Source organism: Adiantum capillus-veneris, chromosome 23, assembly GCF_014529385.1.
Source record: "Adiantum capillus-veneris isolate H3 chromosome 23, ASM1452938v2, whole genome shotgun sequence".
Lineage (NCBI taxonomy): Eukaryota > Viridiplantae > Streptophyta > Polypodiopsida > Polypodiales > Pteridaceae > Adiantum > Adiantum capillus-veneris.
Window position 1 is genome coordinate 146,452,104 of NC_140953.1, and position 72,089 is coordinate 146,524,192.

At 41.6% G+C, this 72,089-nt stretch overlaps 1 pseudogene; it reads left to right on the top strand.

Moving 5' to 3' along the window:
- Positions 1-38,693: 38,693 nt before the first annotated feature.
- Positions 38,694-45,644, top strand: LOC147428779 (histone H3 pseudogene; annotated as a pseudogene).
- The last annotated feature ends 26,445 nt before the right edge of the window (positions 45,645-72,089 follow it).

The following is a 72,089-nucleotide window of genomic DNA, read 5'->3' on the forward strand; positions in this document are numbered from 1 at the left end:
ATTTCGGCAATTGAATCAAATCATTTAACCGCTAGAGGTGGTCTTAGTAATGATTGGTACAATTGGAGGGTTAACCTCAACCACTACTGTATTTTATACACTTCTGATGTTCTGGATTAGGTCTTCTAATCTAGACTGTACTTCCCTCAGATGTTGGTCAATTTACATGAAAAGTCTTAATTCCATCTTTGCTCCGTCAAAAGGTCAAACAAGGTACAATTTCACTTATGAAAGAAGTTCTGGAACTCTTAAGTCAATTGGAACATCACCCTATGTCCTCAGTCAGCTTTTCCCTTCACTAAGCCCCTGTAGACATCCTACACGTAGGATGTCTCCTGCTCTATTTTGCCTGGTTTTTTGCACTATAGATTCCCCTTGATGTGCTGAGTCCCCAGCTGTTTTTACTTTTTGATTTGGACACCTATAAGCTGGTCAATTGATCAGAAATCTGTTCCAGCAGCCTGATGTTGATATGACCAGCCAAATCAACTCCAATTTGGACCAAAATTGACTAGGAGGCTTGCCTCAGGCTATACAACACCCTACTATGCCTATAGTCAATTTCTAGCTCCTAATTCATGCATTAGACATTATACACGTAGCATGTCTAACTCCTCAAAAGGGCTTCAAATGCAAATCACAGACTCCCCTTAAGGTTCTGATCACTTTGGTATGCTCAAATCAGGGTTTGGAGTGCTAAATCACACGGAACACATCCTACGCTTAGGATGTCTATATGGTCTGTTTGACCCCAAACTTGAGCCACAGCTTCTCCTTGATGTCAGCAACCCAATGCTATGCTTAGATTTTGGTTTGGATTTCAAAAGATCCCAATTTTAGCTATTCTAGCCCTTTTCAGTCAAAAATGCTAAAGTCTGCTTAAAACCCAATTTTCTCACCCAATTTAGATGAAAACTTCCTCAGGCACTCATTAAATCATGCAGATCATGCTCATGTAGCCATCCTATGGTTTTGGTCTTAAAATAATGCCCTGGCACAATTTGGGTAGGATGTCTAGCAATTTATGTCTATCTGGCCTTATCCTGTCAAGATATGGTCAAACTTCCACTTTCCTGGTGAAAATATGGTAAAACCTACCTTTTGAACACCTTGGTCAACTCAAGAATTTCAAAATTTCCATCAGATCACCCTGTAGACATCCTACGCGTAGGATGTCTCCTGGCTTAAAATTTATTTTTTTCCTGACAAAAATGCTCCTGATGCTCTGCAGCTCTCTCAGAAACACTCACAGCAACTTTTGAACTTCACTTCAGCTTTCAAACACTCTTTTGCGTCTTTTACAACCTTGTGATGAACCTAACAGCAAGTATAACATGCATGAAGTGCTCCAAATCATAAATCATGATGTCGTAGTTACCCTACTCCTACTCATCATGTGAAATGGTGATATGGGTGTTTTGGTTGCTTCCTAGCCTCTCTGGACTCTTCAAGCTCTCCTTCCACCGCCTCTTCCACTCCAACTCCTACTCTCTACACCACAACTAAACTAATACCTAAAACTATCTAAGTCTACCTAAGTCGAAGGATCTAGGCCAGACACACGCTCCCTAGACTCCCTCTAAGACCTAGAGAGTCCTCCACCCTCTGATCCTATCTAAATGTAAAACAAGACTCTGGCAAGCCAGAGAATACCTATCCTCAAGGGCTAGTCTCGGTCATCTACCTAGGGTTTTCGTCCCCGGTAGCGACACCGGACGTCAGCACAGCGAGAACTCACCTAACAAGATTTGTAAGCTAAGGACAAATCTTGACTCGTAGGCGGGCATGGAAGCAAGCATAGGGTGTCAATCTACACTCGACCAACTCTCGAATAATTCCTACAGAGGTCTCTACCCAATGTCGAAGCTACAGCCTTCAAGAGTGCATAAGAGGAGGTTTCCTACACGCTTCCAAGAGCCAAACACCCATCAAACGTTCTCGAAACGCCACAGAACTTGAGAGAGACCCTACTAACACCAATAGGTCGCTCTCCCTAAGGTCCATGAACCAAAATCCCAACCTTAAACACCTGGTGCAAAATCACGTAGAATGTCTAGTCGAAATTTGCAGGTCATCGTTTTCAAAAACTAAAGTGCCTAATGTGTAGCTCTACTCGATGCGAACGCGTGGATATGCTAAAATGCAAAAACAGACAACATATGCTCATCGAATTACCAGATGTAGCTCGTGGGTCGAGTTCGCAAAACCAGACCGTACACCCACAATGTAGGTATTGGCGCGTAGCTCTTGTCGGGGGCAACACGCTGCACTTCTCCGCACTCGATTCCGACCACCGGTGTGCGCGTAGCATCAAGATGAAACTCTCACTCTCTCTCGTACACAGTACGCTCACTCACAGAAATAACTTTTTTAAAATGACAAAGGTTTTTTCATTAAAGTCAAAAGTGGTATAAATACCTTACAATCTCAAACCCTAATGTTCCAATTTAACCATCTACTCAATCTAAATGTCAAAAATGGGATACAATCTGGAAACTTTTGTAAGCCCCATTATTTGCAAGGTGAAATGACGGGTTTCCTCAATTAAAGAATAATTACAAAAAATAATATTCCACCGAGCAGTCATTCTCCATTGGGTGTGTCCAGCTGCTAACAACATGCGAATTTTGGGGGATTTTGCAAGCTTTTGTGATTTTGTATCCACAGACTTTCGAAGGTGGACTTTGTCATCAATCAAGGAACTTTTGCTGCATAAGACTGCAAGCATGCAAGGCCAACATAATTGTGCCAAACACAAGTTATGTGGCCAACACGGTAAGTCAATTCATGTAATGAGGGATGTTCACATGCTGCATAGTTCTATCCTGCACTAGTAGAGATTGTACTTTCGCACTCCATGCACAAGCACCATAAGCATTATAATTTTGTCATGTACATTGTTGGCAAACAGTCAATGATTCATTGCAAACTTGTCTCAAGCACAGCTTGAGTACAAAAAAATCTCGACAACACACATTTGTCTGAGGTTAAATGGTGATGCAAAAGCAAGACGAATCCGATCTCATGAAGATTGGAAAGGCCTATACCTCGATTTGATGAAAACTGCAAAATTTTTCTGGCATGGCCGACTCTTTGCAGGAAAGAGAGAGCTCTCTTTCTCATGTCTAGGCACGCCGACAACGGCACACATGCTTGGCATGGCCACCTAGTTGTCACCGCTTCTAGAAATCGGCAAATACAATGATGAGATATTCAACATGGTCATTTGGCTGACAATGTTTGACAAGGTCATTTTCTTTTGCCAAGATATTTGTAGATTGGTAGCAGCATTTGTTGACTACAAGACCACATTACTTACCACGTTGAAACTTCCCACATTTGGCATATGCTATGTGCATACGGCCTTGGGAGGGATTTGGCACTATGCTTCCAAGATTTTTCATTACCTGCCCGACTGGAGTACATGATACGTCAGGGTGTATATGATACACGTGAGAATTCTCTCTTGTCGCAATAGTATTTTCTATGAGCCGAATTTGCACTAGGTTTTTCTTCAGACTTTTGAGATAGCTGGTTACTGCAAGACCACCAGGTTAGATAATTTTAAGTTCTGCTTGTTTTTCCATTTTCTTTGGACAATATTGTCTATTTTGCAAAGCAAAAATCTTTGATAATTTCATCTGAAGCAAGGCTTCTAACGCGTGCCACGATACATCCCATTGACTTGATCTCACGGGCATTGGCACAACAGTTTTGGGAACTGGCAAAAATCGGGATATCACCTCACAGAATCCCTACGAGTACCAATTGTGCAAGGCACTTACAATTTGAGCTTTTACGTTTGAGGCCGTTACTGTTGCCAAGGGTTTCCAATTTTTCATGCAAGGCATGCTAGCTCGGTGGAATGAATTCCATCATGGACAAGATACGTTATGGATTGTTTAACATGATTGTTTTTGGTTGCTGACAACAACACTAAAAGGAACCTAAATCTAGGACTTAACTCACAGGCCAAGTGCCATATTTAAGTCCTCCTTGTAAGGTCATAACCCCTACTAGGTAGGTGGATTAGGATGTGTTTTGTGTTTTTCTGTTACCTCTCTCGATGAGAAAGTCATACCAGAAAACTATGGAATGCTTATAGAATCAATTGCAAGTCAGGCATAAGATGCATAAGAGCACATAGATTGGGTACACTCTAGAAACTTAATGAAAGTTCCGCAACCTCGCATGCTCTCTCTCTCTCTCTCTCTCTCTCTCTCTCTCTCTCTCTCTCTCTCTCTCTCTCTCTCTCTCTCTCTCTCTCTCTCTCTCTCTCTCTCTCTCTCTCTCTCTCTCTCTCTCTCTCTCTCTCTTATTTCTCTCGCAAAATAATGAAAACTTTTTAAGAATCTTTTGATACATGTTTTGCTCGTGAGTTAGCCTGATCCAAGATGCTCTAACTGTCGGCTAGAAAGTGGCAAGACACCATTCAATTGGTTTTCATTGGTTCCTCGATTAAAAACTAATTACCATAAGGGCTATGAGACACACACACTTGCTAAGAGTCATCGTCAGATCTTGGGTAAGACCCAACTGTTGGCATTCCTTGGTGATTGTTCTCTAGATTGAATAGATCTACCTAGCGGACTCCTCATTGATGTTAATGGTCAAGCCAGAGTCTTGCCATTACATATGGGTATTTTGTAGCACTAATGTTATGGTGTGATGATTGAACTGAGTTTTTGATAAACTTACACTCACATAGGCTGGTTTATAGCAACGTGTATAGATGCAGCAAGCATTTCAAACAGCATGAGTGTTCCTAAGAGCTAGGGATTCTGCCCTGTATGGATTTTTGGTTTTCTCTATAGCACTAGGCGTGCATATAAGAGCACAGTTTTGTGGTATGACCACATATGTGATTACTAAATCACACAATACGTGTTGATGGTAATTTTTGGACACCTTCACACTTTGTTTTTTAAGAAAAACTATCTACCAAGGGATAGTCAAAAGGTTCTTTCCAACCTTTCACCAAGGGGGTTGGTTTGGTAACATCTACCCAGGGGTTTGGATTGCCAAGGCCGCACCCAGGCTCAAATGTTCACTTTCTTTCTCTTCACTAATCTCTAATATTAGTGATTAGCGCGTCGAAGAAATTTTGATATGGTACGCTTACAGGTTGCAAGTTGTACTTGACTTCCGGGTAAGTATCAGGTACTTTCCACCTCCTCATAAGTACGTGTTTTTTTGGATTTATTTTCTTTCCAATTAAGCTTGTTTGCATTATGTAACCGGGATGTTTGTGCTAGAAGGCTTTCATCTAGCTTGCTCTTTAGCCAAGTGACAAGGTCATGGACAAGCATAGCATTTCTAGAAAATATTGTTATTTTCTTTCTTCCCTGTTCATTAAGATACTGTCATGGGTTTGAATCTTGTTGCAACAATTACAGACCTACATGCTACGGTTTTGTTTGGCACATGTTGTCACATGGGACACAACATGGTCTAGGAACTCAAGGAGTTCGATTTAGCCAGTGTGGAGCAATGATAATGAGGGTCTCTCTCACTTGCGTCACGAAGTGTTCATAGTTCCCTCCACACACAAGTACAATTTGTGCTTGATGGATGTCGCTTTCTCTGCCATCCTTATTTGAGACATATTCCACATGTGGTGAATATGAGTCTCTATAACTGACACTGGCACCTAATTCCTAATGATGTGCCGTGACAAAGTCCCTACGTGCTGGTCACATCCGTTTATTGACCTTTTGGAGCACACCATATCAAGAACAATTTCAGTGGCCAAAAATTGTCCGGTACTAAGTACAAACTTGTTCCGATTACAAGTGCTGTGAAACCACCTTAATGGAGGTGCAACTTTTGGTTCAACTTTTGTTGCCAGGCTTTTGGTTGCCTCCACTCCATATCAAGTATATGGCTGGATACTCACTGGTTGAGTCATAGTTTATGGTCAGTGGTTGAAGATTGTCTGTACATGGTTGAAGGAAAGTACCTCACTCTTACTGTTGCTATTTATCCTACACTGGATGGTCAGCTTACAAGTATTTTTTGCTAAAGGATCTACTAAGACATACGTTAGCACAAAGCATTTTGAATAGGTGATTTTCTCCCTATTCTTGAATTTTCTTAGGTTACGTTTTCAACTTTGATTACCCGTTGTGGTGGGGTTGGATACCGATCCAAAAGTTTCATAAGTGAAGGACTTAGTAGGTGTGCTGACAAAGTATGTTGGCACGTAACCTTCATTAGAGGTGAACATGTAGTTTTGTGTGTTCCAAAATGTTTAGAAGTCCGACATGAGAACACTCCCTATTGTATCCCTCAGTAGATATGAGCTTTTCAAGATACTCACATGGGTTATCATGAGTTACTATTTAGATACACATGGTTGCAAAAGGACAACAATGTTGAAAATCAAGATGTTGCTCTTGGTTTCTTTGAACCTCGTCACTGCATCAGGTATCATATGGACAATTGGCTCGCGTATGGGATGCCAATAAGGAAAACAGTAGTGTTCTTACAAAGATACTACCACTTGTGTTTTCAAGGACGAAAACTCTTCTCCAAGGGGGGAGTAATGTCAGGACAAAGGCAAGGCTAGGGAGTCCCGGACTGGGTTCGGCACCAGGCTAGGCAGTGGACAAGGGGATCTGTCTAGGGCAAGAGTCTAGGAGCTTGCCTTTATATTGGGAGGTTGGGAGGAGGACCCTAAGTCTAGTCACCCAAGTTCTTACACCAGGACCCATACACGGGCCAATTTTCCATATGACCGATACATGTTGCAGTGAGGAGGTTCAATGAAACCAAGAGCAACATCTTGATTTTCAACATTGTTGTCCTTTTGCAACCACTCATATCTAAATGGTACATGATACATTAGGGTGTATATGATACATGCGACAATTCTCTCTCGGCGCAACAGTATTTGCTATGAGCCGAATTTGCGCAAGGTTTTTCTTTGGACTTTCCAAATAGCTCGTTACTGCAAGACCACTAGGTTAGATAATTTTAAGTTCTTCTTGTTTTTCCATTTACTTTGGACAATATTGTCCATTTTGCAAAGCAAAAAGCTTTGATAATTTCATCTGAAGCAAGGCTTCTAACCCTTGCCATGATACTTCCCATTGACATGATCTCACGGGCATTGGCACAACAGTTTTGGGAACTGGCAAAAATCGGGATATCACCTCACAGAATCCCTACGAGTATCAATTGTGCAAGGCACTTACAATTTGGGATTTTACGTTTGATTCTGTCACTGTCGCCAAGGGTTTCCAATTTTGCATGCAAGGCATGATAGCTCGGGGGAATGAATTCCATCATGGACAAGATACGTTATGGACTGTTTAACATGATTGTTTTTGGTTGCTGACAACAACACTAAAAGGAACCTAAGTCTAGGACATAACTTACAGGCCAAGTGCCATATTTAAGTCCTCCTTGTACAGTCACAACCCCTACTAGGTAGGTGGATTAGGATGTGTTTTGTGTTTTTCTGTTACCTCTCTCGATGAGAAAGTCATACTAGAAAACTATGGAATGCTTATAGAATCAATTGCAAGTCAAGCATAAGATGCATAAGAGCACATAGATTGGGTACACTCTAGAAACTTAATGAAAGTTCCTCAACCCCGCATGCTCTCTCTCTCTCTCTCTCTCTCTCTCTCTCTCTCTCTCTCTCTCTCTCTCTCTCTCTCTCTCTCTCTCTCTCTCTCTCTCTTATTTCTCTCACAAAATAATGAAAACTTTCTAAGAATCTTTTGATACATGTTTTGCTCGTGAGTCAACCTGAGGCAAGATGCTCTAACTCTCAGCTAGAAAGTGGCAAGACACCATCCAAATCAGTTGTCATCGATTCGTCAATTGATTACTAATTTCCATAAGGGCTATGAGACACACACGCTGGCTAAGAGTCATTGTCAGAACTTGGGTAAGACCCAACTATTGGCCTTCCTTGGGTGATTGTTCTCTACTTTGAATAGATCTACCCAGTGGACTCCTTTTTTATGTTAATGGTCAAGCAAGAGTCTTGCCATTAAATATGGGTATTTTGTAAGCACTACATGTTTTGGTGTGACGATTGAGCTGAGTTTTTGATAAACTTACACTCGCATAGGCTAGTTTATCGCACGGTGTATAGATGCAGCAAGCATTTCAAACAAGGTGGATGCATGAATAGGTGGACTTACTACCTGTGTCCCGGACACACTAGCACGCTGGTAGCTACCTCCCAAATCTAAAGGTGGAGGGAATCTTTTGAGTGAATTTAATAATGATATTTTAAAAAACGTGACCGAGACCACGATCGAAGGTTGTTATGCCTTTTCATTACTCTCTCTCTCTCTCTCTCTCTCTCTCTCTCTCTCTCTCTCTCTCTCTCTCTCTCTCTCTCTCTCTCTCTCTCTCTCTCTCTCTCTCTCTCTCTCTCTCTCTCTCTCTCTCTCTCTCTCTCTCTCTTGCTACACTTCCCATCTCCATAGCTGAGCACACACTCTCTCTCAGAGTAGCTTGCCTTCCTCGATTACTGCTCTCTCTCTCTCTCACACACACACACACACATTGCATGCGAATCGCTAGCTGGTGTTTAGGGCTTAGCTTTGGACAGGGTACCCACTTTGGCATCCTCTTTCCACCTCTCAAAGACTCACAAGATGGTGGAAATTATTCCAGTTGAGGATGTTGTGAGTTTAACAAGTAGCACATGCCTTTGTTGTGACTCAGTCAAGTGCAGCTCATGCAAACATAGTGTAATCAAGGATTATGAAGCAAACCAAAAGCGCGCATATCACGAGAGAATCAAATAAAGGGAAGCTAGAATTAAACAGGGCGATATTAATGAATTTTAGCACCACAAAATTATTGCACAGGTGATCAAGTTTTTCAAGCAGTGCACAGAGGGTCTTGACAACAAGGAAAAGGAGGAAATCATCAGGAGCATTCTCAAGTATCAAGCATTGAGAGACCTGAAAGTTCAATCTACGGGAGGTGAGGTTTCTTTCCAATGATGAGCAGAGGGTATTGATTAATGGAATGCACAACACTCTCAAGGTAATCAAGAGACCAAAAAGCTCGGCCGAGTTGTTTATTAAACAGGCGAGTATCATGATGGTTATGAATTCCACAAGCATAAAACCAAATATAGCAGCTGCATCGAGGCTTCTTGGTATCCATCGAAGGAACTTCTATGCAGCTAGATCTCGATTGAAACATAATCATACAGAACTTCCATTGCATTCGTGTGGGCGACAACCATACACAAATAGTGTAATTACAGAGGAAGTGAAGGTCACAGTGGTGAGCTTCTGGACTCACAATACTTGTGTATCACCCAACAAAAAGGATGTGTGTCAAAAGCGTATTGCACGCAAAGTATTTGATAAACACCCATTGCATCTTCTTGAGCAACCCCAAGTTTGTTTTGACTTCTTGAGTAACTACAAGCTTATTTTAATTGACAATTATGGCACTGGTTTGGTTGTACTTTAGTTGACTGTTGTACAGTTTGCTTATTGTTGCACATTGCTTTAGACCTAGTAACTGCCACTGCCAAATAGGTAGCTTACTATACATGACTGGTAGCTACCACTGTGATCCTTATAATTACCACTGTCAGACTTTGGTAGCATCCATGTTGTCCTCAGTAAAGGTAGCTACTAGTCTGATAGGGGTTGCTACCAATCTGCCATGGTGTTCTTGGTAAATTTGATGGCTACCACATTCAACCTGCTAGTTTACAGTCTCATAGTCATAATTAAGTAGCCACCAGTCTGATAGTGATTTCTACCAGATTGCCATGGTAGTGTTGATGTACTGGTAGCTATTATTGTCAACTTGGTAGCTACTAATTAGGCAAAATTTGGACTCACAAAGGGGCCCTTTAAGGAGTTTGACTTTACCTCTCTCTACCAAAACGGGCGCATGGATAAATTTTTTAAAACAAACTCCAAATTTGGTGGAGGTTTGACAGTTAGAATGTCCTCTTCAAGCTCTATCTACTGATATATAGCACGCCATGAGATTCCTCATATTTTAGAAGATTCTTTTTTTTATTCACCTATGATGTGACAACTCTGTCGGAATCTAAGTGAATTAAAAAAATGAATCTTCTAAAATATGAGGAATCTCATGGCGTGCTATATATCAGTAGATAGAGCTTGAAGAGGACATTCTAACTGTCAAACCTCCGCCAACTTTGGAGTTTGTTTGCAAAAATTTATCCATGCGCCCGTTTTGGTAGAGAGAGGTAAAGTCAAACTCCTTAAAGGGCCCCTTTGTGAGTCCAAATTTTGCCTAATGACAGTATCCTAGTGCTAGCTGGAGCTGTCACTCTGAGAGTAATAGCTTCCAGTCTGCCATGCAATCCTGGTGGAAGCTACCAGTCTGCCATGGAAATCTTGGTGGAAGCTACCAATTTGCCATGGCAACCCTGGTGGATTGGTAGCTATCACTGTCAACATGGTAGCTATCAATGTCAACTTGGTAGCTACCCTTAGGTAGTCTGATAACAACCAGCCTTACAGTGCTACTCATGATAAAGATAGCCACAAGTCTTAGAGTGCTTCCTACTATTAGACTCAGGCTCTTGTAACTTTTCTCCTTCCACTCATCACAAAATATTAGTTACCATTCTAAGAGTAATAGCTTCCACTTTGCCATGCAATCCTAGTGGAAGCTACCAGTCTGCCATGGCAACCTTGGTGAAAGCTACCAGTTTTCCATGGAAATCCTGGTGGATTGGTAGCTATCTTTGTCAACCTGGTAGCTGTCACTGTCAACCTGGTAGCTACCATTGTTAACCTGGTAGCTACCCTTAGGTAGTCTGATAACAACCAGGTCTTAGAGTGCTTTCTACTATTAGACTCAGGCTCTTGTAACTTTTCTCCTTCCACTGATCACAAAAGTATTAGTTACCATTCTTATACTAGCTCCCACCAGAGTAATCTCAGTTTTGCATGTCAACAATAAGTTATGATTTTGCCAATAAGTGTACTGAATATCATTATTTAATGCAGGTAGAATTCTTTCTTGCCTTCAAACAGAGTCACCCAGAGGTATAAATTCACCAAAGGACATTTGAAAATCTGAAACCTTATTTTCTTTCCTTTATGGTAGTGTTGTGGTAGGATTAGTGACTGTAGAGTGTTGATAGTGTCTAGCTCAGGGTTGACAACCCAGAGATTGCTTCCATGCCCTAGTCGGGTCAGCTACATCCTTGGATTGACAGTTAGTTGGTCTGTGTTCTCGATGTGCTCCATCTTCCGCCGCGGCGTACCCGCTAACATACATCGTCAACCCACAAGCACTGTAAACTTTGTCCAAAGGCAAGGTGCCCATATCCACAGGTGGAACTTTTGGCGAAGGTGCAGAAAACAAAACTGTACTTTTTTTAACCTGCATGGTCTTCACAAAATCCATCCACGCCTGTGCACATTCCTCCACTTCTTGTGTAAAATCTCTCTCCTTTAGAGAACTATCCATAGCATCAAGTGGTGCCTTCTCCTCAACTACCACTTGCAATGTTTGGAGTGTTAGGGACAACCTATCGACAGTATTTTTAAGCTGCTCCACCTTCATTGCATCCACAGCATCGATGCTACCTTCTGCCTTTAGTAATGCATCCTCTGCATCTTTCAACTGGCCTCTAAGCTTTTCCATTAGGAGGTTGGCACCTTCATTTTGGTGCACATCATCTTGAAGCAATTCCAGCTTCTTAAAAGCTTTATTATACTCTGACAATTCAAAAGAATGCTTGCTTACAACCATGTTGTAAACAGTATCTAACTCTGTTAGAGACGGTGGACCAAATAAATTATTTTTCTGCACATCATCCACTATATCGATCGGAGTATCCTGGGGTACCTCCAAATGATCTGGAGTCCTCGTCATTCATCGCGAACTATTAGGGGCAGAGGAGGAATGGAAAGTTGCCCATCGCTGCTTCTTTGCATGTAATTTTCCTGGATCCATATTTGTGACAATACTTTCTGAAAACAAGGGCCAGTCAACCTGTCCCTTCACCTGCTCATATATAAAGCCTCTAGCAAATCCTTTAGTCACCTCCATACCATAATTACCAAGAGGTTCTTGATACATGGATGTGAACAATACATAAATCCTATTCCGGAGCTCTGGCTTCACATCTCTACATTTTACTTTGATGCCCCTGTTCTGCACCTCCTTAAAGCATTTCAAGCAATCTTTGTTGGTGAAATCCGCCTCAGTCAGCAGTCGAGCATCCACTCCAAAGTTGGGGAGGTTTTATACTTCATGTGCTTGAGGCTTTGTCATGCAAAAATATTTCTTCCTTTCAAATGGCACATATGGAGTGCACCAACGGCCTTTGCCCTGTAAAATACAAGGAAGAACATAAGACCATAGTTGTTTCCATACGACAAACGCATACGAGTATGGAAGTATGATTGGAGTATGGTTCAACACTTAAGCTTGAAACATACACAGCCATAAATTTACTGAAAACTTTAGTGTGGTAGCTACCACACTAATAGGGTATCACTGATTCATGTTTCTTCATAGCACTATGATTTGTAATCCATGCGAGTACGGTCCCAACTATGCACAAGACATGAATGCATGTGCAGCCAGCCAGTTGAAGTTCAGTCAAAAATGCAATGTGCACAAATATATCTGCTTGAATGCATGCATGCATGCATGCCTCTACACAGGTTTTCAATGCAAGCTTGAATGCATGCACATTAGCTTATGGATCTTGAATGCATCTACAAACATCTAGCCTCTAAATTATGTTTGCTTCAAAGCAAGCTTAATAGAGCTTACATGGACCTTGGAAACAAGTTACAACAATAAATTGTGTAGAGACAGCCAGCAACACTAGATGCAGTAGTACCTCAGTGTTGGGGGTTACAACATCTTCCATTTTTGAATGTTTCTTTGCTATAGAAGTGCAGGTCTTTGGTGAAGGAGTCAAGACCTTATTCTTCCTCTTTCCAGCAGGGGATATTAAGGGTGGATCAAGCGAGGGAGATGAATGACGGGCCCTCTTCCGCCTCCCAGTAATTGTGGTTGATTTTGCTTTAGTTGCAGGAGCTGCTTGGCCACCTGAGTTGCCCCCCCCTCTGTTGCCGTCAACGAGCAGGAGGAGTCATGATTGTGGAGTAAGGTGGCCCCCACGCACTACTTTCACACACACAATTGAAACTGAAAAAAAAAATTAATTTTTTAAATCTAGCTCGCTGCTCAAGCCTTTTGATGAACAGTTTTCAAATAAAACCTTATAAAAGATTCTCAATGTTTACTCACCTAGCTACCAACCAATCCACCCCCTTGCTACCACCCCCAAAAATGGGTAGCTAGTGTACCACCTATTCATGCATCCACCCAAAACCATGATTGTTCCTAAGGGCTAGGGGTTCCGCCCTGCGTGGATGTTTGGTTTTATCTATAGCACTAGGCGTGCATATAGTAGCACAGTTTTGTGGTATGACCACACATGTGATTATGAAACCACACAATACGTGTTAATGGTCATTTTTGGACACCTTCACACTTTGTTGTTTAAGAAAAACTATCTACCAAGGGATAGTCAAAAGGTTCTTTCCAACCTTTCACCAAGGGGGTTGGTTTGGCAAGATCTACCTAGGGGTTTGGATTTCCAAGGCAACACCTTGGGTCACAAGTTCATTTTCTTTCTCTTCACTAATCTCTAATGTTAGTGATTAGCAGGTCAAAGAAATTTTGATATGGTACGCTTATAGGTTGCGGGTTGTACTTGAATTCTGGTAAGTATCAGGTAATTTCCACCTCCTCATAAGTACATGTTTTTTGGATTTATTTTTCTTTCCAATTATGTTTGTTTGCGTTATGTAACCAGAATGTTTGTGCTAGAATGCTTTCATTCAGCTCGCTCTTTAGCCAAGTGACAAGTTCATGGACGAGCATAGCATTTTGAGAAAATATTGTTATTTTCTCCCTTGCCTGTTCATCTAGATACCATCATGGGTTTGAATCTTGTTGCAACAATTACAGACCTACATGCTACGGGTCTGTTCGGCACATGTTGTCACATGCAACACAACATGGTCTAGGAAATCAAGGAGTTCGGTTTAGCCAGTGTGGAGCAATGATAATGAGGGTCCCTCTCACTCGCGTCGCAAAGTGTTCATAGTTCCCTCCACACACAAGTACAATTTGTGCTTGATCGATGTCGCTTTCTCTGCCATCCTTGTTTGAGACATAATTCACATGTGGTGAATATGAGTCTTTGTTGCGACAAAGTCCCTACATGCTGGTTGCATCCGTTTATTCGACCTTTTGGAGCGCATCGTATGAGAGTGGCCAGAAATTATCGGGTACTAAGTACACATGTGTTCCAATTACAAGTGCTGTGAAACCACCTTAACGGAGGGTTGTTTCTACATATAGCCAAGTATGCTACATTCATGACAATGTCTCATGGTTGGTACCTAGGTGTGATTGGGTTGTCACATTCTGTTATGGTCCAACTTTTGTTGCCAGGCTTTCCCGTATGTACCGTGAAAAGTCTCGTCGTGGACTTGCGGTTTGGATAAGTTTATGTTAAAAATGCATGCACACTAGGTGTTATGGGCCCTAGTGTTTAACACTGATTTATTTGGGGCAGCATGCAAATTCATGGACTTTATTCTTTTTGCACCTTTTTGCACTACAAGTGCAATCTCTACTGTAGCTTTATTATGAGCTTACACCTGCCATACAAGGTACTGGCTCAGGATGGGTGTCTGTGGTTGGATGGTCTAAACTCTATGAGCTTCCTCCAGTCCAACCCGCTTTCAACCTAGTTGGTTGTCTCCACTCCATATCAAATATATGACTGGATACTCAATGGTTGAATCGTAGTTTATCGTCAGTCATGGAAGACTGTCTATAAGTGGTTGGGGGAAAGCACCTCACTCTTACTGCTGCTATTCATCCCGTGTTGGATGGGCAGCTTACAAGTATTTTTTGCTAAAGAATCTGCTAAGAGCATACATTAGCACAACACATTCTGAATGGGTGATTCTCTCCCTAATCTAGAATTTTCTTAAGTAAGGTTTTCAACTTTGAACACCTGTTGGGGTGGGGTTGGATACCGTTTCAATAGTTTCAAAAGTCAAGGACTTAATAGGTGTGTTGACAAAGTATGTTGGCAAGTAACCTTCATTAGGTGTGAACATGTAGTTCTGTGTGTTCCAAAATGTTCAGAAGTTTGACATGAGGACACTTCCTATTCTATCCCTCAGTAGCTATGAGCTTTTCAAGATACTCACGTGAGTTGGAAATCTGGCCCACAACTGCATGGAAATTTACGCCAAGGTTTTCTTTCATTTTTTTGATTACTCCTTTAAAGTACTCAAGTGAGTTATAAATTGAGTTTCCATTTAGATACAAGTGGTTAAAACAGGACAACAATGTTGAAAATCAAGATGTTTCTCTTGGTTTCATGGAACCTCCTTTCACTGCACCAAGTATCATTCATATGGACAATTGGCCCACGTATGGGATGCCAATAAGGAAAGCATCAGTGTTCTTACGTAGATACTACCACTTGTGTTTGCGAGGACGAAAAACGCTTCTCCAAGGGGGAGTAATGTCATGCCAAGTGCAAACCCAGGTGAGTAGGACTTGGGAAAAGGGCCGGCTGCTAAATGCGGACAGGGAGATTATATTCATAGCGGCCAAGGTATGTAGCTCATGGGTTCTTAAGTGTAAGAACTTGGGTGACTAGACTAGGATCCTCCTCCCAACCTCCCAATATAAAGGTAGGCTCCTAGCCTCTTGTCCTAGAAGGATACCCTTGTCCACACTGCCTAGCTTTGCCCCTGGTCCAATCCATGACTCCTTGGCCTTGCCCTTGTCCTGACATTACTCGCCCCTTGGAGAAGCGTTTTTGTCCTCAAAAACAAAGGACAAGGTAGATAGTGAATTGGCCGATGCACCACCCAAAATGGAGAAACAAAATGCGGTACTCAGACGCACCAATGAGACAGAGCACCTTAACACGGAGAACACATATGTGGGGCTTTATAAGTTCGATAATGGAGGACAAACACTCTATTACAGATGCGACGAGCCCTGCATTTGTGGGACACATGTCTAACCTCACCATCCTATCTTATTGCAGTGTTAGCGAGAACCACGATTAATTTGTCAAACCATGGGACGAAGCTAGCTCGACTAGTGCATAGAGGCTACAAGAGGTTGTCAATCTCTTGGAAAACAACTAACAACTCGCATCTAACTCAAGCTACACTCAAGTGATTGAAATCACCACAAGCCAATCACTCATCGGTAAGCAAATCACATCCGTTACAACATCAAATGACATCCAAACGTAGCGAAACTTCTAGGACAAGTTTATAAGACCTAAGCACACATGACTATGGTCTCAAACCCCACTTTAGGTCAAGTTTCAAAATCGCGATTATTAACAACAGTGGATTTTTGACCTAGTCGTTTTCGATCCAGAATGCATCTAAATGCTTGCAATGATGCCCCAATACCCTGCCTATGCTTAGTTTTTTATTTGAACATGTAAATTCCTAGTTATGATGAAATTAGGCCGTGGGTCGGCGACGCCAAAAGCTGCAAAATACTGTGAATGGCTTACGTCAATGCATAGAGCTCTTACATGCGGTTGCAATGCAACAAAGGCATTCGCAATGTGACAACCGGGAAGGGAGTAGGAAGCACGAGAAGGAGAGAAGTGAGCACCGTTATCTCACGCTGTGTATTTCTTATCCAAAAATTTAATAAACTCTTTACAAAGTTGGCTTTTATACCTTAGCCAAGGTCTGAAATGTGTAATGTCTGGCACCCAAGACCTTTGAGACTCCACACTTATTGTATCTGCAACCTAGGTACAGTGACTGACCTGTTCTTTACAACTTGGAACTCCCATTAAGCCTGTAACACATTAAAATATTACAATGGCTTGAAATAAATCGAGATTTTTACAATACGTGACCATTTTGAGAAAATGTGGAAAATGTGTAACTCCAATCTTTACTGCTTCTTCACTTTGATCTTTGATGTGCATCCGTACGTCTTCAGTCTTTAGCAGCTTCTGTTAACTGACATTGACTCAGTTAACATTCCCCCCATCCTATTTTAGTGTCCGTCCCCGGGCACTATTGAAAAAATATCCTTGGAGGCTGTGGAAGGTTTTGATTAGTTGTTGATGGGCTGATCTTCATTTGGTCGTTGGATTTGTTGATGAGGTTCAATTTGCTGCAAAATATTCATTGGTCGGAGTAGTCAATTTTGAGAGATGATGTTGCATTTGTTCGTTGTAATAGCATCATGATGAGGTTGCTATTTATTTATGAAAAGTATGTACAAGGTAAATAGAATGATGAGATCCTAAGTTAAGGTCTAATACCTGGATGACCAAAGGGAAAAAAACCCAGTGGGAAAAAAGTGCCTTTGGTATACGTGCATTATTGGAGTACTTATTGTGATCCATAGAGTTCTCTCAAAAATCCATGAAAGTACTCCATTGGTCTCTTTGGGCACCTCAATAGCACCCAACCACCAAATTTCTTTCTCTGATTGCACGCTAAAAGATGGGGTGGGAGATGGCACGACTGAATCCCTTCGCTTGGTTTGCAAAAGGGCCTCATTCATTAGAGTGACACTTAGCCTCTCTAACCTTTGGCATTTTTCTATTTGACACTCATTGAGTTTCAGACAAAAGCGACTTTTGTGCCAAGCACTACAAAATAAATAGTGCAAAGACCTTAAACTTCAAAGTCTATGATAAGAACAATACCAAAGAAAAAAGTAAAGTGTGTCACCTTCTTCAGGTATCTCGTAAAATATAAGCATGGCTTGTTGAAGTCTTCTAAATTCCACAAAAATATTGTTCCACATTGTGTAAGGGAATCCCTTCTCCGAAGGTCTTATGGATTGTTTCTTACCTTTTCCCCTTGTCTTTGTTGCGCACGAAGCATAAAGGGAAGCATTGTGTCCTCAATGTGTAGGTATGTCCCAATGTGGGAGAACACATATTTTTTTGTGGCCTTCTTTGCGAGGTCGACCTTGGGAGGAATGGGAAATAGGTTTTCCACAATGCCATGCTCTTTGAGGGTATCCTTTAGGAGTTGGAAAATAGTCTGACAGGCTTTGGTGCTGATTCCAGTCTCATCACAAGCTTGTTGTACATCATCATCACTAACCACATTTGTCAATTTACGCATAAGGTCCTTGGTGACTGCATCCTTAATGTGCTTACCTCCAGGTGATTGTAAGATAGAAATCACATCCTGGGTATTGAGACAACTAGTGAGAAGGTTAACTCGATCATCTTGGCCCTGTTCCACCACATGCCTCCTGGATGAAGTTTCTAGCAACCAAAAAAATTAAATGTTAGAAAATAGTGTGAAGTAAGGATGCATCATGCAAGTAAAGACCAAATTACCTCGTGGCTATCACTCGTCGTTTGTGTGCTCCTCCCGAATGTGCAAGAGTTTCAATGGATGAATACGTGCATTTGCGTTCCCTTGCACCAAGGGGTGTTTCTTTCAAGTATGTGATGGTGTTGGCAAGCTTCTTAATGTGGGACTCCTTTTCTTGCATTTGTTGTCGAAGAGTTTCAACCACCCTCTCCAAAGAGGCAACACTCTCTTGTAATGCCATCATCTTGAGGTGAAGAGCTTGACATTTGTGCATCCACATATGCAAAGAAGCACCTGCACCCATACACAACTGCTTGCAATAGCCTAACAAGCCTGCTTCTCCCCTCCCAAGAAATTGAAGAAATGTTGAAAGGCTATTAAAGGATGGATGGAAGCGGTTTATATGATCATAAAGGTACAAATGGAAATCCATCCAAATGTCAATATTGGTCTCACAAGCTGTGCGACGTTCCTGTGATGACCTTTGATCACCCTCACTAGCGGTCTTCGGTGCAAAGACCGTGGGTAAGCGAATATGTATGCTTTTGGTGTGCAGAGTACGTGGTGGTGGAAGAAAACCATTTTTGATGTTTGTGAGCACCTTGGAAGCTGTTGCGTGAGGAAGCAAATGATGAAAATGTAGAGGGGGAGGGGTAGGGAGATTGAGGAAGATGGGAGGAGAGAAGGAGGGAGGGGGGGGAGGGAGAGATTGGGGAGGAGGAGGAAGGTAGGAGTAGGGAGGGAGAGGAGAGGGAGGGAGGGAGGAGGGAGGAGGAGGAGAGAACAAAGTGTTTTTTACTTTTTGGGGGAAAAGATTTTTGAAAAAATGGACTTTCTAAGCTTGTGGGTTGATAAATGGGTCAAAAAATGATTTTTGGATATGTATATATGTTGGGAGGGAGTTTTAAGTAAAAATTAAGTAAAAATGATTTTTTTTTACAAAAGTCAAATTTTGACTCTTAGTGACCCACGTTTTTGCTGATGTGGTCACACCCCTATGCTTCCTTCACTTTAAAAAAGCTAGAGAGAGAAAGTAACCCCTTAGGTCCACATCCTACATTTGTTTTAAAAAAAGGTTAGAAAAGCCTACTCAAAACTATCTTCTTCAATTTCCTTGCCCCCTTAACCCCACACAACATTAGCCTTAATCCCTAAAAATTAGAATTCCTTACAAGGCCCATGCAAGGTTCATATTTCTCCTAATGGTTGGGGTCTACTGATGAAATATTTCCGATTTTTGATGGGTTTTGGACTTCCCCATTGGCCCTGTTAGTTTACCAATTTTGTGACCTTGTACTGCTTTGATCTGTTGTTTTGGCACTTTTGATGCAGTATGGGACACACACACATGCTCTTGCAAGGTTAATGATCATACCTGCCAGATCTGGTGTAGTAAAATTTACCAAGGTGGTCGCAGTGGGCAGAAGCAACTTCGGAAACTCTATGCTCTTGTGGCTCTCTCTCTCTGAATGCAAATGAGCTTATGTTCCCCCATTTGACTATATGTTCCCAGTCTACTCGGAATGCCCCATTTATACTTAGCTTCATTGATCATATCTTGTAGTTCATATCACCTGCAATTCAAACCGTTCGTCATTCTGACACTTGGTTTACATATGGCGTTCAATCTGCAGTTTTGATCCTTCAGAAGTTGGCTCAAAATTCATCTCGTGTTGAATCTTTCCATATTTTCCATGTTCGAAGTTCTTGCTTTGAAGTTTTGATGTTTGCTTTCAGAAGTCAATTCTGACTTTCCTGGCTCGACTTAATTTTTTTTTTGTTGATTATTTGTCGTTTTTTTGCTTTTTTGTAAAAGAAAATTATCTACAATGGTTATTAGTCGGTCAAAAATTAGCCAAAATTAGTGTAGCCTCCCTTATATACATACTCTTGTTCTGGTATTAGATGGTGACGATATGGCTCATGATTATGCCAATGAAGAGTCTGTTAGGCTCTGAAAAACTTGCTATATGTTTTTTAAAGAAAAGGAAAGGAAAGGAAACAAAAAGAAAAAGACAAGAAGTAATATGATAATAATAGTATATACAAATGATAATCCTGCCGAATTTTCCCCCTTTCTAGAGTGAGTTTTCCGCAACGAACATGTGTCAGAGTGCATGGGAATAAAGCGCGTGTCTATGAATAGCCGTATAGTGTGGCTCTATGATGCTGATGGAGGATATGCATGGGGAAACAAAATGCTGTGTAAGAGATAGGTGCTGAACAATATGTTCAGTGGCTGTTGGTGGCGAGGTTCCCTAGAAACTACGTGGTCCGAACAATAGTAATTGGAGAAGACGGGCTCTCTGTTTGACTGTGACCGGCAAAAGCTTTGATGCGACAGTTGGGTTGCTTTTTGGTATTGTTTGGGTTGCCATCAACATTTCTTAGGTTTGGATTTTCTAGAAGACGCATCGTGAAGGCGAGGTCGTTTTGGTTGCCATACCCATTTGACTGTGTTTGGATGTCGAAGACAATGGTTCATTGGGTTAGGCTGTGTGCCAACAAGAGTGAGCAATTTGGTGTGGTTGAATTTTTGTGTAGGCAATGTAGCCTCACATGTGTTGGTTTGTCCTTTAGGTATCCACAATTGCCTAGGCTTGGTTTCCATGATTGATTTCTTAACCCATATTTTCTTGACCATGATGGTGGAGTATCGCTGAGCTGGTGCATGTGGCGATGGTAGAGGTTCCCATACATGGTCCGTTTGTACAAATGGTGTGGCAAAAGAGGTGCCCTTGTGTGCGAGGAGTAAAGTGTTGTCCTGCCAGTTTGGTGTGGCTTGATAAGTGTGCATCTACGACACTCCTAGAGTGACTGCTTCATTAAGATGTTGATCTTCAACCACATGAAATTGATGCTGAAAAACTGTCTCCTCAATGGTGACTGGTAAATTTATGTGGCCCAGACTGTCCATAGTGCCTTTGTTTGCTACTTTGAATTCCATAGTGTTGGGCATTAGAGGTTCCTCGGTGATTTTTTTGAAAGTGAAATAGTTAACCACATTAGCTCTGGCGCGTGTGTCCACTAAGGCTCGTTCCGTGGTGCCGTTGGCAAGTTGTAAATGAATGCGTAGATCCATTCCTCCTAACCATGTAGCTTTCGTTTGTATGGATGCTATTGGAGCATTCACAATAGCCACTTTGTAATGGAATTGGCCTATTTAATTTGAGAGTAGCGGAAATTAATGAGAGTACTTTTGAGAAATGACTTTGTGAGCATAGCGGGTGAACATAATTGAAGACAACAACATAATCATAGCAATTAGTTAACTTGGCATGAACAATACTTTTGCAAGAGAGAGAATTTAGAGAACATGACAACAGTTGAGGACCGAATTTATGTGGAGCCGGTCCCCCCTCCAATAGGCATTTGTATTTTAATTTCTCCCATTAAGAGAGACTTGTAACAATACAATCTTTGTGTTCCTTGTGACCTAGGTGATGCAATGAACATGGAAAGCTTCATGCATAACAAACATAACATAAAATTGAAGAAAGCTTTAACTATCCCAAGCCTCAGTCCCAAGACCTCAAACACCTTCGAAGGTGGAGAGAGCTAGCAGGGAATGAGGGTAGGGAAGAGGAAGAAGAAACATTTCGTAGGAGAAAGAATTAGTTCCTCACTTATCATAACTCTTGTTGCTAGCATACATATTAGCATAGTAATGAGGAAGAAGGAGATGGCAAGCTTAAGCATTGAAGCATGGCTCTTGGTTGGATTTGCACTCCATATCCAAGAGAGTTGGTGTAGGCTCTCAACCTCTACTTGCTTGGAGAAGGAGAGGGAGATCTTGCACTTTGCATAGCACACAATGAGAGTGTTTTTGGGTGTGTGTGGGTGAGTATACCCCCTAGCTTGCTTGGGTCGACCCCCCCCCCCCCCCCCCCCCCCCCCCGCCTTGTAGCTCATGCTTGAAGCTCATTGGACCCCTCCAGGCCTAGCCAATCATAAGCAGGAGGCATTACAAGCAGCAAGGGTAGCCTTGAGACAAGTATCCCCCTTTCCCCTTTGAGAGAGAGGGCTAGGTAAATGCTAAATCAATAATTAATTAAATCTCCTAAATTATTATTGGATCCCTTGGGTGGCCAACCAATAGGCTTCAGGCACACCATGAGGGCAACATGAGGAGGAACTTGACAATTGTCCTTTTTGCTTTCTTTGTACCATGCATGCCTTGTGTGAGTGTGTGGGTGTTCTCTCTCATCCCCCCTCATGTAGGGCTTGCCCCCTCCTTGTAGGGATTGAATGTTTGACTTTTTGACACCTCAAGCCCCTCATGCATAGGCCCAATTCCCACCACAAGCTTGGCTCTTAAGCACTTTAAGCTTGGGTTGGGTTCTCACTTCAAGTGCAACCCTAGCATCTCAAGCATGTCAAGCACCTCAAGCATCTCAATCATTAAGCACATCAAGCATCTCAAGCACCTCAATCATCAAGCACCTCAAGCACCTTAGTCATCAAGTAGGACAAGCAGGACAAGCACCTCGAGCTGGGTCGGGTTCCCGTGCCTCAAGCTCAGTCCTAGCTTACCTAAGGTCAAAGCACTTTTACACACATTATTGGAGGTCTTGAATGAAGCTAAACCTAAGGTCTTATGCTCCATGTGTTAGCCTTGCTCTTTGATAGACCATCTCTCATTTGGGTCCCTTTACCATTGGCCCCATGTTGAGATAGATCTATAAGCACATGTCTATATCTTAACACTTGTTCCCATTTATTATCCCACATTAAGTGATCAATTTAATATGAGAAAATCATTTGGGTTGGTTAGATATTAGATATTAGATTTTATGACACACTTTGTATTGTGCTTATTTCTGGAATTTTGCTTGTTCTTTGAGTTTCAATATTCTGAGTTTGGCTTGTTCCCGAATGTCCTATGCTTGATGTCTACGTTGAGATGCTGCATGGAGTGTTGCGAGTTCGTCTGGTGTTAGTGGAAGAAGATATTTCTTTAATCTGAAGCCACTTGTCCAATTAGGCATCTCCTCTCCTGCCAATGTTGCAAGTTTGATGGCGCCACTTTGCGATATATCATGTATTACAAAAGGCCCCATTCCTTGCTTTTTGAGTTTTTTGGAGTGTTGTTTGAGGGTATCCATGAGAACATAATCCTATTTTTGAAACTCCTTTCCAATCACCTGTTGATCATGAAAAGCTTTCATTTGTTTTTTTTGAGCATATATCCCATCTATTGCCCTAAGTTTGGTTTCATCTAATTGTTCTAGGGTGTCTAGTCTCTTCAATAGCCCATGGCCGGTCCATCTGAACTGTGTTGCCAATCGTAGGGATTTGATTAGGAATTCCAATGGTAGGATTGCATTAATCCCGAATACCAGGTTAAAGGGAGTCATTCCAATGGAAGTTTTAAAAGCTACTCGGTAAGACCATAAGGCTCTCTATAGCTTTTGGTCCCAATCATTTCTTGAGCTGCTGACTATCTTGGTGAGCACGGTGCATAAGATTATGTTGGTACTCCTTGCCTGCCCATTAGCTTGCGGGTGAACGGGTGCCGATTTATGATGGACCACAATGAATTCGTCAAGGAGGCTTTCAATGACGTCATTCAAAAAGTGTGTGTGTTCCCCTATCGCTCACTATTTTGATTGGTAGCCCATATCTCGTAAAGACGTTTTCAAAGAGGAACTGAGCTGTAGTTCTTGCATCATTTTTTTGGGTTGCTTTTGCTTCCACCCATTTCGTCATGTAGTCTGTTGCTACGATGATGTATTATGAGTGAGTCCTGTATCCTGGAGGTATGATGGGACCAATGAAGTCAATGTCCCATTGGCAAAAGCACGTACGCCCGTCATCAGCCTTATTGGCATTTCATCTCTCTTTTGGGGTGGTTTTGTGCGTTGACATTCATCACATTGTTTGACATATGTCTCTGCATCCATAAACAAGGCTGACCACCATATGCCTGAGTGTAGCACAAGCCTTTCCGTTTCATTAGCAGAGAAGTGTCCCCTTGGCTGTCCTGAGTGTGCTTGATCTAGGATAACGTAATATTTGCTTTCTATAGAACACAGCCGTAGTTGTTTTTCCTTTCCTCGCCTATACAGTTGGTTGGCAATGAGCAGATAGTGTTTGGCCTCTTCTTTGACAATTCTCATTCTTGCTTTGCCCCATTCCACTAGAAAGGTTTGGTTTTTTAAGTACTCAACTATGTGAGCACTCCCTTTAGATGCTTGTACTACACAAAACATGGTGGCATGTTCCACTGAGGGCTGCATTATATAACTATCACAGGATTTTACATATGTATGAACACTGTGTTCCATGTTTGGCCAGTAGACGCCCAGTCTTTGTAGCCATCGGTCTATCTGTGTTTCACCATTGTGAAATCCCGTATTTTGTATATGAGCTTGTTTGAGGTAGTAGGTGGTATCTTCGAGCTATACTCATAGTCTCAGTATCCCATCCTTACCATGTTTGTACAACCGTCCTGCGAAAAGTTGGAGATTTCGTGTTTGATGGATAATTGATTGTTGTCTTTCTATCTACAATGAGCCAATTGTGAGTAGAGGAATGGCCTCTTTGCTCCATCTCGGAACCATTTTGATGTTAAACAAATATGAATTAGGAAGGTCATCATCGACACCCTCAAGTGCTTCCCCATGAAATAGTTGTGAAAGATGATCTACTCTTTGGTGTGTGGTCTCCTTTTTTACTACCACCATGAAGTCAAACTCAAGCAATAATATAAAGAAATGAATAATTCTTCCAGTGTTGCAAGGTTTGTTTACTAGATATAGCAGTGCTTGATGATCCACGAAGAAGACAAACTTGTTTGCTAGAAGGTAGTGTCTAAATTTCTTGACAGCATAGATCATTTCCATACCCTCTCTTTCCGTGGTGGTATAATTTCTCTCTGTGTTGTTTAGTTGCCGGCTAAGTAGCAAATGGGAAAATCCATTTTCTTCTCTCCTGGCTGGGCTAACATGCACTTGATGAAATAGGCTGATGCGTCCACATGGACATGAAAGATTTTACTCCAATCAGAGGCTTGCAAAATTGGAGCCAAAATTAATTGCTGCTTTAATTTTTGGAAAGCCTGCTCACATTCCTCCCTCCATTCAAACTTAGTTATGAGGGCATATATTGGCTTAGCTATTACAACATACATATATATGAAAGGCCTGTAGTACCCGCAATGCCCCGTAAATGCTTTCACTTCTTTTATCTTCATTGGTGTCGATAGTGTAGCAATTATTTGTACCTTTTCTTGATCAGTTGAAATTCCATTTTTGGACACAATGTGGCCCAAAATTCTACTCTGTCTTACCATGAAGACGCATTTTTCCGGGTTTAAGCAAATATGATACATCCTGCATTTTTCAAAGACTTTTCCCAGATGAGTGATGTGGTCGCTTCGTCGATGAGAGTGAACACAAAGATCATCCATGTAGATCTCTAGAAATTGTCTGAGATATTCTTTGAATATGTGGCTCATTAGTCTTTGAAATGTAGCCGGGGTATTGGTCAAGCCGAAAGGCATTACCTTGTAGGCAAATACACCCCAATATGTCGCAAAAGCTATCTTATGCCGATCTTCCACTTTGATCGTCAACTGGTTGTAGCCTGAGAACCCATCCAAGAAACTATAAGCCTCTTTCCCTGCTCCCCTCTCAATAACATGATCAGTTATTGGTTGTGGATATTTATCCCTAATGGTGGCTGCATTTACCTGTTTGAGATTTACACAGACACGCAATTTGCCATTCTTTTTGGGTACCACCATAATCGAGAACACCCAATCGGTGTACTCAATCTCGTAGATAATCTCAACGTCCTTCAGTTTGTCTATCTCCTCCTTAATGTTCTTGGCAAAAGTTTCATTGTACATGTAAGGACGTTGTCTGCATGGTTTGGCGTCACTCTTAAGGGGAATCTTTGCTGATAGATCTCAGGATCTATCCCCTTTAGATCTTTGTATGACCATGCAAAGACATCTTTATATTGTTTGAGTGTATCAACTAGAAGTTTCTCGTCCTCTTCAGTAAGGTCCGTGGCAATGTATGCCGATTTAGGCTCTTCACCTGGTTATGCTAAGTTGGCGCTTTTGGTGTTTTCAGGCCCATCATATAAAATTCCTGGTTCTTTGGGATCTTGTTTGGGTTTTTGCACCACGAGCTTCCTATTCTGAATGGTATACTTCTTATAGTCGGAAGGTGCATCGAATTTATTATCATTTGATTCCTCATTAGTTGCTCTTCCTCTGTATGCTGGTTTAGGCTCTTTACCTGGTTCTACTAAGTTGATGCTTTTGGTGTTTTCAGGCCCATCATATGAAATTCCTGGTTCTTTGGGATCTCGTTTGGGTTTTTGCACCACTATCTTCCTATCTTGAATGGTATACTTCTTATAGTGGGAAGGTGCATCAAATTTATTATCATTTGATTCCTCATCAGTTTCCGTTTCTGTTGTCCAAACTTCCTTCAAGGCTCACTGCAATTCCTTGTATTTGACTGTGTGCTCCATTTTGCACAACTTAATCGATTTTTTGGTATTTTTCTCTTTTTCGGATTTTTGTGTGTTTGCTTTTTTTTATTTGGTTTTGGTTGAGTCAGGTTTCATGTATTTCTTTGATATCCTGTCCTTGAGGTAGTCAATCGCTTCTACTAATCTTAAGTACTGCGTTTTGTCAATTAATAGAGGTACTGAGTCCTCGTTGTGCTTGTTGTGGTTGTTTTTTGCATTTATCTCGATACTTGTGTTGTCTTTGAGGGTTTTGGTTTGGGAAATCATAGTAGATCACCGTCGATCCTTCTGTTTGATGCTCTAACTTGAGCTACTAGACAGTTCGTCATGCACGTTATCCTCTAGCATCTTATCAATCGAGTCTTGGAAATTTTCTTCATCCGTTTGGTCAAGGTCTCTTACAGAGATTTTGTCCACTATGCGTCGGCAATCGGCCACCCCATCCTGGTCAGGGACTTCTCCCTCTGTCTTTGGAGTTAGGTTGACACCCATCATCTGGAGTGGAATGATATCATACCCTTCCTCATCACAAAATTTGGTGAGGGTCACCTCGTTTACACAAACATTAAGAGTAGCTTGTATTTGTTGCCATCCAAAAGGTTCAAACATCTCTTCTAGAAAAGGCTATGGTATGTATGCCTCATCTTGTGTAGTCCTATCAAGAATGCAGTTTTCCTTTTTTAGACTTCCACATTCCGAAGCTTCTCCTGTCCATTGGTGAGCTTTGTTTTGTAACCAAGCCGGTATTCCTCCTTCCTGGTCAGTTGTGGAATGCAAGTCTTCTCTTGGGGTTCTTTCTACGTCTCTATAGCTATGATCTGTGACACTAATTTTCGTATTGACATCCTTGTTCTTGAGATAGATATAGTCATAGCCCCAATCTTGCACCATTTTGAGCTGATGCAGAAATGTTTTGCTGAGTATGATGTCAAAATTGTTGCTCTCATCAAAATTCATAATAGTGAATGTATGTTCATAGCAATTGCACAAGAGGTCACTACTATCTTCTCCAAGATGCCTATGCGTCTTTCCAGATACCCATCTGCCAATTGAAGTTTCATTCACGTCTTTCTGAGAGCACATTTTTCCCATTTTTTCCACATGGATTTGGTAGCTATGGCTATTCCAACCCCACTATCCAAGATTGCTATCGACTTAATCTCTTTGTACTCCACCGGTAGGGTAGTACTTCCTTCTTCACCTTCACAATAATCCCCTACTTTGTTTACTGGTACTGACTCATGTTTAGTTTGTTTCGAGGGTTGTGTCTTTAATGTGTTTGGAGAAACCTCGGGTGAAGGAATTAACAGCCCCATTTTTTCCAAATTTTTTCCGACCTCGTCCCAAAGATGCGGTCTGATATGCAGTAACTCTAACAGAGTCAGTGTACAATGGATAGGGAATGACATCAGCTCGTGAAGAGTTTTAGTATCCATCATCTTAGGATTGGCTTTCCATTGAGATAGGACTTTCCTTACCTCCGATGGAGTTTCAGGATTACCAACAAATGAAGATAAAGTCTTCAACGCTGTGGTTTACTATCTCCTGATATTGTTGTGCCTGCATCACCATACAATGATCTGATGTCATTTGGGTAGAGCTCATGCTCCATGTGGATTTCTAGGATAGGATCTGACACAAGTGTGGCACTTCCATCTTTTCTATTCCTGATTTGCTCCCATAGCTCTTGAGGCCATTGTTCTTCTACCTCCGGAATTGGCATTGGTACTTGAGAATGTGTTCCATCTCTTGTATTGGCTACCACCCTTGTATCCAATGGTGTTTTGTTTACATGATTTGATAGGTTATTCTCTTTAATTCCCTTCCCCTCTAACTCCTGAATCTTTTCTCGGATTAGTACCTCGATTTTTGGAGCCGTAGGAACTGATGGTTCCATAAGCGCTTGAGCGGCTTTGATGAGCTCCTTGCATATATTTAGCCTCTCTTTCTCATAGCCTGGATGAGGGGTATGTTAACCACCTATCCTCTTTGATTTGGTTAGGCTTTAGCCTTGCCTCTCTTTTAGAATTGCGTCCAAAGGTTTGAACACCTTGTCTACCAAGATTGACCCTCCTGATGGCAGATACGATGGTTCTTTTATCTCGTTGTTGCCCTTAAGATCTCTTTCCCTTTTGAGTTGTTACTCTATTTTCAGCAATTTGGTTTCCAAGGCTGTTTTTTCCTTTTCCCTTTTGGCTTTCATCTTGTTTCATTTTTCCTTCCAGGATTTTCTAGGGGTTCAGACAGACAAGTTGTCTATCTCTGTTTGGCTGGCTGGGACGTTCCTTCCTGCCTCATGTGCTTGAGCTCTAGTGACCGATTTATCGGAATGTTAGATTTTGTTTCTGATCCACTCGAGCTTGGCACAACCCCCATTTTTTTCATGGTTTCTTTTCCTTTGTTTTTGGGGTTTTTTGGACGGTGTGTAATGAGATGGTCGGTCGTGCATCCGTCACAGAATCCAAAAAGTTTCACCCATTCTCCTTTGTTTGGACAAACTCTAGCCTAGTGGTCACCACCACATTCATAGCATGGTCCTACAGGTGGTGGAGAAGCTTGTGGAGCTCCCATTGGTTGTCCTGTTCTAGGAGCGTAGCCCCTAGGTTTATAGCCCTGATTTGCCATGAACATGAGCGTATTCCCATCGACCAAATAATGGCTTTTAGTTGGCTGTGCTATGTATGACAACTCGGGCATTTCTTCTGGAATTATCCATGGATTATGTCCCTTTGGAGCATATGCATTCCCATCATATCCCCTCTCATAAGTATTGTCTGAATCTTCTCGATATGAGACTACTTGGACCATACTCTGATCAGAAGGTGGTTCTATGGGTTGAGAAATCCTTACCATAGCCCTATTTTCCTGGGGTAAGGGAGGTTGATGTCCCAATACGGGTTGAGATTTTTCCTGGCCCAAGATTGCGTTGCCCCAACTTGGTACCTTGGAGGGGACGGGAGTTGTTGACCCCATGTGGTCCGTATTGTCTCCCTCTCTAACATAGTTCCAATTTTAGAAACATTCGTGAGTTTCATGGTTTGTCCATTTTTGTTTTGTAGCACACTATTTCAATATCACTATGCGTTTTCTCATGGCCTTTCTTGAAGTTTGCACCACTGGGTTGGATGATCTCCTCCACAAGCACCGCATTTTTGGATGGGCGGTTGTTGTGTGTTTGGGTTCGTCCTGTTTCCTTGGTTTATCCTTCTAATCACTTCCTCGATCATTCGATCAACATCCAGCACAATTGGGTTTTTCCCTCCCAATTTTTTTGTGGACTCACTAGTGGTCGAAGAGGGTCTATTCATCCCCTGATATGTGTCTTTAGTCACCTCTCCATATGCCTTGCAGTTGTTTACAAGATACAACGTCTCTTTTGTGACTTGCTCAAAAGTTACATATGCCTTCAAGTGCAAGTCCTTTTTGAGCGTGTCATTTCGCAATCCTTCTATGAAAAGGATTGATAGTCTTTCATCCTGAGGTAGTTCTCAAGCAGGGCATCTTTCTATGTACTGCTTGAAACGAAGCGATGCTTCCTTCACTTTCTCTTTTTCCTTTTGCCTAAATGCATAGATCTGGGAGATAGTGTTATGCTTTATCCCTCTTTTTGAGAATTCCTCAGCGAATTCTTGGAGAAGTTGCTCAATACTTGAAAATTCCAAGATGTTTAATGGTTGGACCCAAGTCAAGGCAGTACCTTCTAATGTCAACCCAAATCCTTCATATTGAGTGTGGAAATCAGTTACATGTTCCACTCTCAACACTTGTTTCAAGATTAAAACATGGGCATATAGATCTCCGGATCCATTATACTTTTTGGGTACGCATTTTGCCACCTGAGATGGTCGCATACGTCTAGCCTCTGCAACCATTCTAAAAACTCTTGGTCCGCCTAGTGTGGCTTCTCTAGGTTCATAATCTCCTCTTGGTACTAGTAGTAGTATCCTATCCGCTATACGTTCATCAAGTCGATCTCGTGTAATAGTTGGAGGGATTCCAGTGGTGTAAGTGATGTCAGGAACAGTACTGTCCCTATGTGTGTTCATGGAAGCCCTAGACTCCATTGATCCTAAAGGTCCTATTTTCGGGACTCGTTCATGTCCATAAGAATCCTCTACCCTGGTTCTCAAGGGGCTCACGGTTACAGTCTTAGGTCTGCTATGCGTAGTCATGGTTTTTATCGCTTCTGGATTTACATAATATTGGTGGAGTGGTACTCTAAAATATGTATATCTCTCTAACTCCTTTTGATCGATTGGAGAGTACTTTCGGCCATACTTGTCCATTATGACCACCTAAATACTTCTGCTCTCCGTGTATGTGTAAACATAAAAGTTTTTTCGGTCTGTCAATTATTTGATGCTATTAACTGAGTCAATGTCAGTTAACAGAAGTTGCTAAAGACTGAAGACGTATGGATGCACATCAAAGATCAAAGTGAAGAAGTAGTAAAGATTGGAGTTACACATTTTCCACATTTTCCCTAAATGGTCACGTATTGTAAATTTCCGATTTAATTCAAGCCATTGTAATATTTTAATGTGTTACGGGCTCAATGGGAGTTCCAAGTTGTAAAGAATAGGTCAGTTACTGTATCTAGGTTGCCGATACAAGGAATCTCAAAGGTCTTGGGCGTCGGACATTACACATTTTAGACTTGGCTAAGGTATACAAGCCAACTTTGTAAAGATTTTAATGAAGTTTTTGGATAAGAAATACACAGCGTGAGCTAACAGCGCTCACTTCTCTCCTTCTCGCGCTTCCTAATCCCTCCCGGTTTGTCACATTGCGAATGCGTTTGTTGCATTGCAACCGCAGGTAAGAGCTCTACGCATTCATGTAAGCCATTCACAGTATTTGGTAGCTTTGGGCGTCGCCGATTCGTGACCTAGTTTCATCATAACTAGGAAATTATATGTTCAAATAAAAAACTAAGCATAGGCGGGGTATTGGGGCATCATTGCTAAGCATTTAGATGCATTCTGGATCGAAAACGACTAGGTCAAAAATCCATTGCTGTTAATAATCGCGATTTTGGAACTTGACCTAAAGTGGAGTTTGAGACCATAGGCATGTGTGCTTAGGTCTTATAAACTTGTCCTAGAAGTTTCGTTACATTTGGATGTCATTTGATGCTGTAACGAATGTGATTTGCTTGCCGATGAGCGATTGGCTTTTGGTGATTTCAGTCACTTGAGTGAAGCTTGAGTTAGATGCGATTTGTTAGTTGTTTTCCAAGAGATTGACAACCTCTTGTAGCCTCCATGCACTAGTCGAGTCAGCTTCGTCCCGTGGTTTGACAAATTAATCGTGGTTTTTGCTAATACTACAATAAGATAGGATGGTGAGGTTAGACATGCATCCCACATTTGGCGTCGCTATCGGGGATGAATAGACCTAAACTAGGGAAAACAAGAGCGCCGTGTGTAGTTGTTCATTAACTTCTCCTAGGTTCACCGAGAGTAAAACTTTCTCTTTTAGAAATCGCATAGCTTAAGATTGTCGTCTTTTGCTATGTAGAGGTAGCTTGGAGGTAAGTTGTACTTGCCGAGTGCCTTTAGGATTGTAGGATTGTAAATTTAGATTAGGATTTGGAGAATGATTGGTAGACGAGACAAGTCTTAAGATCAAGGCTTTGAAAAACATTAAAAACACAAGAAAACGAGTGTTTGTGGACACTTTCCACAACCCCATTGCATGAGAACCTAGGAGTAGGGTAAGTAGAATCCAAGGTGAGATCTCAGAACGTTGCTCACTCCAAACGAACCATCTGTGAGTTGTTTATGTAAAGTTGCAGAGTTTCAGATCTACGGCTAGAAATAGCACGAAAAGACTCCAAACCACTCAATCCAACTGGAGAGTAAGCCTAAAAGTTGTATGAACCAGTGGGTAACCTCTTGATATTTTAGGCCAAATTAAATTTTGACTTGATTTATAGGTTCAAAATAGATCATGAAAAGACTGTCTAGTGAAAAAGTTCAAAAAAGTGTTCATTTTGGGCCAAAAGTTAATAATCGTGATTATACTTTTAGCACAGATTTGACCAAGGTTCATACCATTGACTCATTACATGTGTACAAATAACTTTTGTAAAGGCACAAAAGATTTGGATCACTAACTGACCAAAAACTGGGTAAAAACTAAAGTTTGTATTGACTTTTTGAATCTTGAGTAGGAATTGGGAAAAAAAATTTCCAAACTTGCAAAAACTTGATACATAGGCTTATATTGATGTGATAAACATGTGTACATGCTCAATTGATCAAAATATGTCAGTTGTAAATAATCGCGATTATTTACATCTGTCCGATTGTTCAACTTTTTTGACCAAGTCAGCATACCACTCGTTTTACCATGTTGTAATAAGCCCACAAACCAAATTTGATAAGATTTGGATCATTTGATTGAAAATTGTGACCAAATTTGCAAAGTCAGTCCGCGGACAAAAAATTGATGACCATTTGACAAAAAATAGTCCAAACTTGATGAAACTTGGCTAGAGACCTTAACGTGAGGTGCTTAACAGATCTGTGTCAAGATTGGAACAAAACTTGCAAAAATTTAGCAGAAGTTAATAATCGTGATTATTTACATCTGCTCCAAAAATTGACAATCTTGCATATTTTGGCATACCACAAGGTCAAGCATAGCAAGTAGACCTCACAAATCCATTTTGGTGAAATTTGAATCACAAAAGTGAGACTTAAGCAAGATTCTTGAAATCAGAGTCTGTGGACAGAAAACTGTTGATAACTTGAACAAATCTTGTCCAAATTAAGTTTTAACTTGATTCATAGGCTCACAAGAGATCATAAAAAGACTGTTTAGGGAAAAAGTTGAAAAAAGTTGTCATTTTAGGTCAAAAGTTAATAATCGTGATTATTAACTTTTGGCTCAAAACTGATCAAGGTTGATACCATAGACTCTATGCATGATTACAAACATCTTTTGTGAAAGCTCATAGAGTTTGGATCACAAAACAAGCCAAAAACTTGCTAAAAATTGAATTTTGTCTGATTGTCGAGAAATTGAGTCTGACTTGATGAATCTTGTTCAAACTAAGTTCTAACTTGATTCATAGGCTCAAAATAGATCATAAAATGACTCTCCTCTGAAAAAGTTGTCATTTTAGGTCAAAAGTAAATAATCATGATTATGAACTTTTGGCTCAAAACTGATCAAGGTTGATACAAGTGATTCATTACATGTGTACAAACAACTTTTGTAAAGGCACAAAAGATTTGGATCACAAAACAGTTTAAAAACTTGGTTAAAATTGAAATCTGTACTGATTGTTGAGAACTTGAGTCTGACTTGGTGAATCTTGTTCAAATTATGTTTTAATTCGATTCATAGGCTCAAAATAGATCATAAAAAGACTCTCCTCTGAAAAAGTTAAAAAAAGTTGTCATTTTAGGTCAAAAGTTAATAATCACGATTATTAACTTTTCGCTCAAAATTGACCAAGGTTGATATCATAGACTCTACTCATGATTGCAAACATCTTTTGTGAAGGCTCATGAAGTTTGGATCACAAAACAGACCAAAATCTTGATAAAAATTGAAATCTGTTGATTGTCAAGAACTTGAGTGTGACTTGGTAAATCTTGTTCAAATTCAGTGAAACTTGACTCATAGGCTTATTATGCACAGGGTCAAGCACATCAAGTAGACTCCAAATATCAAACTTGGTGAAATTTGGATTACAAAATTGAGACTTAAGCCAGATCCTTGGAATCAGGGTCTGCGGACACTAAACACATTGGACAAATCTTGATCAAACTCAACCAAACTTGTCCAAAGACCACAACAAGGTAATTACTTGGCAAAACAAGCCTAAAAAGTGCAAAAACTTAGAATAGTAAATAATCGAGATTATTTACTTTTGAGCCCCAGAAACAAGATGTTGGACTTTTTGTTGGGGTATAGGCGCATGTGCCTTGCCCGACCGCCCAGAGTCTGGGCGCCCACTGACTTGTATACCTTATACATAGCATAAGTGTATAGGGGACTGCTCACTCTTTGAGTCTCCCCACCCATATCTGTGTGTCATGTGTCTCCTTCTCTCTCTCACTCTCCGTCTGTGGTGCTCTCCGATCCCCTTCAATTGGTATCAGAGCAACATGTGTGAGAGCGTAGATGGACGGCTTCGCGATGAACTTGTCGGCTATGGCAGAGAGGTCACAGATCTGAGAAAAGAAATAGAGGAGGCTTGTGGGCAGCCATACAGAGGCCTGCAGGAGAGCTCTCAGGAGCTTCCTAGTGCTCACAGATCAGTCCACAGTTCCTCTATAGATCAGCCCACTGTGTACAACATCTTTCCTCTTCTCGGCAAGCTTTGCAACGGCTACATCGACGATAGATTGGAGCTTGGAGCTTCCATAGACATGGAAGCATTGTGAGATTGATACATTCAGCTCACGCATTGAGGTGGAAAGTGAGTTTGAGCTTTTCTATGAGCTCAAAGAAGCACAGAAGAAAGTCGTTCAATTTTTGGCAGTTTGATAGCAGTCTACTGTTTTGCTCATAACTTGAGCTACAAAGCTCCGATTCCAAAACTTTTTGGTTCAAAACAGAGCCGGCGTCAAGCTCTACGACTTTGTAGAAGGAATCATTTTCTGATTCAGAGTGCAGATGGGTCTGAAATGAAAAACACAGAGACTATTTTTCAGGACAGTTTTGGGCTCTGTTGTTTTCTTTGTTGCAGACAGCTTACCCGTGCACACTGCAGGTAGCAGGCACATATGAGGTGGATTGGTTTGATTTGCTCGATTGTGAGTATTTGCAGGTGTTACAAGATCGGGTTTGACTAGGTACACGTTGAGTCTAGTACTCCCACAGGTGTTGCCAGTTGCAGTTGAGTGGTTCTTCTGCAGTGTTGTGGCTTGCATACATGGTCTTTGAGCGGGTAATGCTCTATATATGCTTATGTGGTGAGCAGTAGATCTTGTGAGCAAGTGCAGAGGTTGGTTGTGGATGACATGTATGGTCACTTGTGGTACTCTTTGTGAGCATTTATTGGACACAGGCTTGCAAAGCTTATGCATGTATGTTGAGTGTAGTTTGATGCGCATTGATTGCTCATTGTATTGAGCTTACAGGACAATGATTATTTTGTGTTGATAGCCATTGTGCGTCGAAACTCTGGCAAAATTTTTCCACGAGTTTTATGTGCATCATTTATGCGATCTAGGTAGAGATTGCTGGTTGCACTCAGCATTTGCGTGCGGTGTTCTCTGCAGGTGGGAGATTTGTGTGTGTGTATGCATCGATACCGCACAGTGTGGGCTTGGTGATTAGCTCACAGACTGCAGTGTGATACTAGAGCAGGTGAGGCTTGTATTGACATTGTGGGAGCTCTATTTTGGAGTGTGTCTCACAGGTTTTACATTGTGTTTCTAGCCATATTTGTAGACAGTTTTCAGGTGTTGTTGGTGAGGTGTTTTTGCTTTCTAGTTTGCTACATTGTGCTCATGGCAGAGACAGGTGATCGCTCATATTATGATCTCTCCAAAATGCGCATGTTTGATGGGTCAGACTTTGCAGCATGGAGAGAGTGTATGCTTGATGCATTGACACAGCGAGGGTTTCATGGACCATTGAGTGGTGATGCAGGTAGACCTTCATGCTTGTATGACAATCAGTGGTAGGAGCTAGATGAGATGGCATTATCTATGATATGTTTGCATCTTGTGGAGTCTATATTTACTCTTGTTATGTATGAGACGACTACGAGAGCATGTTGGAAAAGATTGCATGAGATGTATGATAGATCTAAGTCATCTGAGACTCTTGTGAGACAACGGCATTCACATATGCGCCGATGGGTTACATGTTGGCATTGTGGTTGTTCAGGGCACATTGGACGGCGATTCTTTCGTCGTATGAGACAGCACAGGAGACAGGCTAGTCTCAAGGATGCAGTAGATGCTATAGGCTCCGTTGACTTGACAGCTGCAGGATCAGATACAGTGTCTGAGTACCCTAGTGACAGTGAGGTCACATTTGCTTCCTGTATTACTCCTGATTTTTTGACGTCTGAGGATAGTGCACTTCTTTTGCAGTGGGTGCTAGACAGGGACGCTACTTTTCATGTCACTCCGTATCGTGACTGGTTCAATAACTATTCTAGCAGAGTGCATGGTAGTGTGCGATTGGCAGATGGGTCACTGCATGAGATTGCTGGTTCAAGAGATGTGAGACTGTCATTACCGAGCGGTGCATCGTACGTGCTCAGAGACGTGCTTCATGTTCCAAATTTTACGATGAGTTTGATCTTCGTTGGTCAGCTCAGGGATAGTGGATGCCGGGTATCGCTGCTTGAGGATCTTTTGCGTTGCATTTGGGTTCGCTAGTGATTGCGAGAGGTGCTAGAGTTGGCACATGGTACCCATTGCACGTAGTACTGGTGCGAGATGGTCGAGTCTCAATCTTATTACAGCCATACAGAGAGAGAAAGACCCGGACAGTCTCTTTTTCTCATGGGTTTCACGGTGCTCTGCATGGAGTGCAGAGTAGTGAGCTCGTTGTGCACACACTTGGGACACGACTTGAGCAGTCACACAGAGAGGTGACAGAGTCAGACATGCATGCTTTGCTAGTGACTGATCAAAGTGCGAGATACTTCTATGCAGTATAGACAGGTAGAGTGGTCTTGCTCTAGTGAGTCACGACAGGAGAAAGTTGTGCAAGAGTCTATGCATACGGAGTTAGAGCATGAGAGCTCTAGTGAGTCACAGCAGATTGAGTGGTCATGTTTGCAGTGGATGATTGCAGAGGAGGCGGAGATGTCAGCGATTATGCAGTCATTCCTTTCTATGCTCGACAATGAGCATGGGGATATAGTTGTGCAGGATATGTCTTCCAGCAGACACCTAGAGCAGCTGGTTTGCTCTGAAGTTGCACGACAGGTTGATGCGTCTTTTGCGGATAGTCAAGAGATGCATGTGGCTACCACGCCTTGTCAGTCAGAGATGCCTATTGCCAGGGATATATATGTTGATGCATGCTTCATAGAGCTAGGAGGGCCCGCTAGCATTGCATCGGCATTCGGTGGTCTCATGTATGAGATGCTGATCTTGAGACAGGATATCGCAGCTGCAGTGGGAGCATTTACAGTTGGGGTTGTCAGTCGTTTGTTGACTGATGATGGTATAGTGCACAAGGGAGATATGCAGGTATTGCGTACATACTTGAAGTCCATGTGCAGTACGTCTGGTGGTGTATGGATTTACACGGGAGCAGGACAGCCGGATGCACACGATCACAGCCAGCCAGTGGGCATCGATTGAGAGTGGTTTTCTCTCGCCTTTTGTAGTCCTTAGACTAGGTTCTCTTGCCTTAAGCACAGTCGCCTTTAAGTGGGAGGTTGTTGGGGTATAGATGCTTGTGCCTTGCTCGGCCGCCCAGAGTCTGGGCGCCCACTGACTTGTATACCTTATATATAGCATAAGTGTATAAGGGGCTGCTCACTCTTTGAGTCTCCCCACGCATATTTGTGTGTCGTGTGTCTCCTTCTCGCTCTCACTCTCCGTCTGTGGTGCTCTCCGATCCCCTTCACTTTTGAGTTTGTACAATGTTATAACAACATAATACAAGGCCACTGGTCAATTTTGGGTTCCATCGAATCCAAATTTGTACCTCTTAACTCAGTTTCAAGTTGCAGATCATTTCAAAGGCTGCAATCAATTCTGACACTTTCGAGCTAGAGTTAAACAACTCTTGTGAGTCTAAGAGAAATCAATTGCCAAAAGTACTTTGGCAGAAGCAATCTTATCAAACCCGAGCAATTGTTTTTTGCTAATCAATACCAAAATCTGCTAGGAGACAGTTTTTATAGAACTAGTCGTCATGGACTCATCTCGAGCTGAGAGTTCAAGTATAGCAAAGCAAGCTAGTAGTAGTGGTAACACAGGTACAAGTGCAGCAGAGCAGGTTTTACAGCTTTATGGCTACAATGGAGATAAAGTCTTGTATACAGATTCAAAAGGCCATAGATACTTGATGAGAAACAAAAGAAACATAGGAGCCAAGATCCTATTGATCAGAGTAAAGCCAGATTCAGAGAACTCCTATATGTTCACTGACTTCAGTGGAGCCAGGTATTGCAAGCTGAAAGATGAAGTGCAGATAGAAGTTCAGATAGTCAACCCGAGTGTTTATCTAGAAATCTGCACAAGTCCGCAAAACATACATTTAGTGCATATGCAATCAAGGTCATTGTACATGGGTTACAGTGGTCAGATCTATAGTCGAGAGCCATAATTGCAAGATCCAAGAGATCAGACAATAGAAGCAAATCTAATTGGAGAACCAAGCCAAAGACGGTGCAAAGGTCTAGATGGAGCAATCTACAACTTGATGCTCAGTGTTCTAAAAGAAGATGCCAACAACTTGGTAAACATAGAAGCAGAAACTTCTCAGCTAGAGCTTGACATGATAGAGCCGATTGAAATACCACCAATCATGGCGTATCGCTCAAATTGTGTACGAAAAGGTGGAAATTTTTCTGAATATTGTCCAAGAAATCCTGACAACAGGGACATATCAACCGCCAAGCAAGGTACAAAGAAAATTGGAACTGCGAATTTTGATGTGAGTGCATTTAACTCGTCAGTTTTAATGCAATCAGATGATTTTGCATTACCATTAGAAGCACCAGCAAAAACATTGCAAGTACAAAATCAGTATAAAGATGCACATGCACCTGAAAAGCTTAAAATTGATTCATTGAACAACAAATTCCTGCATGAATTTACTCAAGGTGTCGAGATATCACCAAAGGTGAAAAGACTGTAAGGTTTGCAAATGATTTTGCATCCACTGTCACAAGTGTGAAATCATTCATGAGTCTAAGGGACACATCAGACAAAATGATGTTAGCTTTGTATGGTACACATAATTCATATTCACACTATCATGTAGATCGAAAAGGACAACTGTACAAAAAGGATTAACCAGTGTTTGAACAGCCCACATACCAGCTCATAGAAGTGCATCCAGTGATAGATCAGAAAGAATGGTTCATTTCAGAGGAAATAATATATTATACTCATCCTCTCTAGACTGAAGGATATTACCCAAGTGAACCCAGAAATTTGTTCAGAGACAAACTCTCCTCCATCGAAAATCAAGCTTCAATGTTGTGACCAAACGAACATATACTTTGATCAAAACAATCATAGATACAGACGAGAGTCTAGCATCTATTATGCATTGGGTCTTGAAACCACAGAAGCTCATATCATAGGAGACCCATGGGATAGACAATATTAGGGCAAAGATAATGCTATCTACAGCTTGACTTGGGGAATAGTTTGTCATAATTCATGAAGATACATAAAAAACTATGTAGAAGGGTTACAGATGCCAAATGCCAATAATGCTACCCAGAGTGTACCATCACAATCCCAAAAGGTGAGACTCAACCAAAGCCAAACAATTTTGAGCTCTCAGAATGAAGCAGGCTATAGTGATCACCCTAGGATGGGGGGAGCTGCGAATTCATCAAGCTCAGCTCTAGTACAAGAAAATGCTACACCAGTTAGAAGCCCAAGAACTTCTAGCCAGTAGACCCCTTCAAAGCAAAAAACATTGGAAGATCTAATGGTTGTTGGAAGTTTCCCACTAACCTAGATCCCATCAGAATCTGCAAAAAAATTATTCTATGAAGATCATCAGGGACAAAAGTTTCAATTGATCTCCACAAGTCAAAGTAAAAAACTGACAAATCCCATAGTGTTCAAGCAATTGCATGAGACCAAGCTCGCATATGCATATCGAGATGCAAATGGCAATGATTCTCAGCAGGTTCATGACCTTGTACAAGCCCCTACAGATGCTAAACCTGAAGTCAAGGACAATCTGAAGATGATGCAAAGCCTCAAGCTACCAGAACAGGTGATAAAAAAGACAAAATCAATGAAAGCTAAATTCCAAGAGGCCACACAAAGGTCACCAGCAAAATCTCCTTCAAAGAGACAGATTCTGCCAAAAAGTACAGTGGATCGTCTAAGATCAAAAGTTACTCAAATGCAGGCACACAATGCTCAACAATTGCAAGAAAAAGGTGTGGTATTACAACAAAACGAGCCAACATCAATGGAAGCAGGTGATCAAGACAAAGCCAATGTAGAAAAAGTTCAACCCACGGACACATCCACAACAAAAGCACTCAATACAGAAAAAGATTTCAAGATGATCAAGTGCAACATTGTTGGTGAAAACAAAGAAAAGATTTCAAAAGAAGTAAAGCTAAATTTTCAGCTAGACAAGAACCTCATGTCCTTTCGCACTTGGAAAAGATGCAACAACCACAATTCGAAGATGCTTCTGAATTTGTGAGTATATCTGGAGACAAACGAGCAGAATGCTGGGGAATCGTCTCCACCACCATTGAAGTAAGTTCACAGATTATCAGAGCTCAATTCCATGTAATCACAACAAAGGATATGCCAGAAGACATCATAATGGGCACAACAAGTCTTCACAGACAACAAAGAAGGAAGACCAAGCCTGGTCACCCATGGACAACAGCACAAAGTCCTCAACCACATTTAAAATGGAGACCGATGCCAAAGCAAAGCTTATTGAAGATGATTCATCTCATCAATCAGAACTTTAGAAGAGTTTAAAGAAAATCAAGAAATAGCAAGTGAAAATCAAACAGAGCAAAGAGCAACCACGATAGCTATGGAGCAAAAAATGCCACCAAAGCTAGAAGGAATGAAGATCAAAATTGCAGACAGAGGTAAGGCCAAAGTGGACCCTCCACCTATTAGCAAAGAAGGTGTGAAAGCATATGCCTCTACATCAAAGAACCCTCATGGATCAACTTCTTCAAGCAAGTTAAGCTTTCAAAACTTCAAGTCAATTGCTGGCCCAACTGATACCTCAATGGAGACACCCGGAAAAGCAAAGGTATATCAGCCAAAGTACTCAAGAAAGCAAATAAAAGTTAAGCAAGTGTTCGTTCCGAGCATTTTAATCAAAGTCAGTGATCCGATTTGGGTTAAAGATAGGAAATCAACACAGAAAGACAAACATATGGGATGGATAGCATCACATTGGAACTTAAAGGTACATGAGTACTATGAAGGTAACAGACAGATATGGGTGCCAAAACCGCAGGTTAGGGCATTTGAAGTAACTTCAAGTCCCTCCCAGGAAAGAAGGCCCACAAGGTATCAACCTTGACAATATCCTAGAATACCTAAGAAGCAGGTATACAACAGAACAACATCGAAAGAGGCTAAAGTCTACCACAACTTTCAAGAGGATACAGAAAAAAGACGGATCTCAAAGAGTCTTCCCCTTGGACAAGGATTTTTCACAAGGTATACAAAGATTTGGCTACTAATCAACCACAAGCCAACTGCAACTACACCAGACCGGCATGAAGATCTCAAGAACGTGACAAAACCTCGAGCAAAGAAAAAGCAACAAAGGAGATAGAAAGGTCATCAAGAGATTTGGATTCCTAAGTCTTCCAATGCTCCTAGTCAAAAGCCAGATGCCAATAGCCAACAGAGGCCTACAACAACATCAAAGACTCCTATCAACAGGCCTACTTGGAGAATCAAACGGATAATGGAGTCTTCACAGTCAAAGAAGGACAACCCCACCAACCCGAATGGAGATTCAAAGAAGATAAAACAGGTATGGCAAAAGATACCTTCAATGCCAACCTGGTCCTTCACCAATCCTCTTTTTGAGGATTCAAGCTTACTTTTACCTGAAGAAATGTTTGTAGTTAGCTAAAGAATGTAAAAAGTCAAGTCGCCAGGGTGCAAAAAACACTCTTTGGCATAGTCAGAGTCGGGCTGCTGAGCCATAAAATGAGCAAAGCATTAGTCCCAAATCTTCAAGTCCTACTAAACTCTGTGCTAAGAGTCATAGTTATTAGGCTTATGCTCAAGCTGGAAGAGTTGAGCATATCTAAGTCATGTCCCTCATGCTTGATGAGATGAGCATAAGATTTGAAGTCTATTAACTTACAATTGGTGGATTGTAGTAGAGTCCAACACTCACGCACAGTGCACAGTGAGATGAGAGCACATATCCTCATCAATGAAAACCATTCTTAAAGAGGTGCCAGCTTGAAAAGCCATGCCATATGCTTTTAGCTACATCATCTTTCTGAAGAATCCCTCAAAATCTTTCTTGCACAGCATATTGTTTCCCATGCATTTCTGTGTATGCATAAATAGGATGTCCCACCATTGGACATATGCATTAGACACTCTTTTTTGCTTCCACCTATGCACCTTGAGTGGACTACAATAGGAAAACCAATATTCCATCATGCTACCCTTTCATATTTTCTACCTGTTTTAATTCCATATCTATCAACAAATAATCCCTTGAGTACTTTATTAATATTTGCAGGTCATAAGTTGGAGGTTGAGGGTTTTGGTAGTTATGATGTGAAGTGGCACTTAGGTGGGGAGTTGAAAACCATAAAGTGTTTGCTTGGATGCAAACAAGGGGCTTCTTCTCTCATGCATTGTCCATTTTGCACTCGAGGATACAAACCTAATGGACAAAAATCACATAAGAGAACTGCAAAGATTGGTTCCATGCTTCCATGGCAAGGGCATGGAGAACAAGGGTTGGATTTTCGTGATGTCAGAGATGAAGGTAGAGAATGGGAAGTGTCTATTCTGAGATCTCCCATGCTCAATGCCCCAGACCGTGATCAAAAGAACCACGTTTGGAATCCAATCTTTCCATTTCCTCTATCGAATGTACATTTTTGTACATTACAGGCATTCATGCTCATTTTTGATAGGCTATTGAAGCTCCACATTGACTAGGCTTTCACAATGAAACCATTGGAAAAGTCCCAGGAAGCGATCAAAAGAGTGGAGGTATTCTTGAATTCCATTGACTGTCACGGTGGAAATGTGTCTATCGTTGCTGCAAAGAACACAGGGGAAGCCCATGAAATTGCTCAACAAGTGTCAATGAGTGGAAAAAATGCTAGACACTTTTTGAAGAAAGTTTCCCAAGGAAAGCCAAGTCGATATGCTGCTCAAAACAGCTCCAATCAGTAGGCGGGTAACCTTTGGGAGCTTTGGAAGGAGTTATGCAAAGCTACTACTGACAATGATTCAAATGGCGAGCTTGCAAAAAAGTGCAAGCAAGTTTGGGCACATTTTTATAAAATGTTCAAGCTTATGGGCCTTAATAGCACAACAGAAGAACAACGCCAACCATTTTAAGAAGCCTTGGTGGATTTTACCAAGGTCTTCACCCTTTCTTAGGGTGAAAATAACATCACACGTTACATGATAAGCCATGTTATGTGGTGAATTTATTACAAGGGATTGTTTTTATTAAATAATGTGGATCGTTTACTCGTGTGAACAATATATCTTGTTTGCGCATGGTGCATTTTTATGCACAAGTATGGATCGCTTGAAATTTTTAGCACTCAAGGCATGGAGAAGTCCCAGTATCGAGCAAGGAGAGTGTACTTCAAAAATACTCGACATGGTGGTGGAATGGTGCAATCCAATTATTTGGAGGAGATGTTCAACTGGTTTTTTTGCACAACATTTGCTCGTAATCTCACAATGGAGCGCGCACGACAATCCAAGATTGCTATTGAAGTGCGGAAATGGAGTCGTCAAGAGCATAGCAACAAGTGGCAAATGTTGCAAGGTCCCGCCAAGCATGCTGCATGGCGGCAATGCAGAGTGCGACAAGGATCAAAGTGGATTCTGCGCAAGTCACTACACGTGAACGCAGGGTCCAACTCTTAATGACATGTTCATTTCAAAAACAATAGTTTTTTTAAAAAATTAGTGTGAATAGAGCCCTTTTTAAATGGGCCCTTATAAATATTGCATGCTCTCATAAACCACTCATTTCTTAAGAACAGGTGAGCTCTTACCATATGAAATGGCGTGCACCAAACAAACCACAAAAGAGCATCCGCTTGCCAACAAAAACACCCTCCAAGGATGTGAGAAGCCGGCATGGCTTAAAGACACAAGAAAACGGCCACGAACACCTGGCCGTTCTAGGAACTCTTCTGGCAGTGGGCATGGTAGTAGGGCACCAGAGTCATCGAGGGCTGTTGAATCTCCACGTCCACAAGAACAAACACCTAGAAAAAGAATGAAGCAGTGTGTCCATCGTTGGAGAGAAGAAGAGGCCCACCAAACAACAAAGTCTGATAGGGAGGAGTCGTTGCGCCACCAATCACAAGCAGGACCATCCAGGACTCGAGTGGTCCATACAGACACTGAATCAGAGAGTGAGCCAGCATGGGTGCGAGCTGATATACTGCCCACACACCGGGTTCCCGTTGGGGAGAAGACACTACCCCGAGGCCAGGGAGCTCTCCCCACAGCACAAGATCGGGAGCCAAGGGAAGAGGATGAATCAGAAGAGGCTGCAGATCCAGACCCTAAGCATGTAAACAGGTGCAAGTCTAAGTTTTTCAAGAAGCCTAAACGCCGCGAGCCAGCAAATGTGCATGTACCTCCAAGACAACCGCAGCGGCGCCAAAAAATATCAAGGGCATTCGCAAAAATCTGCCACTACCAAAAGACTATAGAGCTTCTGATTCGACATGTCCCCTTTGCTCGCACAATGAAGGAGGTGCTTCAAAGCTATGGAAATTAGTATAGAATGCAATCAATAGCGCTAGAAGCTATTCAAGAAGCTGCAGAGGCCCACATCATTTCGGTGTTGGAAGATACCAACCTATGCGCCATTCATGCAAAGCGAGTGACAATACAGCCAAAAGATATGCAACTTGCACGTCAATTGCGACGAGACTTTGAGCATTAGCTGAAGTTACCCCTCTTTTTATATTGCACACCCTTATCTTTGTAATGAGATGACTTGCAACGACAGTATGATCAACATTTGTGTCTATTGTGTCTATTATCCATGTGTGGCCCTTGTGGCCACCCTTTTTTTTGCAATTTCAAGTTTCATTTACCCATAGGAAATCAAAAAAGTTAACATATTGTCAAAACCAGGTGCCTATGCAACATTAAATTAGGTTTTTCCAATGTCCAATGTAATTGGGCCTTTTGGTGTAGAGATGTATTAGGTAGTGAAAAGAAGTGGTTTCTCTGAAGTAATGAATTGCTTTTAGTTAATTTATGTTTTTTAACTATCCTAGGGGGTAGAGAAGCCTACCAGGTGCCAAAAAAAAGGTGGCCACAAGGGCGTGCAAATGGCCCATCCATCATTTTTGGATGGCCCATTTGTGCGCCCTTGTGGCCACCCCTTTTTTGGAATGTGATAGGCTTCTCTACCCCCTAGGATACTTAAAAAACATAAATCTACTGAAAGCAATTGGTTTTGCATCATTACTTTAGATGGAGCCTTATGGCCATCCTTTTTTTGGCAATTTCAAGCTTTGACTACCCCATAGGATATCAAAAAAGTTAGCATATTGTGAAACCAAGTGTCTATGCAACATTAATTTAGATTTTTCAAATGTCCAATGTAATTGGGCCTTTTGGTGCAAGGGTGTATTACGTAGAGCTAAAACAGGTGATAGTGTGCTTGAAAACTTAAATTCAGAGTTGATTTCACCTTTTCTAGTGTCCTTGAATGCAAACATATGCTCCATATGCCAAAAAAAGGGTGGCCACAAGGCTCCATCTAAAGTAATGATGCAAAACCAATTCCTTTGAGTTAATTTATGTCTTTTAAGTATCCTAGGGGATAGAGAAGCCTACTAGGTGCCAAAAAAAGGGTGGCCACAAGGGCGCGCAAATGGGCCATCCAAAACTGATGGATGGGCCATTTGTACGCCCTTGTGGCCACCCTTTTTTTGGCACCTGGTAGGCTTCTCTACCCCCTAGGATACTTAAAAAACATAAATTAACTGAAAGCAATTGGTTTTGCATCATTACTTTAGAGAAACCACTTCTTCTCACTCAAATGTGTTTTATACTTTCCCCAGTATCCTGTGCATCCAACTTCCGCTGTGTTGTTACTTCAAGCAAAAAAGACACAGCTTATTGAAACATATCACCAATTACAACAATTTTCAAGATTGAAAAATCACATTTAGAAGAATTTACAAGATAGAGAGACAATTCCAAATATTTTTTATTACTTCCAAAAAGGTGAGTGTACATCATGTATCTGAGGATCTCATAATTTTCTTGACCATTTTCCGACGCCTATCTTGCGCGTGAGGCAACTCCCCCGTCAAGAGGGACTGCGCTATGGCCTTTGGGTCAATTGAGCCAATGGAAGCATGTATCCCTCTCTGGGAAAGCACTTTACCATGGAAGCCAGTGCCAAACGCTATGCATACAAGGGAGCTATGCACTAGGAACACAAGATGCGCAGTTTGAGCAATGGTGCTCAAACCCAAAAACTTGCTCAAATATTTCAATGACCAAGTCATAAAATGGGCTTGTGGAGTAAATTCATTATGGATAATGGACATTTCACCAGGGGGGAGTTGTCCTAGGTAATGCACAAGGTAAGACTAAGGTCCAAAGCCCGTCTGCTTGCCACCCATCCTTGTAGCAAAATCATCAACCTCCACGACCACCTATCATAAACCAATGAAGGTTGAGAAAAAAGACAATGAAGCATAAAATAATAGCATGAAAATTAGGATAGAGTTTACCTCCCGCTCTTTGTTGTCCTCCTCCCTGTTGTCCTTTGCATCCAAGTCAATGCTCCCATGCACCGCAGCTACGAGCTTTGGATCATTAGATGGGAGGTTGCATAATGGCATAGGCAGTCCTAGCGGCCTCAACCTTGGCTTGCGTGGCTTGGAATTCTACCTCAATCACGTGCAACTGCTCTACTGCCACGACCTCCGCACATACAACTGAAATAGTGTCAGCAACAGACTCCCCAACTAGCAAGAGATTGCTTTCTAGGGCATCTTGTGTATTTTCTAAGGGACATTTGGTGTTGTTGCATAGCACGCTCAAGAATTCATCCATGTGCAGGCCAAATGCTTTCTCCAAATCATGCATAAACACATACTCCTCCCCATCCACTACCACTGAGGAGAAGCGGTTGATTTCTACTTCTGGGATAGCCATATCCGTCAATGGTAGTGGCACTGGAGTGTCACTAGGACCAGCCACAACAATGGATTTCTCAACCACTTCCTCGAGCCCCCTGAGGTACTCGAGCCGAAGTGTCTTTCCTTCCGCTGCAAGGTTCATGGGGATAAACTCCTCCTCCTTGGTGTCCTTGATAAAGGACCCAACCTGAAGGTGTGGTAAGCCGGAGCTCCTCCAAATCAGGTTCCTCGCTCACCAAGAAGATAAATGTTGCTAGCCGAGAAAGGTACTCCACCCCCAACTTACGCTTCTTGAGCGCTAACACCCCTGGGGCTTGCTCGTCCAAGAAATGGCCTGCATCGGTGGCAATTTCTTGGAATCTTCGGAACCGCTTGGAGAATGGGAGATCACCTTTGTGTATATAGCACAAAAGATCGCAAAGCACCTAGATCCCTGCATGTGGGGAGATAGATACGGAATATTTTATGATATGCTCCTCCATGAATGCAAAAATCTCGGCAAATGCATCCATGTGAAGGGCAATTGTGGCGTCAAGGTCAGGGAGATGAGTAAAAAAGGTGTGGAGGTCCAACTTCACTTTGTGTTTGGTGTCCTCGAGGAAGAGGATGAAGCATGACAAAGGGGTGGATGTGGGTGTAGATGCAGAGGTTGTGGAAGCGTCCATGTCTAGCCTGGGGTGTAGATAGAGAGTGGAGAAGCTCAAGAGTTGCAAAATTGAAAATAGTGAATGAGTTATGCAACCCCCCTTTTATAATGGTCCCTTTTTTAAAGACAGTAAGAAAAAAAAAGAGGCACTTTCAACAAAAAATGATCTCTCATCTCAATGCGAAAAATTATATTCAAAGACATGATTTGCTGAAGCAAATCATGTTGATTACATCGGGGATCGTTTTCAAAAGTGCAAGAGTTACAAAGTTATAAGAGTGATAGCATAGTTCCATCCATCCACCAGTCCTCCTCGACCTTCAATTTGTCTTCCATTCTCTTCCCAATCTGTGAACATTCATTACAATAAGCATCCAATGATCCATAAACTATGATGTATTGAAAATGTGGTGGAAGGATTCTCACCTTTTGACCTTGTAAACGAAATTGTGCTTGTTGAAGGGCCTCAAAACCCATAATAACCAAATTTTCTCGCACATTACTAGGAGTCCAATGCTTGTTCACTTGGACTGCCTCCAAATCATCGTTGGGCATCTTCACTACAATGTCAAAGCTTGCAATAGTGCCATCTACACTCTGTAAGGGATTCCACACTCCAAGCTTGCACATCCAACGATCATAGTGAAATCATATGTACAAGGAGGTGCGAGATTTCAAATAGCGCATTCCAATACCTGAAGCTCCAACCTTACAACTGTACTGGTCCCCATTGTGCATGCCCTCCACAAAATCCCAGTCCTCTTCTAAAAGCCTTTCTAATTCCTCATAATGCACACCTTTACATACAAGCATTTTGGTAGTCTCCATAAATCCAAACTCTTTAAAAATGTGCACAAAACAATGAATAGGCAAACACCAACTCAAGCCCACAGACCTAGAAGCTTTAGATTATTTCAAAGATTTTTGGACATCTATTAGCATCTTTTGCTTGAAAGATGCTACCAACCACAAATCTGGCACCGGCCACTCCATACTTAATAAAGAAGTTACTTTGATGGGTTCAAGCGTTCCAAACTCTTGTGTAGAAGTAGGCACAATATAGGAGTGAGAATAGAAGAAAATCCTTCTTTGGACCAGTTTGGTTGGGCAAAGATGTGCGAACATTGTTGCTCCAATATCTGCATATATAGCATTGAATGTGCCGGAAAGACTATGTAGTGGTTGCTCCTCCACCAACATGGATGGAAATATGACTATAAATGCATGGAAAATCTTAAGTATGAATACATAATAACGTTACACTTTGATTTCACACCTAGCTTTGTATTCTCAAAACATGTACTTACAATGTGTTGGAAATTGAGGTGGTTGTTGCAATTGCATGCTTGACATTGAGAAAACATGTTGCACAATGGCTGTGGTCCCCTTGTCTTTGCGGTTCTTCAAGCCAAGGAGCGTTCCTTTCCAATGATGATCCAAGTTTGCACGATTTCGCACACGATGGCAGATGGTTGCATGTATACCCAAGCACCTTTGGTGAACTCTCGTGGCACCCACTCATCATCTATACCTCTAGTGTTGTGGCATGCAAGTGTTGTGACCTCATCCTTTGACCGCCTTTGCGAAGTAGAGTTGGCCATGGTTGAGCAAAGAAAACTAGGAGGAGGAGCAGGACCTTGCTTGTTGCTACAATGTAGGTGGGATAAAGTGATAGGAGAAGGTGGTTAACCCTTGCTTGGTGTGGAAATGGGAGGAGAAGGTGGATAACCCTTGCTTGGTGTGGCAATGGAAGGTGGTAGGGGAGAAGAGAGGAGCTTCCTTGCTGCAGCAATGGAGATGGTGTGGAGAGAGAGTGTTGGAGTAGAGGATTAGTGTAATGGTTGCAACCAAGGAGGGGTTGGAAAAGAGGTTCTAAAGAGAGAAAATCACTTTTTGCCTAAGGACTACTTTTGGGGAGGGGGGGGGGGGGCGTTCTGGATAGTAAAAAATGATTTTTCAAAAGTTTTTTAAAAAAATTGAATTTTAGGGTTTTTGTGTGCACGTTTTGACTTTTTGAGGTCAAAAAAATGCTTTTTTGACCATAAAATAGATTTAGGGGGGTTTAAGAAAAAGATATGATTTGAGTTTTGAAAATTTTGAGATTTTTTCAAAACCGGTGTAAGACTACTTTGTTTCCCTACATTTTTGAGGGCATAGAGTGTGTCCACCACCCTCTTCTCATTGGCTGGCCTCTAATTAACCTTAATCCCAAAGGGCCCTTAGAGGGTTCATATTTTTCCTAATGCTAACTAACAGAATCAGCCAAGGCGAAAACTGCAGAAAAAAGTGGTGGAACATGGATCGCGATCCATGTTTCCTAAACCCTAAAAACAGGAAAATTTCTACAAGAGCAACACTAGAGGGTCGGGAACACACTTCTATGACTGGCTCTTCAAAATGCTTCCCAATATGGATTGTGATCCATGTTCCTTTTTGCCAAATTCAGGATAAAAGTGGCTCACTAGCTGGACAATGTACAAATGGTACTAGTGCTGCAAAATGATCACAAAAAGTGCTCTAAAGATCATCAAACCCTCCTGGATTGCTACTTTCAGTCTACAAAGGGTCTTTTGGGTCATTTTCGCAGGAAAAAAGGTGAAATTCCAAGAAATTAAAACTCAGGAGAGAATAGGTGTTGGGATGCTAGCAAGACCTATCAAGAATGGCTAAAGATAAAGTCTTGACAAATTTTCAAATTACTGCTAAGGTCAATTGGGAGATTTCACACTCTCTTCGGAGCCTATCAACAAGCAATTGTAACCTAAGGATGGTGGTAGGATCAAAACTAAGCAAAAGCTACTTGCAAAATGGTGAAAATTGCAGGGTTCAATTTGTCTTCTCAAAAGAATTCAATTGGTGGAATTTGCCAAGGAACCAGTCCAAGGTATGAACTACATACCTAAATCAACAGAAATCAAAACAATAATAGATCACAGGAAAAACATGGGTCCACAAAGTGGTTGCCAGAAACAGATATGGTCAAAATGGAAAAACATGGCCATAAATTGAAAAATGGGGCAAACTAAGGAAAAACATGTCCAAAGTTGAAAAAATTTCACCAGTGTACTAGGAAAACCTATGGGAACAAATATGCACAAGAATTGTATCAAAATTCCAACATGGATCGCGATCCATGTACCTTTTTGCCCAATTTTATCAAAAACCATGCCATCTGATTCAGCATGTTCAAGAAAGCCAAGCTATGGAGTTTCCAACCATTTGAATCCCAAAATCCACTTCAAAAAGCCCAAAATCTCTAAATATGCAAATGGTTTCCAAAATTTAGCCCAAGTGTCAAACAAATGATCCAAATCCAAAAAAAATTGGACCAAGGCATAATCTAGATGAATCCTACCAGATGGTATCATCAGATTTCCGAAATGTTGCCCAACATGGATCGCGATCCATGTACCTTCAGCCCTAAATCTAGAGAAAATTCCTCAGAAGCATCTCCATATGCCCAAGAACAACTTCCCAAAGTTAGAATTTTCAAATGCTTTCCAACATGGATCACGATCCATGTTCCTTTTTGCCAAATTCCATCTGTCACATCACAGTCTTGTGCCTATATTAATCCTAGATGCACTGGTGAAATTTGGTCAAATTTGGAGTAGTTTTGACAAAGTTATGCTCATTTTTTCATTCTATGGTCAAGTTTACACTTTTCGACAATTTTGATCAATGGCTAAAACCTATTTTCACTTGCTAAAATTGGCAACAGATGCCTCGAAGGAAACGCAAAGGGAGTGGAATGTGGCTCCTTATGAGATAACCGATATCTCATCAAATGAAAAAAGCTCACCTCACCGAACAGGTACTTGAAGCAATTCCAGCAAACATCTTCATCGGAAGGTTTCAAGTAGGAGACGGAGAAATTGTAAAGGCCACAATCTTTCCACAGTAAATGTGGACTTTGCACCAAAAACCAGATGTGCAAGCAGGGGGCAGGTGCCTACAGCTAGACAATTTCTTACGACTGCCTCCTTGGGGAATGGACTTCAGACGAGCTCACGAGCTCATAAGTTCTATTCAGTACAATGGGGAAGCAACTCTGATAGACAAGGATGAGGCAGTCATCAAGGTAAAGATCACAGTGGAAATTATCAATGAAGCCCTCCACCTGCCGCAAGGGACGCACAATCTATTGCAGAAGACAAAGGCAATAGACAATGACAAAGACTTTTTGAAGCAATGAGGCCACAAGCTGACGTATCAAGACCTGATCTACTCAAAAATCGAACTGCCATTGCGCCTTATCTCGCAACATTTCAAGGTGCAGAAGTTGCCTAGATATACGGAACCCTTGTTGCATATGGCAGTGGTAATGGCGATGGGATTAGTTGAAGGCAGGGTGGTCAGTTGCGACTTTGGCAACTATCTTCTTGACACTATTGTGGAAGCAAACCTGAAGGGAAGTCAACGAAGTAAAGCTTACATGAACCGGGGACCAATGCTCACACGTATAGCCTATCAAGCACTGGGAATGATCGAGGATCTACCACCTGCCGAAGTGCAGATCGACCTGATCCATAGATCCAAAAGAGTTGTAAGACCAGTGGCAGGATCCTCTACACGGCCGAAACCAGAAGTCAAAATGAAGACAAGGCAAAGTGCACCACTCAAGGACTCTGACAGCGAAAAGACCGAGTCAGATGCTCGAAGTAGCCAGGAAGAGGGGTCCCACCCGAGATACACTCCTTCCAAGTACCATCCTCAGAGGAGGCGCATGACAGCCCTTACGTACTTGGATATACCACATTGAAGGAAAAGGTTGCACACTTGGCATAGGCTATACCCATTACTCATCCCAGGAGGACAATGGAAGAGGCTCAGGCATTGAGAGAAAAGCTCCGCCAAAAAAAGCAAGATCAACAGCAAACCCAAGGAACAGAAGCGGATGATGAAAAGGAAGAGGACGAAGCCAAGAATATTCCATTGTTACGCAGACAAACAGAGGTTTTGGAAAGAATCAAGCAACAGAAGAGGCAGGAAGCGACAAAAAAAGGGAAATTACCGACGCCATGCAGCAGCGCATTCACAATGAGCTCAAGCGATAGATGGAGCAAAGGCAAAGCGAATAATCAAAGAATCCACGCGTAGATGATCTTGAATCATCTGACGAATCTAGTCAACGCAAAAAGGAGGAAAGTCACACGCAAGAAGAGGCACAGCATGACACATAGGACCAACAAGGTCAAGACCTTGGTTCTCCCAAGGATGCTGAGCCACTTCCAGAGACTTCGGAAAAAGAGAAGGGAGAGAGTGCAAGAGTGTCCGAGCAAGGGGTGGAGGTAGAACAAATGGATCAAGAAACGGAATCTGCACAAACAAAGCCTGCCACAAACTTTGATGATATAAAAGATTTGAAACAAAGAGAAAAGCAAGCTAAGGTGGCTGAGAAATTAGATCAGGGCCACAAAGACCAGCGTAGGCCAAGATTGCCACGCTCACAAGTGGCCATGGAGGAAGGAGCGGAGTTCGTCAAGTCCTTTGACATTGACGCTACTTAGAGTAGATCAAGCTGTAGTTTCAATGTCAAAGGGCTCTTTAGAACCTAAGGGAGCTGGAGTTAGAAGACAACAAAAAGGAAGCATCTAAAGCAGCAGCAGAATATTTGCAGTTAAAGCAACAAATTGAAGCATTAAATAAGGCACAACTCCAGACACAATCGGAGTTGCAGAGAGAACAGGAGAATGCAGCATACTATTACAAGGAAGTGCAACTTCAACAAGGCAAACTCCACATCATAGATCGAGCATCAATGCCTTGAGGAGGAGCTAACTAGGAAAAAAGAACAAAATGAGAGGCTACAAGGCTCGTATGCGGTGGTTAGCAAATCTCTAACTCAGCTCGTGGTCATACAAGAGACCCCCTCCTCCTCAACGACAAATGCAGGATCTACTTCCTTGAGCCAAGAAATCAAAGAGTTAAAAAAAAGCCCTGAAACAAGAGAAATATGACAGGCAGATCATGACGGCAGGTCACAGGGACCTACAACAGGCCAAGGATGAGGAAATTGAAGATTTAAAAAGGCAATTGACTGAGGCAAGAGGAGAATTATTAGCTCTGAGAGTAGATCAGCCTAAATATCAGTAGGCCCCAGGGGAGTTTGAGCAAGGAGGAGAATTTGAACATTCAACGTTTGAAACTCATGAAACAGAGGTACCCACTACCAGCACTGGAAAAGGCATGCAGGAATCTATAGATCCAACCATGACATCCACTTTGGAGTCGGCAAGGGATGAAATTTAGCGCTGATCTCAGAAGTAAAGGACCCTTCACACAAGGCGTATATGCAATATGAATAGAAAGTGCTGGAATCGGCTACCCTCCTCATGATCACTCCCGATAAGAGGTAGTTAAAAACCATGGGCACCAAATGATTGCACTATCATTGATGCAACAAGAAGTGAGTTTATGGCAGCAAAAGATGCTCCCCAAACTTGAATCAAATAGCAGAGGAGACTATAGAGAGGTCCTTGTTATGGCCCTTCAGATTCAGGCCATCCTAGATAATCAACCCCTCTGGCGGAAAAAGTGGTTCAATCAGCAGCCAACTGATGAAACATATTACAGGAACGCTTCCCAACGTCTTAGGATCGACCCCACCTACTGTCCCATCAACAGACGACGATCCTGGGACAGTTTTTACATTTGGCAAAGTAAAAGACCGACAGTGCTAAACTACCCAGTAATTACAAAGCCCCTCAATAACAACACACCATCCGAGCATTACATGAATCGAACTCTAAAAGGGGTAATCCACATGATGAAGGAGATCCCAGATCTTGCCTGTCAGATGCTGGTAAAGATTGCCAAAATGTAATCACATGCATTACAACTTTCAATGATATAGAGGCAGCAGAACACCCCTGGCAGATTTTTGTGGAAGGCACAAGAGGGCTCTGCTGGAATATAGAGACACAAATCCCAAGCAGGAATGGTATCATGGGCTTGTATGCAAGAGTCATGTTTCTGCCTTCTCATTACATGCAGACCTTTGAAGATACTTTCATGACAGGCTTCCTCAAAGTGGACTCTTACATATTCAACCCAATGACAAAAGATCTGCCAGCCCACCACATCGCCTACCAGAGTACCCTCAGCAACAATCCCTTCAGAGAGCTGGCCACCAAAGTCGAGATTGAATCACGAGCTTAAAAATTTAGAAATCTCACTGCAACTCTCAAAAGAAGGCAGTAGACTCGCTCAGAGACAGCTTGCACGAGGACGTGCAATGAATAGAAAGGGGGAATGTTTGGTGGATACAAGCACATACAAGCATATGCACACCAAACCCTGTAAACACTCTATTTTTTTGAAGAAATCCATGTAGTTCAGCCTAGGATGAGTTGTAATCATGATGTAATTAGAAAATACCCTTTTTACTCCTCTGAGTCTACACCCTTGTAAGAGGCCGGATGGTCATGGGAAAGCCCCCTTAACTTTTCAAAACCCTTAGTTTTGGGAGAGTTTTATCATTAGTTGAAGAGGATAAAAAACGTGCACTGTGGAGACCTCTTGCTGCTTCAACTTGTAATCTTCTTTTCTCCTAAGCTGCTAATTAGAATTCGTTTCCAAATAGCACATTGCATTCCTTGTTTCTTGCTCTACAATCTAAGTATAACCATTTCCAATTCTGATGTGGTTCGCGATGCATTGTTTGTGAGCTAAATGCATTGATTTGGAGGTTAAAATGGTTGTTTTTTAATGTTTTGACCATAGATAAGTGTTTCTATGCTTAAGGAAGACGTTTCCAAGTACTTCTATTTCAGTTTTTTGCACATTTTTTGTGATGGATCGTGATTTTATGTACCTTCCTATATGGTGACAGAACTTAGTAGGATTGAGCCCTCAAGTGTTGTGATACCTCTCCTTAAGTTTCGTGGTGTTCCGAAATCGTTTGAATGTCGAAAAGTCGTGATGACCTAAAGTGGTGAGATTGGACGCATACTGATTGTCTGACTAAGAAGTGGTTGATTTGCTTGTGTCGTAGAATGAGTAGCCCCTGAGTTCACTTTGGTGAGATTGACATTGTCATTAAGTCTCCGTGTCCCATCCCGAGTCGCTTCCTTGCATATTGACATTATGTTAGTACAAAAGAGCTATGCTGCAGACGTCCGTCGCGGAGACCCGCTAATATCCACCTCAAGTACAACCCTAGCATCTCAAGCATGACAAGCACCTCAAGAATCCCAATCATCAAGAATCTCAAGCACCTCAAGCATCTCAATCATCAAGCACCTCAAGCACCTTAGGCTTAGGCCCGGTTCCCACCTCAAGCACCTCAAGCTTGGGCCGGGTTCCCACCTCAAGCTCAGCCCTAGCTTACCTAAGTTCAAAGGAGTTTTACACTAACTATTGGAGGTCTTCAATGAAGCTAACCCTAAGGTCTTATGCTCCATTGGTTAGCCTTTCTCTTTAATAAACCATCTCTCATTTGGACCCCTTTACCATTGGCCCACATTAAATGATCATTTTAATATGAGAAAATTATTTGGGTTGGTTAGATATTAGATTCTAGCACAAGGCAACTCGTAGTAGGTAGGGAGGTGAAGTAGACTAAAACTATAAAAAATGAAAAATAGAATAGGCTCATTTGTTTGGCACGCCAATCTCTCTTTCCAATTCGCAAAAAAGAACATACTTCTTTTACTTACTGATACAAGTTTAACTCAGATCTACTAGTCTCCACGTGAACTAAACGGGCTCAATTGTGAACTGTGCATAGGTTCACATTTCTCAACCTACATGAACTAGCTCTTATTCTATAGTTTTGTTTACTAAACATAAAGTGAAGGAATTGTATGAGAAAACAAGTAACAATTAATTGTAAACTAAAATGGATTCTCTTTACGTTACAACTAAAAATTTAAATAGCCTTTGTGAATATCAATTGAAACTTCTAGATATTTTGATTTCTAACAAAATGTTAAAAATGATGTAACGTATATAGACACAATATATAGATCTCATTCACATTTCACTTCACATGAAGTGGGATCATCAAAAGGTATTAACTCATGTTATTAACATTCCATGGGAGTGTTAATAACATGAAAATTGACAATGACCAACAAGAATTGGGCTTTTCTATATGCCCACCGGGTATCTCTTTTTTCTTGTCGAGCAAGTAGAGAGGCCCTAACAAGCTCGGCTATTTCCTCTTCCCGAGTCCCATATTTGTAGGTGGCTACATAAACAATTTTCCCTCCTCCAAACTCTCCATGTTGACACACTTTGTATAGCTTAGACTAACATTCTGAGTTGAGGTTTATTGGTTTAGCTTTCATCATATCATAAAATCTATTAATTAAATTTACCAAATGATTTTTTCATGTTAAATAGATCATTTAATATGGGAAGATAAAAGGGTAACAAGAGCTAGAACATAGATATGTGTTGTTAGACCTACCTTAGCACCGGGCCAAAAGAAGAGATGGTTACATCTCAAAAGGGGCTCAAAAGGAGATGGTCTACTAAAGAACAATGTGCAGATAATGGATCTTAAAAGACCTTAGGGTTAGCTTCATTAATTACCTCCAAAGGTTAATGCTAAAAGTCCTTAGACCTATGACCTCTAGGTACTTTAGACTTGAAGCAAGCTAGGCCTTTGCTTGAGGTGCTTAGTGACTAAGGTGCTTACGCTACTTAGTGACTAAGGTGCTTGAGGTGCTTGATGACCAAGGTGCTTGAGGTGTTCAATTCAAACATGAAGCCTACAAAGAAGGGGGTGAGGCCTAAATAAGGTAGGGGATGAGAGAGAACATACTCCCACACTCTCAAGAGCCACCCTTTACACGAGGCATAAAGGACACATGTCAAGCTGCTAGCCATGTTTCCCCCTTTGTGTACCTAAATCCTAGTGGATGCGCCTTTAGGGAGGTCCATTGATAATTTAGATACAATTAAATAATTAATTAAGCTCTCTCTCTCTCTCTCTCTCTCTCTCTCTCTCTCTCTCTCTCTCTCTCTCTCTCTCTCTCTTTCAAAGGGAAAATGAGGACACTTGTCTAAATGCTACCTCAATTGTTAGTTATGACCAAAGACTATGATTGGCTAGGCCTTGGCATAGACCAACAGGGTGTAAGCTAGTGCTAAGGGAGAGAGGGGTCAACCAAAGCTAGATGGGGGCCTCCTTTTTGGACATACACATTCTCTCCATGTGCTGAGAAAGAACACCTTCTTCTCCAAGCTTGAGAAGTAGAGAGCCTACTCCAAAACCTCTTGGCTATGGAATGCAAATCCAACCAAGAGTCAAGCTTCAAAGCTACGCTTATTGTCTTCTTCATTTCCATTACTATGCTATGCTACACTCTAAGAGTAATGATATGTGAGGAGACTACTTCCTTCTCGTAAGAATGCATCTTCTTCTCTTCCCTTTCCTTACTCCATGCTAGCTCTCTCCGCCTTTGAAGGTGTTTTGAGGTCTTGGGATTGAGGTTGGGGACAAGTTCATGTTTATTGCAAGTTAATTACGGGCATAATATTGGTGCATGAAGCTTACCATCTTCATGGCATCAACAAGGTCTCAAGGAACACAAAGAATGTATTGTACCAAGTCCCTCTTTATGGGAGAACCTATAATACAAAAGCCTTTTGGAGGGGGGACCGGCTTCAAGTGAATCCGGTCCTCAAATATTGTTGTCAATTTCTCTAAATCTCTCTCTCTCTTTTGCAAGTATTTTTCATGCCAAGCTAGCTAGGTATAATGTTTATTTTGCTATCTTCAATCAAGTACTCTCCCTATGTTCATTAAGAATTCTCTTAAGGAAATGCTCACTATTGACACTTTAATTCCACTACAATAAATGTTATTAGCCTTATGTTATTACATTTGTATTAGAGCAATTGGTTTCTCTTTTTGTGCTTAAGAAGAGAGGTCCTTAAGTTGTCCATAAAAGGTTGGAGTTGTTAATTACATGAGGGTAAGTGCGACAGGGATTTATTATTCCGGTTGGAATGAACAAAGTTTGAGGTACACTATTAGGAACTATAGACTTAATAATAGAGTCATTTGGAGATTGCCTTTGGCTTGCCTTTGGCTTGCCTTTGGCTTAACCATTATTGAGCTACTAGCAAGCTTGACAGGAACTATATCAACTAAGCACTGTTAGACCCTCTGCATTTCTCTTTGCAATTAATTGTCTCTAAGCCATGGGTGTGGTTGCTTGAGTGCTAATTTTCAAGAGTTAAAAAGAGCAACAACTCAAAATGGCACCCGTATGGATCCAACCAAGCTAGAGGTAATAAAAGGATGGCCTAATCCAAGAAATCTACATGAGCTATGAAGCTTTATTAGTATGTGTGCATACCATAGATGATTCATAGAAAAACTCTTGCAAATAGCAGGACCATTACATGACTTAACAAACAAGAATGTTAAATATACATGGACTGCAAAGGAGATTAATGTTTTTGAGAAGCTCAAAGAGAAGCTTACCTCTCAACTTGCGCTTACACTACCGGATATCTCAAAACCATTTGAGGTTCAATGTGATGCTTGTGGAGATTTCCTTGGAGTAGTTTTGTTTCAAGAAGGGAATACCATAGCATATGAGAGTCTCAATTCCGATGAGCGAGTATTGGGCATGTACAAAAAGGAGCTACTAGCTATTCCACATGCCCTTGACACATGCAAGCATTATCTTTTGGGGACTCCATTCATCCTACAAATGGATCACCAAAGTCTTAAGTACTTCATGATGCAAACCAAGCTTTTTGACAAACAAATAAGGTGGGCAAATTTTCTTTCGCAATTTAACTTTCACATTGCTCACATTGCTGGCAAGCACAATCAAGTGACTGATGCATTATCACAATGACCAAGGGTAGATGCGGTGTCTATAGAAACTCACAATGATCTATCTTTCATGATAGATAAGTATGCTACTGACCCTAATTTCAAGGATTTCATGTCAACCCTTGCCTCAGGGAAGAAAGAGGAACCATTCACCTTGCAAGGTGGTTAGCTCCTCGATGGCAATAGACTATGTGTTACTAACGCACATCATGAGAAAGTAATATACACATCTCATGCTCCTCCTTATGTAGGGCATACAGGGATTCAACCTAGTAGAGACCTACTTCTACTGGCCCACGATGAAAGTAGACATACAAGAGTATGTTTCAAAATGTGCATTGACTCAAAATACGAAGTATGATAGAGGAAAGTAATCTTAATTTCTTCAACCATTTCCAATTCCAAATACACCATGGGAGAGCATATACATTAATTTTATCTTTGGATTACCGAAGTCTATCCATGGTCATATAGGAATATGAACAATGGTTGGGAGGTTTAGCAAACAAGAACTTTTTATACATGTCAAAAAGACTATTAAGGCACATCAAATAGAACTCTCTTCATATCTCAGACTCTCAAGTACCATGGCTTGCCAACATCCATAGTGTCAGACAAAGATCCTAGAATGACCAGTAATTTCTAGAAGGGTCTCTTTGAGAATCTAGGTACAAGGTTAAATTTCTCCTTGGCTTATCACCCACAAAAGGATGGCCAAAGTGAAATAGAAAACCTTATGATTCTAGACTCCTACTAAAAACCTATGTTACGAAAGTAGATCAACGTTCACAATGGGAATACCCCTTGTAGAGTAAGCGTACAAGAACACTATTGCTACCATATACATGTGGTAGTGATGTGTGTGAACACACTAGGACCACCGGGACATTTTTTCCCTCTTTAGGAGGGTTTTCCCCTCGTGCATTGTGTATATGCCCATCACTCTAGGGCTATCTATCTTTCTATTACACACTAAGTAACACACTCTCTATTGTGTGCCTTGAGCTTCCTTCATCTTCTCCAAGCTGTGTGCATCTCTCTGCAACCCTAATTCCAACAATTAGTGTCAGAGCAGGTTGCATCCTCCCGGGTTTAGTCGCCAGCAGCTCCGGCACATGCCTGATCACTTTCTTCAATTTCTCTGAGCTTTGGCAAGTGTTCGCAGGTCGATAAAAATTTTGGGTGAGCTCCTAGAGTAGAGTCTACTCAGATTTTTGATTCGGGCTCATTTCGGCCTCCGTTTCCACTATAGCCAGGTTGGTACATGCAATTTCGTCATTTTGTGCAGAATTTCTTGTCAGTGCCAAACATTGCATAACAAGTCCCATACAGTCTACTCCCGGTTGTGCTGTACAGCACATGTTGGTCTCACTCAGTTTCTCCTCATTTTAGGTAGTTTTCACATCAGGTGTAGCATTTACCATGGCTGACAACAATTTTCACATCAGGTGCAGCATTTACCATGGTTGACAATAACACAAATGTGTTCAAGATGTTTGCTTCTGAGGATAGGTTGGATGGAGATAATTACCCTATGTGGACTTACATGATGCAACACGTTCTTGTGTCAAAGGGAATTTGGAATATTGTGAAAGGCATTGATGTATGTCCTGGTTCTGAGGATGTTGGCAATGTTGAGGATGTTGCAGGTCTTGCTGCAAGGATTGCTGCTATTAGAGTTGTTTTGCCTATAACAGAACAAGCTCGTTGGGATGTAAAGGATGTGCATGATCATGCATTTATTGCGTTGTCTGTGAAGCACACCATTGTTCCTCACATTCGTTCAATAAAACCTACAACAGGCTTGGGATATTCTAGCAGGTCTTTATGCAAGCTGAATTAGGCTAAAATTGCTTTGTTGCGTAGAGAGCTAGAATCAAAGATTATGCATGAGGAAGATGATATGGACACTTTCCTTGCTGGTGTCAAGGATATCAATGAGCAACTTATTTCTGCAGGTGAAGTCATTTCAGACAGTTCCCTTTTGCAGACTATTCATCATGCCTTACCAGACTTTTGCTAGTACTTGGAGAATTATGACGCAAGGAAATCCCGAAGTTGTCAAGTTTGATGCATTATGCACATTGTTGTTGCAAGAGTCACTTTCCAAAAAAAACAGGACTAGACAGCACATGCAGTTGAACAGGCATTTATTTCTTCTCAAAGAAAGGGTGGTAACAGCAATGCAGCCACTTCTTATGGTTCCGCTGCGAGTGGAAAAACTTCTATTCCTAATGCTTGTGCTGGCAGCAGTTTGTCTAGAAATTCTGGTGATAAGTGCAAAAACAAGATGTGTTTCCATTATTGTAAATCTAATGATCACTTGATCAAGCAGTGTCCTAAGTTGAAGGCCAAAGAGGCTAAGAAGAAAGAGGGTGGTTCCACTGCAAATGTTGGTTCCACTACAAATGCAGCCATTGTTGAGTCTTCTGTGAAAGGAGACTATGATGCTGATGTTGATGCAAAATGGGCTTTTAGCGTAGAGTGCACTTACAATCCGGCTGTCCATGATGCATGCTTGTCAGTTGCTACAAATTCACATTTGTGTTTTCTCAATAGTGGTGCTACAAAGCACATTACCTCACATCGTGAATTGTTCACCTCTCTCGAGTCTGTCCCTCATGGGAATTCAGTCACTTGTGCCAGCAATGCCTCTTATCTGATTCAGGGAGTTGGAAAGATTGTGCTTACTACTACAAATGGTAGTTATTTCACACTTATTGATGCACTTTATGTACCTGAGATCAAGAAGAATATTTTGTATGTATCTGCACTCGCTAGACTTGGACTTGTAGTCAAATTTGTGGATGACAAATGTACAATTCATGATCTCAGTTTTGGTGATGAAATTGTTGAATTTGGCCTTTTGTGCCGTGGGCTGTATAAGCTCAATTTGTATGACAAGTGTGAACAAAATTTTGCAAATGCATTTGAAGATTCAAGGACTGTTTCAAATGCAAAACTATGGCATGCACGTTTTGGGCATCTGAATTTTGCTAGTTTGCTATGTTTGCGGAAATCTAATATGGTTGCTTCTTTGCCGCCTCTTGAAGCACCTGTCAAACATATTAGGTTTGAAGCCCTCCCCGTGGGAACATGCTCTTATGGCATGCAGGAAAGGTTAGTTCAGCTCTAGTTTTGCATGGAAATTTTTCACTCTATATATGTAAATACTTTACAATCAAAAAATATAGTGTGCTTTTTCTTTCTTACTGTGTCAAAACTCTCTCTCTCTCTCTCTCTCTCTCTCTCTCTCTCTCTCTCTCTCTCTCTCTCTCTCTCTCTCTCTCTCTCTCTCTCTCTCTCTCTCTCTCTCTCTCTCTCTCTCTCTCTCTCTCTCGCTCGTTCACCTTCTTGCACGCTGTCATGGCTCGTCTACCTTGCCATCCTCCATAGCCTGCACCCAACAACGTCTAATCATCAACCATTGTTGAGGACATACAAAGAAAACATTTTGTTAAAATCTAAGATTAGAAATACCCAAAACTACTAAACCTAGAGAGCAATGCAATAATATTTACAATGTCAGCCTCAAATGATGCCCATCTACTGCTCCCAAAGTGGTGCAAGCTCCCTGCCTCTTCTCGCACCCTGGTCACCTCACTTTATTGCTTCCACTTGTCGGAATTCTTGTGGGCTTCTGGCTTTGCAATCTTACAATCTTCTTTGGTCATCCAAGATGGCGTGCTCTACCCATGCTTTATTGCTTTTTGCACTTTGGAGCACTTGTGCATGTAGTTTTTGCGCATGTGCACCCTCATTAAGTCTAAATTGAAGAGCTCTTCATGATTTTCCACGTAAACTCGTCATGCAGCATATTGACAATGGTGGAGCCAAAGTTAGACGACCATGGAAAGTGACACATGCAGAGATATATGAGGTAGAAGGTGCATGGCAAAGGGTTGAATCAGATGTGAAGATCATGAGCAGACAAGTGGTAGTGGATGTGTATGACTCATGAGGTGTTTTAGACCAAAAGGGTTTTAAAAAGGGCCAAATTGGATGGCAGGTGGAGGCATTAAGAAGATAATGGGGTCTAGGAGGGCCTCTTTATTTGGCAGTTTAAGGAAGTCAAACCTTTCATATTAAGAAACTATTCAAAGGACATCTTTTGAATTCAAACAAGCAAAATGGCTAGTATATTTGAATTCAAAGTTTTCCCCCAAAATGGAATTTAAAATATAGCGGGTAAAACCATATCATGTATCATCTCTATGGAAAGAGCACGACACGTAGATTGCAGATCTATGATCTCCACTCAAATCAGAGATCATATGTGGGAGGTATGGAAGGCTAAACATCATAAAATGTTCCAACTCCTTTTTTGGGAGAAAAGTGCATCGTTTGACCACTCTTACACATCTCTTACACACCCACCATTCTTGCACATATGGCATACACCTATTAGTTTTGTGATGCAGAGCTTGAAGTGCTGAGGGAGCTGGTCTAGGGAGCTATGGAGTGGAAGATATTGCAACTTGAAGTTCAAGGTGGGTTGTAGAACCATACCAGATTGAGCAATTGTAAATAAAGTGATTGCATGGGCCTAAAGTGCTACTCATGTGGAGAATGTCCTTTTCAGATTGTCAATCAGATTCTTGGTTGTTGATATATTGCGAGTTGACTTTTCACCAAGGGCCAATTCTATGCCAGGTTGGTCACCTTGATTAGTGTGCCATCTGAGGTCTTTCTAGACTTGCCAGGGTTTTTATGCAAATTATGGGGTACATGGAGACCATTGTAAGTGGAAATACATCAATCAAATATTGGAGCGCCAAGTTATGGAAAGTTGAAGTTGGAGGTAGTTGCTTGTAGTGTGGTAGCAGATAACTTTTTGCCAGTTTGGGGCACATTGCTCGAGGGTCTAGAAAAGTTATAAATTGTTGCTATCAATGAATATTAGAGCACAAAACCAAAGTTTCTACTAGGTTTTAACGGCTTAGTGATTAGAACCTTGAGTAGTAAAAGGCAAGTGGAGGAACCGTGGGGGAAAAATCAAAGTTCTGATGGTTCTTTGAAGTTTTTGGAAGGTCTTCCTGGAAAATTTTGAGAGCAAGCCACATGTCAACCCTTTATCTTGCATACGAAGGTGTGGCCGTGAGGTAAAGCCTATATAGCCTCAATCATGGAATATAGTGGGTAGTGAAGTGGAGTGGGAGCTCCAAGGCCTAATGGGCTATGGCGACCAAGCGTCAGGCGCTCCTATGGCCACAAAAATGGCCGATTTGGTTGCGAGTGGTGGGCCGACAGGATGGTGGTTACGTGTTGTTTATTGATATTGGCAGCGAATTATAGTGTTGATGTGGCACATCCATTGGGGTCAGTCCCTCGACCTTGGGCTCAAATATTTTGAAGGGTAAGGGGGAGCCCCCACTAGCGCTAGCACTAGTGCTGGGGGGGGGGCCTTTTGGTGGTGCTCACAGATAGAAAGAGAAACAGTAGTTGACACGTGCCTATAAGGGGTGCTTTCCCATGCATATATCTCCAAGTTAAGTGGACACTTGTTCGATGCTCGTTCACCTATTAGAAATAGCCAGTGGGCCTGTATATAACCACCTTTTGCACCCATTTTTGGGGTCCTTTTCCTAGAGCAAGGAAGGCATTTTTGCCATTGGAGGCTTATTTTAGTTTGCGCTATGCAAATCCAGAAAGGGCTATTGCTTGGTAGTTTTGAGCTCGTTAAAGCTGTGCCAATGGAACATATTGTATATGTTCATTTTGTGAAGAGGAACCATTATCCCCGTCTCTTTTGTGATGATTACCCCATTCACCTTCTCTTCTCTACTTTTGTGCGTGTGTTTTTGGGTGGGTGTCCGTTGGTGTGCCCCTCCGAGGTGAGTTGTCCAAGGAGAGATATAGAGAGGCTGTGTGTGTGTGGAAGGCTACAAATTGATCTATGCAGAATTTTTGGGCATGTTTGATGTGTAGAAGCAAATGTGTGTATACGATCATGTGAAAATGGTGGTTTGCTTGTAAGAATTGTCAAGTTTTGAAGGTGAACTCTAGTGGACTAGTGCGTTGTGTATATCCTTGCCTTTAGAGAGGCATTGTGTTTGTGTTCTAGGTCTGTTCCTCTTTCCCCCTCTCCATATTTCGGTGCCCCACATTGAGGAGTGCACTGATGCTCATATTTGAAGTTGAAATGATGGATCTGGTGATGCCAAAAGTGCAAATTTTGAACAGTAGGTTGTAGTAGAGAAAATATGGTCTAGCTTTCCCATTTTAAATGGGGTAGAAGATGTAGAAACTTGGATACAAGATTATGGTATGTTTGTGTTGGAGAGAAGAAAAGAAGGTGTGGTGAAAATTGTTCTACTACTGGCTCATCAAAATGCAAAATGGTGGTTTGATGGATTACCTGAAGAGGAAAATATGAATTGTGAACCTTAGAAGCGACTTCTCGAAGCTAGTACATGTCAGCGGTGCACATGCATGAAGTAAAACAAAAGCTAGATGATCTAAAGAAAAGTCTAAATGGGGATTTTCAAGTCTTTGTGTGGGAATTCAAAGGCCTTCGGAGAAATCTTATGGAGGTAACTGCTACACAAAGTGTTGATTTGTTGCAAAAGAGGCCGAACCAAGAAGATTATGAAAAAGCATAGTAGAGGAAGAGTTTTTCAAATGCTGTGGTGCCTAGGCCAATTGAGGTGATCAGAGTCGAGCCAAAGATGATGTAAACAAATATGGTGCCTGTGCAAGAGAAACCAAGGGTTTTGTGGTTGTAAAGAGATGGGGTAGTTTCCATGCCAAGGATGGAAGTTAGAGTAGCTCCAACTATAGAGGAAGTGAAGGTGGTTCTAGATCAAGTAAGAGATGTGCAGCCAAGTCAAGGTATGGTAGTTCAGGTTCCTTTGAGGACTACTAGAGGGCATATGGTGCATTTTGTAGATGAAGTGGAATCGATAAAGCTGGAGGAGGTTCTAGAGCTTGAGAGGTAAGAGGTGATTGAGGTGAGTGATAGCAAATCTATGGATGTTGATATGAGTTGGGACACTTTCTCGTCCCATTCAAGGTATAAGGAGGTTGGTTGATATTTTTCATGTGCATGGAGATGCAATAGATGTGTGTGAAGAGCAGGGAACAATGCAAGTTGGTACACTTGATGGAGACCAAGCGGAGGAGTCCAATCCTATGGATAAAGACCAAGGTGATGCAATTTGGGGAGAGTTTGTATCTACTTTGGTAGATCATGAAGAAGAGATAGAAGAGGTACATGAAGAGCATGCAATTGAAGCTAAGAGGAAAGTAGGATTGATCACTCTTGAAGGGCCAATTGAAGAAGAAGGGCTTGATGATGTTGGAATTGAGTTATTTAATGGTGAAGAGGAGATCATGGAGCCAAAGATGGTAGAGCTTCTAGTGTAGTAGGCATGTCTAGTGGTGGATAAAGGAGATTTTGAGGAGGTGGTTTTTCTTCCCATAGAGGTATGTGAGTTCTGGTTGATGGGTGTGCTGATAGAGACAACTGTATAGTGGTTGGTCAAGAAATTTCAAGAGTCCTTCAAAGAGGCATGCACTTTACGTGGTTGGGGGGAGGGCTAGACATGTGTTCAAGTATGTTGTCAGCTATGTTAGTTGTGCTTGCTCAGAAGAATGATGACCACGATGGTGATCTATTTGAAGATGCTTGGAGTGATGAAGGTAGGCATGGGTAGCCTATATCCATGATGGTCTATGTGCTCGAGCCGGGTGCGGAATTATTGGAAATTGCTACTAGTGGATGGAAGGAATCAATGCCAGGTTTGATATAGGTGGAAGACAGGTTGTGATACACGGGTTGGGGCAGCCCACTTGAGGTTTGGTAGGTAGAAATAAAAATATCTATATGGTTTTGGTTTTCTCATAGTGTTTGCAGTTTATAGATGAATAAAGCATGTGTGTGGTTGAGCATATACGTACAACAAGGGGGTTGGGAATTGATGGTGCAGCCAAAGTCACTTAACCATGGAATGTGAAATAGGGAGGGATAGATGAGCTAGCAGGTGCATGGCAGAGAGCTGAAGCATATGTGAAGATCCTGGGCAGACAGGTGGAAGCGGATGTGAATGACTGATGAGGTTTTTTAGACCAAAAGGGCTTTGAAAAGGGCCAAATTGGATGGTAGGTGGAGGATGTTCAAAGTGTAGGGTTTTTTCTTGATGATGAAGAGCTTGAAGTGCTGAGGGAGTTGGTCTAGATGGCTCATCAAATGGAGCTATGGATCAAAAGATATTGCAACTTGAAGCTCAAGGTGATTTGTAGATCTGCACCGGATTAAGAAGTTGTAGATGAAGGATCAAAGATGAAGTGAATGCATGGGCCTAAAGTGCTCATCATGTGGAGCATGTCAATCTTTTTATATTTTCAATTGGAGTCTTGGTTGCCGAGATATTATTAGTTGAAGTTTCACCAGGGTCAGTTCTATGCCAATTTGGTCTTCTTAGTCGGTGTGTCATCTAAGGTCTTTGGAGCCTCCCTTGGGTTTGTGTTCAAAGTATGGGATATATGGAGACCATAGGAAGTGATGGTATATTAATTGGAGATCAAAGCACCAAGTTATGGAAGGTTGAAGCTGGTAGTAGTTGTTGATAGTGTGGTAGCAGATGATTTTTTTGAGTTTGGGATGCGTTGTTTGAGGTTTTGGCAAAGTCAAAAAGTGTTGCTGGGTGAAAGCATGTTAACATGTCACACTTTTTGTGCTAGTTAACATATGCCAACAAGAACATCTTGTAAGCATAACACATGGATAGGACAATCATGTTTTTTCAAGTGCGTGGGCCACCATCATGAACTATACAAAGTGTAATACTTGGACTTCAAAAAATGAATCGTAGTATTTTTTAAATCTCTAACAGTTAAGCTCAGTCGTTACGTTGAGGTAGTGGTGTAGTCATGAAGCATGGAGGGAAGCACAACACAAGGGCCATAGGTCAGAGAGAGGGAGGAAAGCGATTGCGAGCTACAAGCAGGTCTGTAGTCAGAGGCCAGCAGTCAGCCCAAGTGGAGGATAGCTCACCACTAGAGCCAGCCACCTCCGACAGCAATCATGAAAGTACTCCACCGAGAAGGAAGTCGAGGGGCAAAGGTTCTATTGCTTCTCCTCCTCCCTGCAAAAGATTGAATGCCTCTAATTACCAAGGATCCCCAATGTCAAAGTACATGCATGCAGGGAAGGGGAAGTAGGACTCAGGTACTCTCTCTCTCTCTCTCTCTCTCTCTCTCTCTCTCTCTCTCTCTCTCTCTCTCTCTCTCTCTCTCTCTCTCTCTCTCTCTCTCTCTCTCTCTCTCTCTCTCTCTCTCTCTCCAATGAGGGGGCCACATTTGGAAGTTGTAAATCAAGCAAAGCATGACACATTTCTCCAACATGCCCCGACTACTAATCTGTTGGTGAATCCTCTCACCCATGAGAAAATTGTGTTGCTAAGCATATGTTGCAATCAACACAGAGGACTATGCATTCAGCTTATATGTTTATTTTTGCAGTAGCCCCTTGCTGCAATCTAGTTGTGGATTCTCTCACACTGATCAGGTGCTTGTGCATTGCCTTAGGCATTCAAGGTGCATGCTTAGATGATTGCATCTAAGGAGAGCCTGCGCAATTGCCTGTGTAGAAATTACTTGATAGACCTATTCTAGTGGGGTTTTGTAAGGTTTTATTCTTATAATCCGGTGTGGTGTGTAGGCTGATGTAAAGCTCCCAAGATAAACATCCCACTGCAGGAAAAGTTTTGTGTAACAACAGAAAAGTTTAATGTTGTCCATGGCCTCTCCATGGACGGTGATGACCCCAAATTGGTGAAGTGGGAGCAGATTATAGATTTGGAGTGGTTCAATGTATTCAAAGAGGCGAAGGATCGCAACAAATATCACTTCAAATGCAGTAGCATTCATAGCGACATGTATGACCAAGTACTTCAGCTGCACTACAGGGAGTACAAGAAGCCCCCCACCAACATGGAAATTAATTCGGCTTTTGCGAAGGGTTTTGTAAAACAATCCAGTCTAGTGGCATTTGCAAGTGGCTCAATCATGCAGTTCAATTGGGCTGAGTTTGCTGTCCATCATTTGCAGGACCTTCAAGAAAAAGGATACTACGATTCCCATGTCAAAAAGTGGAGGGTGGGTAATACCGACCCCTCAAGTCAAAAAACAGAGGAGGGCTCTGCAAAAACAAAGGATGATTGCGCTGGCCAAGTAGCTTCGAACGTTGTTTCTGCTGTCAGGGCAACACCCGTCTCTATTAACAGCTCTCACAAAGTGATCGCAAGCCTGTCATATTTCGGGATCTCTGATTTGTAGCACATCATGAGTACAAATGACCATCTCAAAAATCGACTGCAGGATGCTAAATAGCAGCTCAAGAATGTGGGTTAGGAGCTTGAAGCTAGAAGGGTTCTGAAAGCAATCCATGATATGGTCATCCCTGTAGTACTTGTTATGAGACATAAGCTTCATGATGCTGAGAATGAATTGCGGTGTTTAGGCCTCACTGACAGTGTGGATCCAAGGAGAGAAATAGAGCTCAAGCTAAAGATTGAGACACTGGATGGTTTGGGGTTTCCTCACAGTAAGGACACCCCCACTGCTGTTGATATTGGCATAACCTGTCTTCATGTAAGTGGCGATGGTTTTTGTGATTGAACCTTATGTTTTGAATATGTGCACAACTATCCTATGTTCTTACCATGCCTCTGTTTTGATTGGTTTGTAGATTAATGTGAAGGTGCAGGAAGTGAAAGTGCACGCCTGCAATAGTCAACATTTTTCAATACAATATTTTATTCACTTTGCAAATATTTAAGGTTTGCATTGTATTAAGTCACAATGCGTTCAAACGGAATGATCATATTGAAAATCGAACGCTAGAACTACTAATTATGACCCTTATTCACTTCAAAACTATAGGTTGATGGGAAACTTAAGTTTCAAAACTGTATCCAAAGATAAGAGTTGACCTTTTAGGAAAGAGAGAGCAATTTTAGGAAAGGAAGAGTATTTTTAGGAAAGAAAGAGGAGGAAGTTAAGTTTAGAGTTATTGGCTTGGAAGCCAAGATTCTTCTAAAATTGGAGAACCGATATCGTGCATCGAATTCCGTGTCTGCAAAAAAATTAAAAATTAAAAATTAAAAAGTAAAAATAAAAAATAATATTTTTTTATTTTTACTTATAGAGCCGCGAACGTATGCGAACTTATCCCTCTATTCTTAGTTGGCCTTGAGAGCCTATATAAAGGACCCTCTTCCCTCACTTTCGGAGACACAAACACACACTCTCATAAGCGGAAGCTCTCTTGCCTTGACATCGGAGTTACCTTCTCTCCCTCAACCTCTCTCCCTCAAGCTCTTACCTTCAAGCCATCTCCATCTCCAAATCTTTCTCTACCATCATGGTGTTGCCCTTGGAATTCTTGAGTTCTCTTTCTCTCTTTCCCTCTTTTCTATATCAATACGATGGCCCTGAAGCACGAATTTCGAAGGATGCTCATGTCGTTCCACCTCCAAGGAAGGTGCAAAAGAAGGTATCATCTACTCCAATTATAACTCAAGCGGAGGTATTGACTCTGGAAGAAGGTGAAATCATCTAACCTCAACACGGGAGGTAATCGGACATATCGCTAATCCGGTAAGACAAATTTATAACTCTACATTGCTATTCATGTTTGACTTGGGAAGCTAAGCATAGGAAACCCCTTAAACTGTCCAAGAAACATGATTCTATCACAAGAAACAAGCATATGTTTCATAGATTAGTGAAAGAACTGTTTGATAAATTGTCACTGTTTGTTGAATTGTT